This window comes from Neomonachus schauinslandi, chromosome 7 (assembly GCF_002201575.2).
Source record: "Neomonachus schauinslandi chromosome 7, ASM220157v2, whole genome shotgun sequence".
Taxonomy (NCBI): Eukaryota; Metazoa; Chordata; class Mammalia; order Carnivora; family Phocidae; genus Neomonachus; species Neomonachus schauinslandi.
This window is the reverse complement of record NC_058409.1, coordinates 81,894,191-81,966,279: the sequence shown is the minus strand read 5'-3', so window position 1 is coordinate 81,966,279 and position 72,089 is coordinate 81,894,191.

The following is a 72,089-nucleotide window of genomic DNA, read 5'->3' as shown; positions in this document are numbered from 1 at the left end:
AAAGAATGAAATTCGACCATTCTCTTAACACCATCCACAAAGATAAACTCAAAATGGATGAAAGACCTCAATGTGAGACAGGAATCCATCAAAATCCTAGAGAACATAGGCAGTAACTTCTTTGACATCGGCCACAGCAACTTCTTTCTTCTTCTTTTCTTGAACTTCTTTCAAGATACATCTCCAAAGGCAAGTGAAACAAAACCAAAAATGAACTTTTGGGACTTCATCAAGATAAAAAGCTTCTGCACAGCAAAGGAAACAGTCAACAAAACTAAGAGGCAACCCACAGAATGGGAGAAGATATTTGTAAATGACACTACAAAGGGCTGATATCCAAGATCTATAAAGAACTTCTCCAACTCAACACCCAAAAAACAAATAATCAAGTCAAAAAATGGGCAGAAGACATGAACAGACACTTCTCCAAAGAAGACATACAAATGGCTAACAGACACATGAAAAAATGTTCATCATCATTAGCCATCAGGGAAATTCAAATCAAAACCACAATGAGATACCACCTTACACCAGTTAGAATGGCAAAAATTGATAAGGCAAGAAAAAACAAATGTTGGAGAGGTTGTGGAGAAAGGGGAACCCTCGTACACTGTTGGTGGGAATGCAAGTTGGTACAGCCACTTTGGAAAGCACTGTGGAGGTTTCTCAAAAAATTAAAAATAGATCTTATGAGCCAGCAATTGCACTACTGGGTATTTACCCCAAAGACACAGAGGTAGTGAAAAGAAGGGCCATATGCACCCCAATGTTCATAACAGCAATGTCTGCAATAGCCAAACTGTGGAAAAAGTCGAGATGCCCTTCAACAGACGAATGGATAAAGAAGATGTGGTCCATATATACAATGGAATATGACTCAGCCATCAGAAAGGATGAATACCCAACTTTTACATCAACATGGATGGGACTGGAGGAGATTATGCTAAGTGAAATAAGTCAAGCAGAGAAAGTCAATTATCATATGGTTTCACTTATTTGTGGATCATAAGGAATAGCATGGAGGACATTAGGAGAAGGAAGGGAAAAATGAAGCGGAGGAAATCGGAGGGGGAGACGAACCATGAGAGACTATGGACTCTGAGAAACAAAGTGAGGGTTTTAGAGGGGAGGGGGATGGGGGGATGGGTTAGCCAGTGATGGGTATTAAGGAGGACACGTATTGCATGGAGCACTGGGTGTTATATGCAAACAATGAATCGTGGATCACTACATCAAAAACTAATGATGTACTGTATGGTGACTAACAAAACATAATAAAATTAAATAAAATTAAAGAAAATAAGTAAATAAAAAAAAAAAAAAGAATGTGTCAGAGAAAATCATCCTGGTTATCTAGGTAGACTGGCTCATAGACCATTTAGAAGTAAAATTCCTGTGCCCCAAATCTGGCATAGAAGCATCAGAGAGCTGCTGGCCTTGTAAGGAGTTGTGCTAACCCAGCACTATGGACCACTCTGACATAAACTGGGCTGTGGACAATTGATATTCAGAGGAGTCTACCTTAGCCCTTAGTGCCTGGAACCATGGAACAATTGGTGCGAGGTAGGTAGGGGTTGGAATGAGTCTAGCTGTTGGGAAATAAAACTCTTCAAAAAGACTACATTTACATTTTCTGAAGGCTAAGCAAAAGAGGGACTGACCAAGATGGACTTAACATTCCCTTCAACTTGACCAAATTTCAAACTTCTTCCTGACTACAGGCTTCCGGCTGTCTTATTCTTTCCCTTCCATTTCTTTTTTTTCAAGATTTTATCTTTCTTTTTTCTTTTCAAAGATTTTATTCATTTATTTGAAAGAGAGAGTGAGTGAGAGAGAGAGAGCATGAGCAGGGAGAGGGGGAGAAGCAGACTTCTCGCTGATCAGGGAGCCGGATGTGGGGCTCGATCCCAAGACCCTGGGATCATGACCTGAGCTGAAGGCAGATGCTTAACTGACTAAGCCACTCAGGTGCCCTGAGATTTTATCTTTTTTAAGTAATCTCTACACCCAACATGGGGCTCATACCCACAACCCTGAGATCAAGATTCACATGCTCCACCCACCGAGCCAGCCAGGTACCCCTGGCTACTTTTTTCTTAGAACATTTACTTTAGAAAATTTGCAATTGTAAATTCTTTCCCTTTCTCCTTGAAATGTAAATTTTCTACTACCAGGAATGTTTTTCTCCAGGACAAGGGAGCCATCCCTTTGAAATGGAATTATCAAGAAAGAGCCCTTCTCAGTCTTTGTGGAGGGTAGGACCCTAACTTCAAAAAAAAAAAAAAACCAAAAACCAAAAACAAACAAACAAAAAAACAACACTTAGTAAATGCAGATGGCCTAATGTCATTGACTAGCTTCCCGTCAAGTTCTCCAGTATTTTCCATTAGCTCACCCCAGCATCTAGGAATCCTCCTGCCTTTTCTTTCAGTAGGGTTCACTTTCTCTCTTCTATTGCAACAGTCTTTCTCCCCTTTTGTAATAATCTTGAATAAAGTTTTCCTGGCTGTTAACTGGTCTGGCACAATTTTTCTTTTACAGGACTCAAAAGTAAACAATTAAGCTGCCATATAAAATTAAAAATTTATATTTATTATACAGTTCAGTTTGTGGCCTGAAATTCATTAGCCTTAAAAATAGAAACACTTCAGCTCTGTAGCTGGTTTCTGAAATTCTGGATATATTGCATACTAGAATCAGATTCAAAAATAAACTGTTTCCTTATATGCCTGCTTCCTTTTTGAATGTTTCTTGTTCTTTTACCATCAGAGATGGTTGTTATTTTTCCCCCAATATAATCATTTATATTCCCTTGTAGCACATAAGTTGTTACAAGGATTCAAAGTACAATCTGTAAACTGAATAGTATAGAACCTAGTCCTTAACAGTCATTCAGCCAATGTAAAGAGAATTGAATTCTTTCTTCAAAGTGCTAACACATTCAACGGCCCATTGGTATAGAAGGAAACGTTCTAATTTAAGGACTTATTTTTCACAGCTTGAGAAGGAGATAAAAACTTTCTTTTTCAATTATAAATAACAGAAGAACTGAAATGAAAACAGCTTAAACAGTAAAGACTTTTTAAATCCTACAGCAGAAAAATTAATGATATAATAATTTCTATAATTGTTGCTATAAATAATGACTACAAACATAGTTGTGTGGTCCTCAAGTCTGGGTCCAGCATTTCTTTCTTTCTTTCTTTTTTTTTTTTAAAGATCTTATTTATTTATCTGACACACAGAGAGAGACAGCGAGAGAGGGAACACAAGCAGGGGGAGAGGAAGAGGGAGAAGCAGGCTTCCCGCTGAGCAGGGTGCCCGATGCGAGGCTCAATCCCAGGACCCAGGGACCATGACCTGAGCCGAAGGCAGACACTTAATGACTGAGCCACCCAGGCGCCCCGGGTCCAGCATTTCTTAACTGGGTCTTCTACTCAGGGCCTCACAAGACTGAAATCAAGGGATCAGCTGGACTGGGTACTTATCTGTAGGCTGTTAGGAAGATTCTGCTTTCAAACTCATTCAGGTTGTTGGCAGAATTCAAGTCCTTAAGGGTTATAGAATGAGGCTCCCCTTTCCTTGATATGGCCTCTTCATCTTTAAGCCAACAATGGCATATTAAATCCTTCTCAGGCTGCAAATATCTGACTTCCTCTTCTACTACCAGCCAGAGAAATAGCTCTGCTTTTAGGAGCTCATTTTGATTACATTGAATAATCCAGGATAATCTTCCTATTGAAGGTCATCTGATTAGTAACCTTAATTATACCTGCAAAATCCATTCTGCCATGGAAAGTAACATTCCCAAGAGTAAAATCAGGAGGTAAAGGTCATGTGGACCAAAATTCTGCCTATCGTAGATGGATCTGAAATATACTTTGGAGGTAGAAGTCAAAAGCTTGTTTTGGAAAAGTATTTAATGTTTTATCTAATGAGATGTTTATCCCTTACCTAGAAACTTATTAAAGTCCCCCACCATTTCCTTCAGCGCTTGCATTCCTTAGTTACAGATATCCTGTTTGTGGGCTCTCAGTGTGCAGAAAAAGAGGAAAGACAACCTATCAGTCAAGGAAAATTTGAATGTGGTGTTAAAAAGAAACAACAGATCCCAAATGGAGTCACTTTTGCTAAGCCCCTGCAAGACTTAATACCTACCCTAACTACAATTTCAGCCTCTCCCAAGAGTGGATTTTAAACCAATCAGACTGGAATTTCCTGATCAGCACTAGTGAAGTAATCTGCAAAATAACACCCCTTGCCCTTGCCCCGAAGGGAATGTGGCCCTGTCTGAAACAACCCTTTCTTTTCTTTTGCTAATAATCTCCTTGGCCTGCCCTATTTCTGCTAATAAAAATCCTTCCATTTTGTACAACTCCTAGGAGCTCCTTTCTACTTGCTAGATGGGATGCTGCCCAATTCATGAATCATTGAAGAAAGCCAACTAGATCTTTAAATTTACTCAGTTGAATTTTTTTTTAAAGATTTTATTTATTTATTTGACAGAGAGAGAGAGACACAATGAGAGAGGGAACACAAGCAGGGGGAGCAGGAGAGGGAGAAGCAGGCTTCCCACGGAGCAGGGAGCCCGATGCAGGGCTCCATCCCAGGACCCCGGGATCATGACCTGAGCCGAAGGCAGACGCTTAACGCCTGAGCCACCCAGGCGCCGCTGTTTTTTTTTTTTTTTTAACAGTGGTAATAAGAATTGTGGTTTGTGAGGCAAAGACATGATGAAATTAAGCAGGAGTCTGTGAGTGTGGAAGTCACTTTTCCACTGTTCTCCCTCCATATCGGTGTGCTGGCATGAACAGAAGCAGAAGAAATTAATACAGAGGAAAGTGATCTGGGGCTTGGGGTTACATATAATACGTAAGGAGCGAAAACCAGAAGGGTATCATATCAAAGAAGGTAAAATGTTAAAGAAGACCCAGGAATTCTTAAGTAAGAGGAAGCCAGATAAAAGTAAAAACAGTATTAGGACCACACAATGTCATCAAGTAGCTAATCTCTTTGGAAGAAAATTTATTGAGAGGTGTACATTAAAAAAAAAAAACAAAAAAACAAAAAAAAACTTTTTCATAAAAGATAATCTCACTACCTAGAATCAACTCTATTTTCATAATTATATTCAACTAATTATTGAGATCCTTGTCAAGTACACTGTATACATACACATGTACATACGCACATACATATTCTTTGTGGGGAGGGAGGGCTGCTATTTTGTGGAGGAAGAGCCCAAGTGAAGACCAAGTGGACAGCCTGATAGATTTAAGACAGGAAAATACACTAAAGCAAAAGGCCCCTTGAAGTGTGCTCTATTTTCTCTCATAAGCCTAGGGCCTCTGCAAAAACATCCACAACAACCACAGAAAATGCACATTTTATTCTGCTGCTCCTTCCAGCAGACAGTGATTTGGATTTTTAATGAAAAACAAGCTTGCATTCATGATCCAAATTTTAAAACCTCTAGGTCACTGTGTAATAAACAGATTAATAGATTTTGCTTTCCATTGCCTTGGATCAGCTAAAACAATTATGCCCTCTAGTCTCTAAAATCTGTACTACAAAAGCCATTTTAACTGTGTGCTTCAGCTTTATCCTCTTCAACTTTGGTTCTCGAAGTCAAAAGTTGGCAAAAGTGTGGTTCAGATTCACTAAGACTTCTCCAGTTGTAAGCAAAAGCAATTAATCTCATTTGGAGCATAAACATGGCTATTGTGAGGTTCATTTGCCCTCCTAGCTCTACCAGAAAAAAATAAACTTTAAATTGCTTTTATGCTACTACATGTTTGCAGTCATATTTTTAATTTTTTACACATTATAGAAAAAATACTCCCTAAAAGTTGCTAAGGAGAAAGTTATCCATTATTTTCCTAATAAAGGCGTATGACTAAACACATAATGGCAAGTTATGGAAGTTGCCTGCCTGACCTTCATTAGCCATCTGGCATTTAGGATGCTGATCTTTTTTTTTTATTTATTTATTTGAGAGAGAGAGAATGAGAGACAGAGAGCATGAGAGGGAGGAGGGTCAGAGGGAGAAGCAGACTCCCTGCCGAGCAGGGAGCCCGATGCGGGACTCGATCCCGGGACTCCAGGATCATGACCTGAGCCGAAGGCAGTCGCCTAACCAACTGAGCCACCCAGGCGCCCTAGGATGCTGATCTTTTAAAAAAGCCACCTTGGCATCTTTTAAAAAATGCTTTGATTTGATCTATTTCTACTTCTTTGAGGCAATCAGGCCGGGATTTCTGAGAACACCTTCTGTTTGTTTATTTGTTCCTTTGATCCCTTTAAACCCTGTCTGCGGCAAGGGCACACCTCACCTTGAAAAGAACTCAGCAGTTCTCAGGAATGGAAGCTCAATGCCTTCATCTTGGGCCATCTTTAACAGAATTTCATTTTTTTTCCTCTTTGATTTTGAACAGTGCATATATATGAACACCCTACCAACATTCTGCCAAGTCTCCTTCATGGAGTTGGAATTCAGATCGGTTGTCAGGTTATCAAAATACCTTCCCACCTAGATAGGATCGCTGTTAATTATTCTGATCAATTGTAATACATGGTTAAGACAGAAAGAAAATATTGCAAAGAAACCTTAGTCGATTTAATTTTATTTCATGGACAAAGACTAATGACTGGTTTATTTTAGTTAGGGAGACCAGGAAGGAAGAGGAGGCAACATTAAGGATTAAATGCTTCCAGCAATCAGTTTCTGGGTCTTTAAGTCTAAATGACTAATCTCACTTGGTTATTTTAAAGGCTATCTGGAAATAAAATGGGAACAGTTTGAGATTTCTTCCTTGGTATACAGAGGATATACAGAGGATATGATTCATAGCAACAGCTATGTGTGCCTGGGCATTTTGTGTCAAACAAACTTCACATTTGACATCTCCACAAAAAAACAAACGAAAATCACCTTGAAGCTTTAAAAAGCTCAAACCACCTTGGAGCTTTGAAAGATCTCGTCATTCCAGAAATGGAGGAACAGGGATCCTAGGAGCAAGGGCAGCTTAATGGATCTTCTAAAGCCCTGGATGACTATCTTACCATGACTTAATTATTCTTTTTTCTTTTTTTTTTTTACATTGCCTACAATTCTCCTCAATGAGGAATTCATTTAATTTTTTAATGTCAAATCCTCTTGCAAGGATAACAAACACCTTTGGGATGGTTAAGGTAATCTCTGTCATTCACAAATATATGTATATAACTAGGTTAGATTGGTTTAATAAATCTTGGGACAAGAAAGGATTTTTTTTTTCTTAAGTTTTCAAAATCGTATCACATGATAGGAAATTCAGTATCAGTCATGTTTAGGAGGCCCTCCTCCCGTCTAGCATTATATAAGAATCCCAAGCAGCTTGTGCAGTTCATAAAACTGAGAGAGGAGAATCTGGTGTTGCACTCATCATAGTTGCACTGAGCTCCTCCTTAATTCGTGCTAATGTGGTTTTCTGCTAGTCATGACCCCTGCCACCTCTGCACCCAAGTTAGCCACTGGCACAATTGTCAATCCCCAGACCCCACCAGCCTTCCACTTTTTCTAGTCTCTGGAGGAAGGGCATCCATTCTAATAGCTAGGTTCTTCTCTCTTGCTCAATCAACAGAGCTCTCCCACTCTACATAATAATCCTGCTGTTAAAAAGAGGGTGGAGGGGCACCTGGGTGGCTCAGTTGGTTAAGCGACTGCCTTCGGCTCAGGTCATGATCCTGGAGTCCCTGGATCGAGTCCCGCATCGGGCTCCCTGCTCGGCGGGGAGTCTGCTTCTCCCTCTGACCCTCCCCCCTCTCATGTGCTTGCTCTCTCTCATTCTCTCTCTCTCAAATAAATAAATAAAATCTTTAAAAAAAAAAAAAAGAGGGTGGAGGGCGCCTGGGTGGCTCAGTCGTTGAGCGTCTGCCTTCGGCTCAGGTCATGATCCCAGGGTCCTGGGATCGAGTCCCACATCGGGCTCCCTGCTCGGCAGGAAGCCTGCTTCTCGCTCTCCCACTCCCCCTGCTTGTGTTCCAGCTCTCACTGTCTCTCTCTCTGTCAAATAAATAAATAAAATCTTAAAAAAAAAAAAAGAGGGTGGGGGTGGGGGCAGACCTTTGAAAATTAAAACTTCTTAACCTTCCCTTGAGCAGAGAGGGCTCCAGGCCTTCAGAATATTTGCCATTTTGAGAAAGGAAAAGTAAAAGCCTCTTTTTTATAGAGAGATAGTCTGTTCAGGTTGTCTATGGCTAGGTAACAAACCACACCTCACTGGCTCAAAACAAAAGCAGTTCTTTATTTGGCATTCAAATATGGGAGTTGACAGGACTCAGGCAGTTTTCACTTGGGTTCTCTCATGTGGTTGCGGTGGAAAGGTGGCTGAGCCTGGGGTCATCATGAAGGCTTTTTCACTCACAGCACTGATGCCTGGACTAGGAAAACTCCAACAGCTGGGGCTAGAACAGTTTGCATTCCTTGGGCATCTTTCTCTCTTTCTGTGGTCTCTCCATGTGGTGTCAGGTAGAATTACAGCAGAATTCTTAAAAGGAGGCCAAGACCTCCCACAGTGAGTAGAGCAAATATCCAAAGAGATACCAGCACAAGCTGCAAGGCCTTTTCTAATTTAGCCTTGAAAGTGACTCAGTGTCACTTCCACTGGATTCTGTTCACGGAGGCAGTCACAAAGGTCTAGTCAGGTTCAAGGGGAGGCTCTACAGATTTCACCAGTTGATGAGAGGAGAGTGAAAGAATTTGTGGATGTACTTAAAAACCACCAAAAGAGCTTATAAAATAAAAATAAAAAGAAGAAATGACTTGGTTCTCCATTAGGTTATCCTTCTCTCATAACTACCCATAACTACCCATAACTACCAGGCTGCTGCAAACTCCTTCAGGCTTGGAAATTCATCACCCTTCCATTCTCCATCCTCTTTGTAGACTTGCTTGCTCTCAGTCCCACTGCCACAAATCCTGATTATCTCTCTGCCTGGGGACTAAACTGAGCTGGGCTGGGTTCTGTTTCTAAACAGTTTTTGCAGTTCTGTGTATGTTAGAACCCGTGGGCAAATACTATTTCTACCCCTGGGCAGGCTGCTGGGGAACCAGGTTCCAGCGCAGGCAAGAAACAGCTTCAGTTTTTCTGGAAGGGAGACTGGGGAGGTGTCAGAGGCACCAAGATTTGAAGAGGGCTGGGCCAGAAAGAAAGATTTGCATCTGGAAGTGGCATCTCTATTTCGGTAGTTCACTGGACTAAGAATTGGGTAGAATTTCTCTGAGCTTTGTGTCTTTCCTCTTGAGTGCCATGGCCCTCTCACAGGACACACAGCACACACTGACACCGCTGGTCCTGACTGTAGCTCCACGCAGGTTATACGGGCCTCCACTCTCGCTTAGAAAACGGGCAGCCTTGTGGGATTAGGTATCTAAATGTTTCAGTATCTAAAACTCCTCTTGTGATAGGAATCTGGCCCATGCTGGCTCTCTGTCAGTACTTTTTCTTTAGCAAGATGTATCCTGAGCTCTGAACTGTCCACTTACAAAATAAATGGAAACATAAACCTACTGTAAATTGTGTATTACTTGTAAGTGAGGGTCTTACCTCATTAACAGTGATCCAGAATCAACTGGCAACATAAATTCTTTCTGACACTGTTATTGAACTATTTTTTTAAACAATTCACAAAAAATTTAGCAGATTTGACTCATCTTGGATTTTAAAAACATTATTTTAATAAAACTTGCCCTCCAAGAAGTGCTTATTCATGACACATAATTCAGCAAACTCGTTCTTTCAGCTCCAGTAGGAAAAACACAAGGAAAGCAATTCTCTTGCCTCTTTTGTGTATAATGAATCTTTTCACATTTCTTCTAGTTAATTTCTTAAAAAACAAAAAAGACTGACAGCCTGAACCATGCTTCTCATATTTGTCTGTAATGTTGTGTACTTAATAGTCCAGTCTCACATTGGCAGGAGGCCAGCTGTCAGAGATGGCACCACAGGGAATCCACGATAATTTTAAGACATGTTGCAGAGTCACATATGTCCATAAATCTAAATTCACTAGAATGCTTATGGGAAGATAGTCATCGTCAGATTTGAAAATGAATCCTTTATTGCTTTCATTTTGAACTTCACCCTTTACTTGACTCAAATTGTCTTTATCAGATAATGGATGAAGGGCCTCATAATGAGTAAACAAGTTTCCAAGAGCAACCTCATTTGCAAAACTTCTTAAAATTCTTGTCAGAGCCCATTTTGAACATAGCCAAGGGCAATTATTTCTGTTTTCTTTAAGAAAAGCCTCCTTGACCTAGCTACTATCTATGAAGTGTTACAGTTAACATGTAATGAGAATAACAGTCAAAACCATAAACTCACTTAATAAGTGCACATTAAGAAATGTGAAATTCAGGGGTGCCTGGGTGACTCAGTTAAGCGGCCAGCTCTTGATTTAGGCTCAGGTCATGTATCAGGGTCCCTAGGATTGAGCCCCATGTGGGGCTCTGGGCTCAGCAGGGAGTCTGCTTGGGATCCTCTCTCTCTCTCCCCCTCCTTCCCCCCCCCATGTGTGCGCGCTCTCTCTCTTAATAAATCTTAAGAAAAAAAAAAAGAAATTTGAAATCCACATCAATTGTCAACCACACCATAAAAATATGGTGTCTCATCCCACACATAGCAAAGATTGGTATGCTCACCTACAAAACTGTCTCTATCTGCTTGATAAAAATTATTTTTTAATTTATATATAAAACAGCCCTGATGTTTGTTAAAAGAGAGAGAAAAAAATGGAATTCAGCCCAAACACTTGCTCATCAGTTTTTGAAAAGTCAGTGCAGTTACTATTTATTCAATGACCTAGTATTCTAACCATGTAAGTTATAGCCTCCCTTCTTGAATATTCCTAAGAATAAGTATAAAATCTTAAGTACAGGGGTGCCTGGGTGGCTCAGCCGTTAAGCGTCTGCCTTCGGCTCAGGTCACGATCCCAGGGTCCTGGGATCGAGCCCCACATCGGGCTCCCTGCTTGGCAGGAAGCCTGCTTCTCCCTCTCCCACTCCCCCTGCTTGTGTTCCTGCTCTTGTTGTCTCTCTCTCTGTCAAATAAATAAATAAAATCTTTAAAAATAAAATAAAATCTTAAGTACACATTCTTAAAAGTATAAAATAATATTTAGATGAGATTTAAGCATCTTCTCTCCCCACCCCACCCTAACCCCAGTCAATTCCAAACCTTGAAAGAGTTTTTCCACACACACAAGTTGAGGGAACTTGGTCATGTTTCTTAAACCTCTCTGAGCCTCCAGGACTTCATCTGTGGGCGGAAAATACTTTCATGTGGGACAATTAGATAAGATGCAGGAATAGAGATGGTCAGTTTAATATTCCTTCAAGTGGGAGTAGGTCTCTTTCCTCCAATCTGGATTTTGGTAAATCACTGTTTAAAATAAGTTAACAGCACCTTCCTCTTGCTCACCATTGTTCCACCTGACCCCCTGCCAGAGCCTGCCACTCCAACCCTGTATTATCATAGTTGTCTAACATTTCCATTCTACGCAGGGGCCCCTAGGAGATGTTGAAGAAAATCCCATAGCTGATTTTACAGATGCATGGTTCCAGCCTCAGCAGAGGCCCCTCCCCTCAGTTTTCCACATGTCCCAGAATGTGCTTGTCCATTCACCATCAGGGGCTATTTCACCCAATCTCCCCTTGGTCTCCATGATCCCTTGCTCCCCATTCTCTCTTTCAGCAGACAATCTTTTGTCCTGTAACATTAGAAAAATAGAGACTCCAAGGCAGTTGCTCAACTTCCCACCCCTTCCCTGCCCCCATCCTCACTCTGTTCCTCATTTCTTTAATTTTATCCCATTTCTTTAATTTTATCCCATTTCTGGTGTAACTTCGGTCTTTCCCTCATCATTGACTTCTCCTCAACTTATGTGACTAAGCCTCTCTAAGCTCAAAAGAGCTCCTTTCATACTGCTTTCTTTTCTAGTCACCTTCAACCCCCAAATCTTACTTCTCTTTCACTTTTCTTTTTCAGTATTCCTGAAAGAGTTGTAGACTTGTCTCCCTTTCCATCCAGTCTGGGTCCCACAGCTACCATGCTATTGATGCTGCTATGATTAATGAGTGCATTGATTAATTCAATTACCAGGAATGGTGCTAGGCACTGGGGATACAGTATTAAACAAGGCAGACAGGATTCCTATTTTCTGGAACATGTAGTGGGTGCGTCAGTTTGGGACCTCTGACAAACCGTTACCAAGATGGGATTAGACATGCAAGAGATCTATTGAGGGAAGTGCCTGTGCAAGATAAAGGTGTTGGAGTAGGCAGAGAGAGTTTTTAAATCACATTGCAGGTCTGATACCTGTGAAAGGAGAGAAGGAAGGAAGGATTAGATGGGAGAAGCCACAGACCACAATGCAGCTCAGAAGAAAATCTCAGCTGTGCTGATTAGACATCGCTGAGCCAAAGTTTCCTGTTAGAGGAATCCCGTGTTGAACAGAAGTGGACTGGCTCTATGACCCTGCTGTACTCAGTCAGTGATTGGGGGCAGTCTGTGGAAAGTATGGTCTTAGTGCTTCCAGGGTAGAAGACAGAATTCATCCATCAACTGTGTCTCTTACAGTAGTGTGGAGATATGGACCATCAACTGTGTCTCTTACAGTAGTTTGGAGATATGGATCACCATATCTCCATGATTGCCACACTTTACACAGATTACTGCACAGATTCATTTCCCCATTCATGTTTTCCGTGGTCCTCATGTACCTCTATTCCTGAAGGGAAACTTAGAAGAGGGAGTTCTCCCATAAGGATAAACTACATCCACCATTGCTACCATTGATCTCAAGCCTTAATGATAATCATCTTCTCCCTCCTCTCTCTCTAAGCTATCTCTTCTGCCAGTCTTGTTGGCTGACCTAGTGCCATAACCCAAAACCTCAATCCTAAGGGATGATTTCTCTTGGAAATCGTAACCTTCTCAGGCTGTGGCTGCTGCACATGTTCATTCACAGTTACAACTGGGCAAGAAAGTATCAAGACACACCCAAGCAAACCACCTTGGTTGCATACATCTACTTTCCTGTCCTCATTTTGTCAAAGCAGCCCTACCTCTTCCTGCTGGTTGTGTTAAGTTATCTCTGCCAAGATGGTGACTCCACATCTTACCTGCCAGTACTTGGACACAAGGAGTCCACAGTGATCTGGCAGCGATCATAGCTTTTAGTTCATGGGGATCCTTATTCTGTTTCTCACAAGAATGTACCCTGTTGGTGACCAGGACCTCTAACCTTGCAGAGTCCAGAGTTGAAGGAATGAGAAACACAGAGATTTCCACTGAGCCATTGAGAGTGATGATAAGTGAGGCCATTTCTATTTCTACTTCTTGGTTTCCAGATCCATGTATTCTTCCCACTGAGGTCATTTAGAGGTCTCTGATGGCATCCCATCCTTACAGAACACTGCATCTAAGAATGTTATTCAGATGTGTCTTCAGTAGGTTGTTCTTTTACAGTCCAGTATGAGGCTGGCTGATTCTGGAAGGTGCAATGGGTGATGCAAGCAGTGAATTCTTTGCTGAGCCGTGGTTTCCCTGATTAGATGCTATGTTATGTGGATTTCATCCTATGGATCAAGTATCCTGTAAGCCCCCAGATAGTGATGCCACTTGAGGACCTATTGAAAGAAAAGGCAAATTCACATCCAGAATAAATATCTATTCCTGCGAGGGTGAACCTTTTAAAGTGAAAGGGGTTCAATGTAGTTCATTTACCACCAAGAAGATAGTCAATTTGCTGAAAGGATAGTGCCAGATTGGGGGATCAACACTCCTGGCAGCCAGGAGTGAAGGTGGGATGAGCTCCCGAGGGGGTTATCTATTGCTTCATGGGGAAAAGAACTCAGCAGAATATTCCCTCTCAGGGCTTTTAACTCTTCCTCCAGAGAGCTGGGCCACCTCTTCAAGCTCTGAGATTTCAGGGGGCTCTACAGAGTTAAGAGCCACAGAAGCTCTCACTCAGATGTCTCCATTTCATGTTTCAGGGTCCCAGGTTTTCCCAACGTCAGCCCTTACCCTAGTACATAAGACGTGCTTTGACTGTGAGCATTTAATATCATTAGAGTTCAGCAACCTCAACGATCACATTTTGATCTTGCTCCTCAGCTGTGACTGCTCTCGCACTGCAGGAGATAAGGGCTTTTTGGCAAACTCTCAGGCTTTCCAATCACCCCTCTGTAAGGCTTCAGTACAACTTAGTACTAACCAGCTAACTCCACTGTAGTCTTTGTCCTTTCAGTATTTACCAGATGCTTGCATCGTCTCACTGACAAGGGCATCCTCCTCCACTGGGTGTTTCCCAGGTCCTCACCTTTTCAACATCACCTCAAACAGCCTTTTCATTCTCACTGTCCTTTCCATTCTCATCTCCTGCTATCTGTCTTCTCCCACAAGCACCTTAAGTTCCTCATCATTCTCAAGCAATTTTTTGCTGCATCATGCCTACATGCCTTTGCCTATGGTATTGCCTCTGCCTACAGTTTTCACTTTCACCTCTCTGACCCATCATTCAAGTTCAGCTCAAGCATCATCTCCTGAGAGGGACATAAAATAGACATGTATTTGCTTTAAGGTCAGACAGACCTGGGTTGTAATCCCAGCTCCATCTTCTTACTGCTGCAAGAACCCAGCAGCTTCCTCAGGATGTCCGTTCTGTTCACGCTCAAACTGCAGGGATAATGAGTCTCCTGGTGAGCCACAGAGTGCAGCTCTGGGCTATGGTAAGGATGTATATAGTAAGGTGCCTAGATTTGGTGTAGATGGGAGCTGGACTGGGGTTGGAGCCTTTTAAAATGCATCCAATGACTCCTAAAGGCTAGACTACCTCTATAGGCTGACCCCACACCAGCGAGAAGAGTTGAAATAGTGATTGCTGGAGTGCTGAAGCAGTTGAGTTACTAGTTACGACTCTGGAACCAGATGCATCTAGACTCAAATCCTGACTCTGCTACTCAGCTGAATGACTGTGGGCAATTTACTTAAACTCCCTGAGCCTCAGTCTCCTCCTGGGAAACCTGGAAACAGTAAGCCTACCTCATAGCATGGTAGTAAGGGCTGACTGAGAAAATGCATAGAAAGTATCCAGTACTCTGCTCAGCACATTGTAAGAGCTGAATGAAATGAAGGAATGACATTGATTATTCTACATTCCTGTCTCAGGTGATGGTCTCTCTTTAGGACTGAGGAATGGTCATAGATAGTGAAAGGGATATCTTAAGTTGGTTTCTTGCTTGATGTAACCTTTGTATGTAAGCTCTTTGCTCCTCCTTCTTTCCTGATCTTCTCCTGTGTATTTTATGCTCCATTTCTGCCCAAATTGCTGAGGACAGTTCTTTCTCCCCAGCTTGTGCCCAGTGCTTTGAATCTCATTTACTCTGTCACTTATCAACATTTACCTGTTCTGCCCCCTTTGATTAAGGCCCTGCTGGGGAGCCACCCAATTAATCTGGTGAAGCAATTAAGGGCAAGTCATTTGTGGCTGATAATGCTGCATTCCTCCTAGGGAATCTGCTGTACTTTAATAGGAGTCTCTTTAACTTGAAGCAAGGAGTGACTAATGGGCTAATTTCAGAACCCTTGCAAGGCCACCATCACTGGGACAACAACCTACATAAAATCCAACTGGAGGACTGAACAGAAAAGTGAGTGCCAGACACTGGCTGAGAATAGGGCTCTCCTGTCCCTGGAAGTTGGTTAATGTTGCCAAAAGTCCGGAGCTGCTACAAGGAGCACACCAAGCTAAATTGGACAGTGGAGAGTGCCCAGAGAGGTACATTTCTGAACCTTTGATTCAGAGCCTCAGCCTCTCTTGCCAGGACTGGTACAGAAGCCTTTACTCAGGTCTCCCTGACTCCTTGAATATGTCTCTTTCTAGTCTTTCTTCCATACAACTGACAGGGGACCTTTAGGCGATACCATTCTGAGAATGTCATCTCCTTGCTTAAAATCTTTCACTGGGTCCCATTACCTACAAAGTAAGGTCTGAATCCCTCAGCCTGACACAAGCCCCTCCTGCCTGGTCTTTACTCCCTTCTTCAGGCTTATCTCCTGCCACTGCCATCACACACACACTCACATTCCAGACCAAATGGGAAGAGCTGCCATTCCCTAAAGTCCCCTGGACCTAGCATTTGCAGTTCCCAACACCCAGACTGTCTTCCTCCCCCCTCACTCCCACACCACCTCATCTCCTCCTTCTCCTCATCTCAGAGATTGCCCCATGGGTGCTTGTGTAGTTTTTCAAGACTCATCTTCCTCATCCTGAGGAAGTCTTCACTATTGCCCACCCTCACTTCACCCTGGCAAAGTGAGACATTTTCTCTTTTGTCCTACCAAGCATACCTCTGTTATAATAGTTTCACCTTTTTTGGGGGGTGGAGGGGCAGACGGAGAGAAAGAGAAAGAATCTAAACAGGCTCCATGCCCAGCGTGGAGCCCTACACGGGGCTCCATCTCTCAACCCTGAGATCATGACCTGAGCCGAAATCAAGAGTCGGATGCTTAACTGACTGAGCCACTCATGCGCCCCATAATATTTTTACTTTAAAAAAGTTACTTGTTTTATATGTATCTTCCCACATTAAGTGAAAGCTCTTTGAGTATTTGGAGCATGTCCTGTTTGTTTGAATCCTCAGCCTCAGGGATTCAAGGTGAACAATAAATGTGTTCTGAGCAAAATGAATATGGCTATGAATGACCAGAATTTAATTTGCATTCTGGGTCTACCACTTATTACTGGGCAATTTATTTAGTTTCTCAGTGCCTCCATTCCCTATTTTGGCAAATGGGAATAAAATACCTACCTATGAGGATGGAAATGAGATTTTATGTATGTGAAGTGTCCTGCCCCATTCTGGGCACAGAATACTGTCACATTGGGCTGCTGTCCCTACCTTTACCCACCTTAGTGTACATCTGAGTTGAGTTACAGTACCTTTGAGGACATGTCCCCAGAATCGTAGGAGGAACCAAGAAACTGAGGGGAAAGCCAATATTTGCTGAGTACCTTTCATGTGTCTAGCCTTGTGCTTGACATTTTACATGCTGTTCCCAAGGCTCTCTCTTCCACCTTGGGTGTCTGACTTGATGACTGCCTATAGTTGGAGAATAATAGCGGTTGTTCAGTAAACATTTTAATTTAAATAAATTGAATAGAATCTTTTTACACTGATTCAGAGTTTGAGGACCATTTCCTTCTGCTGTACTTTCCCAGTAATTTAGTTACAGATTTTCCTTGAGTAAGTACTATTATGCAGACAGATTTTTAAGCTGTAACTGCTGAGTGCTTGAAAGAGACTAGTCCTTCATACTGGAATGAATGTGTTTGGCCCCCAGTTTTTGCCAGCTTTGTGAGTAAAGAATTCAAAGATATAAATTTCTATTGTAAGTCGAAATTTTCTCTACCAACAACAAATAGAGGAAATGAAAGACAGAGAGAGATTGATTCCCATATATGTATAGATACATGGAGAGATAAATGTCTACTCCACTTGACGGCTATTCAGAGCACCCTCCAGCCTGGTATCTTAGAATGGTTTATTTGTTAAATACTAGGAGAATCAAGTAACTGTAAGGGATTCAAATTGCTATGGAATGTCAATCTTTGCAATGTATTGTTTGTTCAAAAAAATGGACAAGGAAATCTTTTAGGAACTAGAACCAAAAGGCCTCTTAGATATAAAATGAAAAACACTACAGTGAGCTCTTGGTTACTGAATAGTTTTAAAACAAAGGGAAATGACAATAAGACATCATTTCCTTGGCTTTGTGCAAATTCAGTCTGTCAGTACCTGGGCAGACTCTTTCAATCCTTCACTACCAGGTATAAATCGTAATATATGGTGTTATTTATTGCTTATACATTTCTCTTAAGAAATGTATGCCCCAAAGGGTAGATATATAATGGTACTGTGCTGATGTTTAATTTGTATGTGTTCATTTATGATTAAGCAATTATTTATAGAATGCTTAGTATGTGCCAGATAGTGCTTTAGGCACTGGGTATATAGCAAAGAACAAGACAATGTCTGCTGTCATGGAGTTTACATTCTGAGGGATGGAACTGGGGGCAGATGGAGAAAACACGGCTGTTAAATAAACTAATGAACAAGAAAAATAGAGAGTGAATAGTGCTATGCACAGGGAACACAGAAGTCCCTACAATGGGAATGGGCTTGGTATGCTGAAGGAACAGAAGGCAGATGAACATTGTTGGAGAGAAGCAATATGGTAGGAGGCGAGGTAGAACACCAGACTTGGAAAATCTGAGCTTTGTATTGAATTTGAACTTTATTCTCACTGAAATGAAAAACTGTTGGAAGGATTTTAACCTGAGTAGTCACAGAATTGGAAGAACATTTAAAAATGAGGGTGGAGAACAGATTCCAGTGAGCCAAGAGTGGAAAGAAGATTTCCAGTTAGAAGGATTCTGAGTTGGAAAAAACATGATGGTAGCATAGACTATGGCAAACTAGTGAAGACGGAATCAGTGGAAAGATCCTACATATGATTCACATTTGCTTCTGTTTATTAATCAGTCATGAAACTTTTCTAAACAAAATTTCAGGCATGGGAACAAATTCCCATGAGAAAGTATTCCAACCCTGCCAAAGAGGTGGCAAAAGAACTGAAGTATCTTTGTGTTTTTAACATTTAAATACTAAATGTAAGCCAAGCACTGTGACTTATGCTTCATCACATTCATTCCTCATTACAACCCTATAGATTGATATGATAATTAGTCCTATTTTACGAGGTTTAGAGGTCTAAGGTCATACAGCTACTAAGAGGTATGGTCAGAACTTGTAATCCATGTCTGGTTCTACCAAAACCAGTGAATTTATACCTTAACTACAAATTTAAACTGCTTTTCAAAAATGAAATATATAAATGATTTGCTATAAATATCTAGAACATTTTCTTCCCTTCCGTCATAATTTTACCAAGGACTCTAGATTTTACCATTGAATAAATATCAGGGTCAGGAGCACATAACTTGAGTCTATAGCCCTAACTGTGGAATGGGATATAACAAAGAGGACCAACAGACTGCCAGATGGATCGTGCATTTCTCATAGTACCTCACCAAGCACCTACAGCAGTCTTCTTGAGTTGAACAATTTACTTTGTGCTCTGATTTTAAAATCCTATTGATTCTATTTCAGTGCCTTAACCTTGTAGCCCTTTTTCTACAGCCTCTTTCAATACCCTTGTTCAGCCCCTTATCACCTGGTACCTCATCAAAATACTTTTGGTGGTGCTTTATGGTTTATAAATCATCTTTTCACATTATTACCTCAACTCTGGTAACAATGTGAGGCAGATAGCAATACATTTTGTTGATTTGTTAATAAATAAATCTTTTTTCACATTTTAACATATTTGCAAGTGAAATAAGTTTTACACTCTGGGGCCCCTTACAATTGCTATTGGCCAGATAGCAGTTGTAGTGCATTTGTCATTGACTATGTTAGCTCAGTCTGACATATTTTTCCTGGTGGTATGAATGGAATTCACTGTTCTCAACTGCTAGCTCCTAACAGACTGTTTAAGGAAGGATTATGAGTCCTGATTATTATCTAAAAACCTCTATTAAACACCCTGAGATGTTTTCCAGAAACAAAATTTTCAGAATGAATGGGGCTTGGAAAAGACTGCAGTGACTCTAGTGGAGCACTCTTTAGAAAATGAGGCATCACCAATGCTTTTAACGGCACACGGAAGATAACGTATAGATAAAACATCGGCGCGGACTACTCTGAATCAAAGAGTGATCCAGAAGAGTTGCTCTATGAATGTGAAGAGGTTTTAGGAACACCTCAACCCACAGATTCCTAAACTTCCCCGGTTCACCGCATTTCTAGGGTCTCAGTACTTTTTCATAGCACAAAGCCAAGAGAAATATCTAACAGTTCCATTTATGAAATACTTAGGTCCAACAATTTAGTAGCCATTTGAAAATCTGAAAAAATAATATTTTTGTTTCATTCTTAAATAACTAGAATTACTTTCTAATGTGGTAGGTATGCTTTTGGGCACCGCACAACTCTTAATCCTGTTCCACATTATTTTTGCATTATTTGCTTGTTTTATGACTATAATTGACATACATATTATTTTCAAGTGTACAACATAATGATTTGATATTTATTTATATTACAAAATGATCATGACAATAAGTCTAGTTAACATCCATCACCATAGCTGTAATTTTTTTTCTTGTAATGAGGACTTTTAAGATCTACTCTCTTCACAAACTTTCAAATATCCAATATAGCATTATTAACTATAGTTACCAAGCTGTACATTACATCCCCATGACTTACTTATTTCATAACTGGAAGTCTAGTATTTCCTTTTTTTCTCACAGCAATTGCCAATACTCCAGCTTCACAAAATACAGTGTCATCAAAAGGAATGTAGAATGTAGCCTGATCTAATGTTAAAATTATGAATAACCTCAAGCTCATTGTTGGCACCATGAATAACAGATGTCCAAGGATCACTGTGTTTCCCTTGAAAATATAAAATATCCCATGATACCGCTGTGAGTTCCTTGAGGTGGCTTGGTACATATTTTGGGAACCATGGCCTTAACCAATCCATTTGGCTCATAGTTTACTTTCATAAATGCTCAAGAGTAATATATGATAAAAATGAGAACAATGTCTAAATAAGTATACAAGAGCAATTCAATATGCATAAAATAGAATTCCAAAATGATAAATCATTTTGTTATAATTTTATTGATAGGAATTCTTCTTTCTTTGGGGTATGTAAGTGCTTCTTATAACTGATGGCATCTTAGATTCTATTTTATAGATAAAGGTAATCAATCATTAGATTCTGAATCCATCTCCTTGCCTCTGGGCACTTATGCTGTACTTTGTTGCCAGACCAGTTGCCCCAACTCATCATTTTCATTATGTCACTTTCCCTTATCAAAATATCCCATAATTTGCCTTTGCCTATACTATAAAATCTAGGTTTCTTAATGTGACTAAGTAAATGCTCTCTGCAGTGTATTTTAACGTAACTACTTTAGTAGCCTTAGCTTTTACCTTTCAGGGCCAGGAGACTCTCAGCCTGCATCTTCTATTAATTGGTAAAGCACTTCGCCACTCTATGCCTCAGTTTCCCTATCTATAAAATGAGAGTTTGGATTAGATTAGTGGTTCCTAGGCTTTTTGGGAAAAAAAAAATTGGAGACTGACATAGGGTTGCCAGAGTTTTAGTCTATGATTAATTCTGATATTCATGTAGTCTATCTTAATAGTATTGTGTTACAAATAAGGTGAGTTATAACAACATAAATAACAAGAAAAAACTGAATAAAGTTAACTATATAAAAAATTCAGTTTGTTATCTTTATTGTTTCCATTAACTACGGACTTCATAGACTGTTGAGCACTGGTTCTTAGACCGGCATTTGAGACCAATGGATGACTCTTACTACTCAAATTGAAGCCTTTGACCAGGGGCATCATATCACCTGGAAGCTTGCTGGAAATGCTGAATTCAGAGTCTGCATTTTAAAATGACCCCCATGTGATTCGTATACACATTAAAGTGTGAGAAGCCTTAGACCAGATGCTATCCAGCAGGAACATTCTCTGTTATCTATGATTCTCTTGTATGGGCTTGGCACAGCTGCCAAACCATGACTTGCCCTGTGACTTGCATCAAACTAATCTTGTACTTTTCTTCCACCTCCTCATGGCCATGCCCTCTTACCTGTTCTTCGATGGCTGGCTCAGGTTTCATCTTTGCTCCTCTATCCTTCTGCTTTGTGTGAAGTCAGGAAAGTTGACTTTCCAATCCAAGTCACAGTTTCCTCAGCCATGAAATGGGGATAATATCTATTTCAAAAGGCTGGTGAAAGATTAAATGAGCTAATATTTGAAAATTGTACCGCAGTGCTAGACATCAATAAGGAGTAGCTGCTACTGTTGCTGTCTTTGTTCTCACTGCAACGGTAATACTAGTCTACCAAACACACAAAATTCCCTGCCCCATGGGGCTTACTTCCTAATGGGTGCTGCTAAATAAATGTTTGTCGGATACTGTAGTCACATCTTGATTTGCCAGGCAGTCGCTCAGCAGCTCAGTGGGTCCCAAAGATTGCCAGAAAGCTAGCTGTGAGATTTTTGTATGCTTATGGTATTTTCCACATAATGTGTTATACCATGGCTATTTATGTATTTTCTCACTTTTCAAATTCTTAAGCACCTTGCTTCTACGTATAGTCCCTTGGCACTTGAAGCATAGTAGGGATGCTTAGTGGATGAGAGAATCTTAGGAAGCCTCTCAGCTCTCTCTTTATCCTTCTAGTGGGAGGCTGCTGTGGTCAGGGCTGCTCAAGCAGCCATCTTAGAAAAAGGTGTTCCTAGTTCCAATCAGACACTATTCTTTGAATTATGCTGTGGGTCCCAGCTGTTTAATGAGGACATCTGTATTTCTAGCCTCACTATCTTTAAATTGCCTTGTCATTGATGCTGATGGCTTCAAGGAAAAAACTTTTAGCTAGAAAAAAAAAACAATGCCAACCACAGGCTGGTCCCAAGTGCATAGGTTTTTGACCATCACGTATCATTACAACATACATTGTTCTCTCAGGCTTTCCAGTGTGGCCTTTCTTGTAGTGTCAGATGACTATCATTAGAAAAGATCTCGGAAACTTTCGGTTTAAAAATAAAAACTATCTCTAAAGCAATTTCAGGGAAATAAAGAACTGCCTTATGGCTCCTTTTTGGCTCTGTCTGCCCTATGATCTAATTGATACCCATTCTTTTTCAATTAAATCATCAGATTTGTTTTAGCATATCTAAGGTTAATACAATTTGTTATCTTTCTACTACCCCGTTTGGTAAGGTCCAGGCTGGTGCTTCTGTGAATCAGTTTCCTGAAACCAGTTCAACAGGAGCAGAGAGGGCTTAGAAACCACAGTTCACTGGAACAGCCTAAAATCACCTCTCCAGCTGCAGTTGCCTTCCTCACTTCAGTCTCATCACCAATTTGCTGATATACTTCTCTCTCTCTAACAAGCCCCAATAAAGCTGCATCCCTCATTGAAAACACCCATGTTCTCTACATCTTCAAATCCACCATCTAAATCCGAGACGCTTGGGGAGATCATTAATTCAGACATTTGACTGAACAGAGCCCTTTATCCTATTTTCCCCCAGATAGCAAGCTATGCTAAGTGCAGGGTACGAAAACTCAGTAACTCATGGCAAATGCATTCATTTTACTTTTAAATTTCAATCACCAGGGTGAAGGGTCAAAAACGGCCATGACAAATTCTTGCAGAAGAAAATCTCCCTGTTGCCCTGTAGCCCGTCATCTTCCGGCTGAATAAATCATTACATTCTGTGGAACGTCAGCTCCAGCTGTAATCTGAGTGCTGAAGAGAAGGGCTTTTCTTTAAGGCTTCTATTTATTTTGGTCAGCTTGACAGATGAACAGTCTTTTCAAAACAGCAAGATTCATGAAGGAGTCATTCCTACGCATACACTTGGTGCTGGCCTGGTCCCGCTGTGGGAATGAGGAACTGCTCCGCATCTGCAGCACACGCACACCTCCTGGTCCCCTCCAACATCACCTGTAGTGGCTGTCCACATCCTCCTGCTTTACTCCTTATGTCAAGATACCACAACATTTAAAAGACAAGGAGGATGTAGACTTTGACTCTAATCTGTAGCAGATGGACAAAGGAGAAAGTCCTGCCTTTTGCCTCTCTCCCAAATGACGCCATTTCCCTTTCCTCACCTGTTTTCCCAGCCCACCTGTACACCTGAGCTCATCACCCTCCCCCAGTGCTCTGAGACTCCCACACCTGCACCCAGCCCCTTTCTTATTATGTGCCAGGCTCCTTCCTACAGTACGCCTAATGACAATATACCCCCACCATACCCCTATGTTCTTGGTTAGCACTAATGCTAAAACAGTATTCTGATTTATTCATGAAAGTTGAGAGAAAGAGATAGCAGCTCATGGGTTTGGAAGGCCCTCCCACCTTCCTCTGCTTCTGCACACCCCGAACCTGATGAGGGTCTTCACCATGACAACAGCCTCACTGTGCTCCCAGTGAAGGTGAAAGGGGAGGCATCTCATGCTTCCCTCTGTTCAGGCACAATGACCCTGTGGGAATGAAGATGTCCATAAGACTCTCAAACTGTTTCCATGTGATTCTGGGTTGGGGGGAGGTTGGGAGGAGGGAGTGAAGTGAAAAATTCAAGAACAGAAAGATTGAATACTTCTCCGGCTTTGAACTCCTCCCTTGCCAATTATTTTTCATTAGGACACACAACCAAGCAAGTTAAACACAACACTAGTGCTTCTGTACCACATGTATTTCACTTAATCTTCGGGACAACCCTATGAAGCAGGTATGGTTACTAACTCTCTTTTTTCACACGAGGAAGCAGGTTTCAAAAGGCTAATAACTCAGCCACAGTCACCCAGCAACTCTGATCCACAGCAACCATCTTAGTCCCATTTTAGATGGCTTCCTTCACAGGAGCCACTGGAATGAATGTGAAAAATGTGGGGAAACTGATAATCCACAGAGGAGCTATTTTGACAACAACTAACCAGAGACTGGGGAATGGAAAAATTCTGCAGACTGGCTAACCAACTTGGAGGATTAGAATATACATGAGGAATGAAAAGGAAGAAAGTGGAAGAAATGAGAACTTTTGATTGTTAGAGGAGAGATTATGAAAAGAATCAGTTATTCACACAATCTGCCCTGTACTCCTTCCTTGTCCCTGTTACATATCCATGGTGACCAGCTGGGCAAAACCCCAGGCCATTGATTGTCTTCATTACTGGTAGGGCCCCTACATCCAACTTCTGGCCACGAACATAAGAAACAATTGGACTGGTCACTCCCTGCTTCAGGACGCTCTTGCCTATCCTGACCTTTCTGTCTCCTGGGATTACGTGGGTGTTTCCCACTGTTTGGGTCTGGCTCTGCTTCTGGATTTTACTCAGACTTCACTTCCCAGCTTCCTGATAAAATCTCTACGGGGAGCACCACTTATCCTTAAACTCAGCACTGACAAGCTAAACTAGCTTCATTCCCAAATAACTTCTCCTGGCAACCCTGTTTCTCCAGTTGACCAGATTTGAAAACAACAATTATCTTTGATGCCTCATTCTCTTCCACAGAGTTTAGCCAATGACCAATTGATATTACTTACAAAATGTCTCTCTAATCCATTGTCTTTCAAATATCAGGGCCAACATTTCTAGTTCATGCCCTCATTTTCTTCTTCAAACATTATCACTGGCTCCTCTCATCTCTCGTCTGACTTTCAGTCACTCCCACCTCTGGTTCAGGGAGAGGCAGAAATGACTTAAATCAGAACAATGAGTCTCTATTCTGAGGCTTTTGCCTAAACATTTGAAAGAGAAGCTCCTTTTCTGTGGAAACTGTTAGAAATAACAATGATAAAAGATTGGAGCTGCCAAGAGTTAACAAGTATAACATGATAATGAAGCCAACAGAGAAAAGAGACGTGAAATTTGGAGAGCAAGGTGGGAATCCCTGGATCCAGCTTTACTGAAGCCAGAGCACCCGGTCTTCCCAGTGAAATGGGCCAGTGCATGTCTTTTTGAGCTTTGTCCAATTTTACTTGTGCTGCAGTGACCTTCAATCTAAAGAATTCTGACCAATACAGCTTCCATTTATCTTTTTGAACGTCTCCTCCTACCCTTCTACAATTATGTTAAACTATTTGCTCCTGTCTTAAAGTACAATGATTTTACACATTTGTGCTTTCGCTCCTCCTGTTCTCTGGAACACAGTCTGCAGCCATCTCCACCAACCCGATCTTTTAAGGTCTCTTTCAGATGTTAACTCCCATCTGATGTCTTTTTTTGCCCTTCAGCCACAGAGTGTTGTCCCCATTTGAATCCCCCCACTACCCACAGAGCCTTCTGTGCCATTAAAGATTTAACATCCTTCAACAGGGACCTACCTTAGATGCTCAGTGAGTTCTCGTGAATTAAGTCAAACTAAAAAGGAGGGGGCTTCCCACATAGAAATGAACTGACTGACTTTAAGTCCTGAGGAAAATAACAGGAAATAGCTTATCCTTCCTACATTATACCTGGCTTTTGTTTCTAACAGCAGATACGTAGACATTTTCACTGCTACTTCCTTAACCACACGTGCCACCGTAAACTGTAATTTTGCACCATAAAAACGCTTTAGTTTGAACCTGTGGGAAGCAGCACTTCAGGGTACAGGACGGCATTTTATTTACTTTAATATTGGCTGCTTCCTTTTACATAGAGACTTTGTTGTTCTTCTGTTGGTGTCATTATCGTGTTGGTGTTTGTTTTTTTTTCCCTCAAATTTGAAGTTGTAGATTTATTTCACTAATAATATCTGTATTCCTGAGGCTTTTGTATTGCTTTCTTCTTTGGAGTACTGCAATTCTTTGAGCCTTGTTGGTTTTACTATGGCACTATTTGTAAGGAATGTTGCCTTGTATTTGGTGTTTATATAACACCTGCCAATTGAAATGATTTTCAGCTCCTCTATGGAAGAGGAAAGTAACTACACTGTAGTCTGACTGAAGAGGGGCTCTTTCTATAAATACTAGCCTGAGTGGTTAAACACAAAAAATCCAATCCAATGCCATAAGTCTCTTTTCTATGTGATGCCACAGACCCACTTTTTGCCCCTTAAGTTAAAATAGTTACTTTGATGTCACATAAACACAACCTATGGAATCAGACTTTGAATTGAAAAGAAATCCTAGGACTGAAATCCAGACTTTCTTCCCCCCGCCCCCTCACTGCCATAGGCTACATCTCCTTGAAGAACTGCTTTACAGTTAAGCACAAAAAAAGAATCAGAGAATGTATGTTTGTCTTGGTAAGCAGCTTAGAAAAAAAACTCTAGATAGTCTATGCTCTTCTCCATATTCAGCTCATAATATCACTGGGAAATGTTTTTCTTACTGACACTGAAGCATAGGAAACTTGTAAGTTTAGGGTTTATATGTATGTGATGTGAATTTCTGAACTAAAATGATTACTGTTTCTACCTGATTTTATAAGCAATAAATATTCACTGTTAAAAAAGCAAGACCCATAATGAAATACTATTTTATAACTACTTTATGGGCAAAATTTAAGAAATTTGGCATTCTGTGTATTGGAGAAGATGTAGAGCAACAGCATATTTCATATGTTGCAAGTAGGAGTGTAAATTGGTTCAACTACTTTGGAAAATAATTTGGCATTATCTTGTATAGCTGAGCATTCACATACCCTGTGGTATGAAACTGTACTCCTTAGTATATACCCAAAGGAACATGCACCAGTTTTATACAAGAATGTTTACAGCAACCTTGTAACAGCAATAAGCAAACAAAAACTGGAAACAACCAAAATGCCCAGAAACAGGGAAATGTACAAATTAATTATTGAATATTATGCAACAGTGAAAATGAATGAATTGTAACTACAGGCATAGTATATACGAATCTTGGTAATATACTGTTAAATGAGAAAAGCAAATTTTAGATTACATACAACATGATACCCTTTTAGCAAAGTTCAAAAACAAATATTCTGATTAAGCATACATTCATATAGTGAATAAGAAAGCAAGATAATGGTAAACCCCGATTTTAGGAAAATGGTTATTTCTGGCAGGAAGGCAAGAGCATGCTAAGGGAAGACATGGGAGAATCAAATCATTGTTAATGTTTTAATTCTTGGATTGTGTAGTAGTTTGTAGGTATTACCAAGAAATAAAAGAAAATGAAAGAGAGCTATGAATGGACCAATGATGGTAGTATGCCATTAACCAAGATTTAAGGTGAATCCAATTCTTTGCTTTGAAGTCCATAGTTAAACAAAGGACAACAAATAAATACAAAGATAAAAAGGAAAAACACATCACCTGAAACTTTTCGTTTTTAGGTAGTGGAAAACTCAACTACAGTGGCTTAAGCAAGATTCCTTATCCTTTCCTGCACTGACATTCTTGGTGTATAGGACTTTCATTTTCATGAAAGGTTAAAAGCCAAAGAAGCATGCTGACTAAGGCTGTCCTCTTTAAAAGGATTCCCCAAAGCCCCATCTAGCTTCTATTGGCCCATTCATTTACTTTTTATCTCTGCTTTTACTGCTCCTGCTGCTTCCAACTACCTTCTCTCTACTTTCCCTCTCTTTTCTACATCGCTTCTTTTTATTGCCCCTCATTGCTCCTGAGTATTCATGACTTCAGTGTCTTACCTTCCCTCTTTGTGCATTTTACTTTGTTCCCGAAATGAATGGTTCATTCTAATGCCATAAGTTCAGAACTCCTTGAGAGAGATCTATTTAGCCAAAGCTCACATATTGGCCCCCTAAAGTGTCCCTAACCAGTGGGTTTATTGATTGGCTACTCTGGTTCATTCCCCTGGGGCCATATACAACAGTGAGGCCCCTTTAGGGATGATCTCTTCTGAAAAAGATGGTGGGCATGGCAGACAGTCTGAAGCTTGACCCATTAAAGACAAACCAGCTCATAATGTATAGCTGACATATATGGTCAGCAGTATAGCCTAGAAGAGCATATAAATGGTAAAGAAGAGGGAGGATTTCTACATCCTTATGGTAATGGGAAATGTTATCAACTCATTTTAGAGAAATGTGTGAAGGATTCTTGAGGGAGATTTTTTTTTTTTTGAAAGAGGAAAAGAAAGGATGAGTCTCACATATTATTATGGGTTTATCCCTCTTCAGATATCTTTCCTGTCATTTCTATGGAGAGGAGAAATAAATACACGTTTTCAGTCAACTTCCTAAACCAGACCCTGGCTTCTGCATTTTGATGAGCTTAGTTCATTTCAACATCAGTTGCATCCTTGAAAGCAATATATTTTCACAAAATAATCCTTCTTATTGCTCTGGTAACATACTGAACAAGAAACTTTACAAGAGGTGAAATTTTGGGAAAGGCAAAGTCTGAACACTACTGTAGACAACTGAGTCAATGGGCTAATTTGTGGCTTCACTATGTGGGGAAGAACTCATCCCTTGGTAATTTTGCTGTGACTGACCATCAATGGGTTTTTCCAAATATACCTTGCACCTGGGAAAGAAATGAAGACTAATTCCTAGATGGCTGAATCATATTTTCAGGATGGGCTGAAGTGGATAAGAAAAATCTAGAAACTCAGCTCAGGTGGGCCAGCAAGTAGCATTTGTTGTCTTGTTAATTATCTTAGTGTTATCTTTTTTCTTTTTTAAGTAGCAGCTGGTATTGATGGCAGCATAACACAACCACAGAAAAAGCAGCAGCAAAATCCTAAAAACAAAAAATTGGTAATAAATTCAAATGCTTCTTCCCCTCATCTCTTACTGACATTCTTCCTCAGTGGTATAATAGGCTGTACTAAATCATTTACACTTGCTCAGCTGGTTCCTGCTCTAAAAGATGGGATACATTTGTAGGGCAGTTACAAGAGGGTAAATATTTAGCCTTTGGCTGTGGGATGGAAATTTAATCTGAGTGAGGACAGTGACCCATTTGAGATTTAAATACACAATCCTGCCTCTAATCCATGGACCCTATATGGGGAAAAATCAATAGGCCACCACAAAGTACTTATCTACTTAAATATTTATTTACTATTTTCTGTAGTGTGTTCAGTATTATGGCATGTGTTAAGGATGGAGGAGTGGAATGGGATCAGCAATCAAAAAGTAGATAGACCATTTATTAACTGGCAATCTAATTAGGTAGATAAGATAGATAATGAAGCAAATTGTAAGGTAGAATGCCAAAGATTCTCAGTCTTTACCATACATTGGAATCACTTGGGGAGTGTTGATATTGATTATACAATGTACTTAGTATATAGTAAAGTATTTGTCTGGTGAGGACTGCAAGTCCTAGTGTTTGTTTTCAACATTAGCAGCATATTTAGAGTCACCCGGAGGACTTTTAAAAGTCCTTGCACCCAGCTCAATAACATGAGAATCTCTGGGGATGGGACCCAGCCATTAGTATCTCTTAAAGTTCTCAAAGGTTGAGAACCATATCCTTAGAGAAATTCGTAGTAAGGGGAAAAAAACAATGTCTGGTGCAGTCAAAAGATCCCACAAAGAAGGGCATTGATGTTTTTGGCACAGAAGAAGACGATAGACTTTCATGTGGCAATAAGCATGGGCAAAGGCACAGAGCTGGGACAGAGGCTGGTGGGAGCCCAGAACACAAGCTACACAACAATAGGATGCTCTCGTTTGAGAAGAGTGAAAATGCATTTGGAAAGACAAAGTGAATTGAAAGAGGGATTTAAAAATCACACTGTACACCTATTAGAATGAAGAAAACCCCAAATGCTAGTGAGGATGTGGAACAAGAGGAATTCTCATTCACTGCTGGTGGGAATGCAAATTGGAACAGCCACTTTGGAAACAAGTTGGGTGGTTTCTTACAAAAAACCAACCAACCAACCATATTTTTATCATACATTTCAGCAATTGCACTCCTTGGGATGTACCCAAATGAGATGAAAACTCATTTCCACACAAAAGCCTACACACAGATGTTTACAGCAGCTTTATTCATAATTGTGGAAACTTGGAAGTAACCAAGATGTCCCTTAGTAGATGAATGGATAAATAAACTGTGATACATCCAGACAATGGAATATATTATTCAGTGCTAAAAAGTGCAAAAAGACACGGAGGAAACTTGAATGCACAATTCTAAGTGAAAAAAGCCAATTTGGAAAGGCTGCATTATATATGATTCCAACTATATGACATTCTGGAAAAGGCGAAACTATGTTGAAGGTAAAAGGATCAGTGGTAACCTGGAATTAGGGAAGAGGCAGAGGAAAAATAGGCAGAGAACAGAGGATTTTTAGGGCAGTGAAACTATTCTATATGCTGCCACAATGGTGGATACATGTCATTGCACATTTGTCAAAATCCAAAGAATGTGCAACATCAAGAGTGAACTCTAATATAAACTGTGGACTTTGGGTGATAATGTGTCAATGTGGGCTCATCCAGTTTAACAAATCACCACTTTGGTGCAAATTGTTGATAGTAGAGGAGACTGTGCATGTGTGAGATCAAGGAATGTGTGGGATCTCTTTATAATTTCAGAATTTTGCTGTGATCCTAAAACTACTCTAAAAAACAGTCTATTTTGGGGGAAACCTGGGTGGCTCAGTCAGTTAAGCGTCTGCCCTCAGCTCAGGTCATGATCCCGGGCTCCTGGGATCGAGTCCCGCATGGGGCTCCTTGCTCAGAGCGGAGCCTGCTTCTCCCTCTGCCTGCCACTCCCCCTGCTTCTGCGCTTTCTCTCTGTCAAATAAATAAAATCTTTATAAATAAAATAAATAAATAAATAAATAAATAAATAAATAAATAATAGTCTATTTTTAAAAATGGGGGGGAAGTCAGGATGAGGAGTTGAAGGTTTGGATTAGAGGCAGCAGGGTGCTCTTACATCTCTTGAGCAGGGAACAATGTGGTAAGAGCAATGTTTTAAGAATACTTTCGGGGCGCCTGGGTGGCTCAGTCTGCCTTTGGCTCGGGTCATGATCCAGGGAGTCCTGGGATCAAGAGCCACGTGAGGCTCCCCACTCAGGGGGGAGTCTGCTTCTCTCTCTTCCTCTGCCCCTACCCAGCTCCTCTCTCTCTCTGACAAGTAAATAAATAAAATCTTTTTTTTTTTTTAAAGAACACTTTTGTCACAGTGTATAGAGTGGATCAAAACAGCAAGACACTAGGGCAACAATATAAGATGCAAAATGATGAGAGAGGATCGAAGATTTGGTGATGATCTGAGACTCAACGGGAAGGAAGTTTTAATGTTGACATCTCATCTTGAGTCCTATGGTTCTCTTTTCATTACATGATAAAGAAAAGCGGTGTTGGAATTATTTAAAAGGGAAGGGGGAAAGTATGAAAGAAGAGTTGAAATGTGTACTAGGCTCTGAAAAATCTGTGCTTCAGAATGAGGCTAGAAGGAGGCATATGGGAAGCACTTGAGTACATTAAAAAGCCACCATGTGAATTATTTTAAAAATCTAATTTGCAAAGGCCATTGGCATTGCTTGGGTGCATTTGTAAATCAGGCAGTGGCTAAGTCATCTTGAACAGCTAAAGCTATAATTTTCATGAAAAGGCTCAAAATATTAAAACATTAATTGAAAAAGAGCACTTTGAAAATCCTGTTTGCAGAGTTCATTCAGCCGGGCAGGATAGGGTCAGGCTAGTTTCTCATCTGCAGGGTAGGCTAAGCCTTTTTGCATGATTGCCCTGGAAAACAAATCCTTCATATTGTAAATGAATGACTCCTTGGTCTGTTTGCTTTATTAAAGTCTATTGCAGTTCTTTTTAGTTATTATGCTCTCAGTTTCTACTAAACTCTCAAACTTGAACATAAAAGGTCCTGTGTTATTTAATCTGCTAGCTATTGTTCATCCCCTCGTCTTGTGAAGCCAGGGCTGGCAGACTCAGCTTTTATTATAATGGCCGTAAAGTGTCTGTGGCATCTGTGATGGGGATCAGCCTGGCAGATCAGGGGTCTGCTGTTCCCTGCTCTTCTCCTGTGGGCTGCTGGCAGGTGGGCACAGATGCTCCCCAAGCGCTCCCTCCCCAACAGCTCCTGCCAAACCTTAGATCACCTTTACAGAACAGAGCGTAACTCAATGTCAGCAACTCACATAGCCTTATCTTTCCTCCTAGGCAGTTGACAAAAGCTGCTGAGAACAAGAAACCTTCAGACTCTGGGTCTGAAGGTCTTTGCTGTTTCAAGGTCAGGTAGGTAATGCACATAGTGTCTTAATTAGAGTAGACGCTACAAAGTCTGGAAGGGAATGGAAAAAAAGGAAAGGAGAACTGTATGCCTCTTCTAGTCCAGGTACTTTACATTAGCAGAGTTTATTCTCTTACCATGTTAGGAGAGAAGAAACACTATTTCCCTCATTTTATAGGTGAAAAAAATGAAGGTATAAGGAAATAAAGTAACTAGCAGGCAGGCATGCTGGTAAGTTATTAGTAAATGGCAGAACTGGGGGATTAATCTAGACCCACCCAATTTCAGACCCTGAGTACTTTTCACCCCACTAATTCTTTTTCTTTTTTTTTAAGATTTAATTTATTTATTTGACAGACAGAGACAAAGCGAGAGAGGGAACACAAGCAGAGGGAGTGGGAGAGGGAGAAGCAGGCTTCCCGCAGAGCAGGGAGCCCGATGCGGGACTCGATCCCAGGACCCCGGGATCACGACCTGAGCCGAAGGCAGACACCTAACAACTGAGCCACCCAGGGGCCCCTTCACTCCACTAATTCTTGTCTTGGTTCTGTTACCAGGCCCATCTGGACCTGCCAGTGCTCTGTGCCTCCTGTCTGTGTGACCCATTTCTGCATTACTTCTGAGGTCCTTGCCTGAATGGCAGAGCCCAAGGACTCACCCATGGAAAGTTACTTCTCTGTCACTCCCAGACTTCAGGTCAGCTGGGAAGTCCTCATTCTTGTCACACACATGGATTTTTGTCAGTGGTAGGATTAATTTAGCTCATTAAGCACCTTCCCATTAGGCTTGTGGCTTAAGTGAGGTGTCAAAATTTGATAACTAATATTTTATGAATTACACTGATGTGTTACTTCTTTGATCCCTTTTCATAGACCATGTTATGGCCATCTGGACACTTCCTTCTCTTGGAGGTTTTGGGATGGCAGCCAAAACAAGTACAGAATGCTCAACAGATCAATATAGTTAAACACATTACCATAATCCACAGACATTAAAACGTCAATACCTCATTCCCCTGACAAAGCTTATATCAAACAGAAGGCTCCATGGCACAATAGATAGATTCATTAGGCTTTCACCTCTGGGAATGGGTTTCAACAGGGCTTAGGTCACTTGAAAAAGATGAGTTTCATGGTGTTAACTTTGCCAAACTTTGTTTATTGGTATTTGGGCTCCAATCACAATCCAATCACATTGGCAGCTTTTCCTTACAAAAGGGGTACTCTCCATACTTGTCTCATCAAACACAGGAATTCATTTGGGCTCTGTGTGACTAGTATCCTGTTCTACTAAAAACATCTGCAAACATTAGACTGTGAAGCTTCACACATAACCATATCAGTATGTTAAGCCAAGACATGAAGAATTTTAAAACTCAATGAATATTTCTCTGGCACTTAATTTATGTGCATAGCCCTGCTCCAAGTGCTGGAGGTGGGAGAGGGGTATACAACAGACTAGGGGCTTCCTCTACAGAATTTATGTTGTAGCTGGGGAGACAGACAAGCAAATATATACATAAAATAAATTCAGGTAACTATAGATGCTATGAAGAAAGCAGACCTGGAAATGTGGAGTAGGGTGGTGAGGGCAGGGCTTGCTGAGAAGCTGGATCCAATATGTGGAGAGAGGAGCCTGGAAGAAGTTCAGAAGTTGTGGGAGAGGGGTTCTAGGTGGGATAGGAAGTACAATGCCCTGAGGTGAGAATGAGCTTAATTCATGCGAGGAACAGAAATAAGGCCAATGAGGACTGAAGGTCAAGCTGAAGTTGGCATGGGCTAGATCATGCAGAGCCTTCCTAGACATGATGAAAGACGTGGCAAGTTACTGGAGGGTTTAAATTAGGGAAGTGACATAATTTTTTATTATTTCATTTTTTATTTTAATATTTGTATCATTATTAATCATGATTCATGTTTTAGATAAAAATTGTTCTGACTATGGCAGTGGTTCTCAGCCCTGGGTGACTTTGCCCCCCAGGGGACATTTGTCAATGTGTGGAGACACTTTTTGGTCATCACAACTGGGGAGTGCTACTGACATCTAGTGGGATACTGCTAAACATCCTATAATGCCCAGGATAGCCCCCACAACACGCAGCTAGCCTAAAATATCACTAGTGCTGTGGTTGAAAACCCCTGAGCTATATATGGTATGGAGAACAGATTATTCAGGAAGGGGGAAGAGTGGAAGCAGAAGGCTAGGGCAGTAACTGATGAGAAATTATGGTTATTTGGACTAGAATGTCAGCAGGAGGGTTGGGGAGAGGTAAAATGACTCAGGATTTATTTTGGAGATAAAGTTGATAGGACCTGCTGAAAAAATTGGCTGTAGGAAGGAAAGGAAAAATGAGTCAAGGATGCCTCCCATGTTTTCACTCTGAGCAACTGGGTAGACAATGCTGTCACTTACCAAGATGGGACATAATAGACAAGGAATAGTTTGAGAGGGGAAAGATCAAGAATTTTATTTTGGGCATGTTAAATGTAAGATCTGTTAGACTTCTCAGTAGTGATGTCAAGTGAGAGGCTGAATATATGAATCTGAAATAAAGGTAGGGGCCAGTTATTCAGCATGTAGATAATATTTAAGTCTGTGGGACAGGGGAGGATGGCTAAGAGGAACAGAGAGGACAGTGCAGCTCTCTCCAATATTTAGGGGCCAAAATGAGGAGGGAGATCAGCAATGTACACTGAGAAAAAGGTGTTCGGGAAGGAAGCAAAAGGGAAACCAGGTGAATGTGGTATCCTTGAAGATAAGCAAGGAAAGGGTTTGTGGAAGGGAGCTGTCATCTATACTGAATGTTTCTGAGAGATCACATAAAATGAGAAAAAGCAAAAAAAAAAAAAAAAGACTTTGAATTTGGCTGGATCAATTTGGCCAATAAAGTAGTGACAGACTAGGGTAGCTCTGGTGATATGGCTGATACTGAACCCTAACTGGAGTGGGCTGAAGAGAGCATGTTCAGACGTAATCAAAGAATATGAATCCTTTCAATAAATATTGCTAAAAAGAGGAGACAAATGAGATGGTGACAGAATTCTAATTGTAGAACAACAAAAGGGTTTTTTTTTCCTAATTGGATCCTTCCTTTGTAAGTTACAATGCATTATGTTTACTTATGAAATTAACCAGTAATAATTTAAACAGATAATTTCATGATTTTCTAGGCGTTGGTTTATAACACAAGCATTTTATCAACAGAACTCCATTTCATGAATGAAACCAAAATAAAACATTCCAGAACCACTGAACAAGCATGAAAGCTTCAGAATAGTAGTTTTTCTAAGAATGTATTTGGAAAACCACTACATAAAGTTCATTTAATTTAAACAACAAAATTTCATGCACCAGTCAGTAGGGGGATAAACTTGTCCTCCCAGTAAGTTCCTTCCCCTAAACCTGAAATTATAGCAAGAATTTAATCTTGCTGTTGTCACTTCTTGGTTCTTTGGCTAAGTTGCTTCATCTCTTGACACACAAGATTCTTCATTTATAAAACAGTAGAGGTTAATGTGAAGATTAAATGAAAAAATACACGCAAATTTTGTGTGTCCCCATGTGGGGCCTGACCCTCCCTTCTTTCTGGCACCTTCACTCCAGGACTTTCTGACTGAGGCTAGCCTTGCAGTGATTTTGTGCTAGAATATCATACGTGGCAGTGCTGGTCATCATGGCGAGTTCTGTTTTTTCCCCTGCATCTCACCTGTGATGTTTTCCCACCTGAGTTAGTACACAGTCCAGAATGCAATGGAATTTGCCTACACTTGCTGCCTATTACCCTGAAGCCTCTAAACAACATTAACACCAAAGCAAGATTTGTTTCTGTGGTTTCTGGATTTTAGTGTATGAAACATTGTGGCTTACCAAATATGTAAGTTGTAACGACTTCGAAGGGAGAACACCAAATTTTTGGTTCAGAGGTTAGATACAGCCAGGAACATAAGCAGTTACTCTTCCTCAACCATTCAACCACAAACAGAAGACTTCTCTAAGAAATAAGGGGAAAAAATTACAACAGTAGCTCTTGAATTATTTATACAAGTAGAAGTGAGAAAGTCTCTTCAAATCTAAAAAAATTGCTACTGACCTAACATTTTGATTTTCGAAAAGAATTTATTTGTTGATTGTATTTTCTTGTCAAAAATGGGGATTGCTAGGAGAAATCCATAAAGACGAGCAAATTGTAATAACGAAATCTTTGGATAATTTAAGTAAAGCAATCAGTCCTCATACACCAAACCACAGGCCTCTAGAGTTCACCAGTTCAGAAGAATGACATATTCACAAATGTATCATTAGGATGAGCTAAAGGTTTCTGGTTTTGTATTTTATTTTTAGACAATGCTGGGAATATCTGCCAAACAGTGTTCATCTTTCTGTGCTTTCAATAAATGCATGCTGATAACTCACTCCAAGTCTCCAGATTTTTTTTCTGACCACAAGTATTTTGGAAATTTCTTTTATTTCTGAGTTGCCTAGACTTTACCCTGTCTCATAACATACATTTAGGGAACAAATTTGATGTGAACACCTCAATAATTACCTCATTTTTAGCTTATTTCTGTGCAATTCCCAAGTTCTATCCAGTATTCAACTGATTTAAATGAACAAAAGACATCACTAAGTCATAGACTAGCATTGAAAGAAAGGTGATAAACCCAGAGGCCCATCTTTTCCTCAGCAATGTCTACAACCAGTGGTCATCTAGACCCCCATTCCACCCTATAGAGATCTAGAGCTGAATATACAATTAGGGAGCCCATGCTGATTCCAGTCTGTTTGAATGGCTCTAAATCTATCCTCTGAAGCCACTCAAAACCAAACCAATTTCCTTTTCTAGGCAGGCATTGCCCATAATGCAACTCAGCTCTGGCTAGTACAGAGTGAGGGCTAGGGGGATCAGGGGATGAAGAGGAGCTGGTTGCTATGGATAGGTCACCAGGCATAAGGGGAAGTACCTTTGCTTAACCTGTGAGAAGAGTATAGGTGAGTAGGGATCGTAGGAGTAGACAATGTCCTTTGTTAATGCTAAACACTTTTCAAGTCATGGTTTGAACCCTATGCATAGACTGAAGGATGTATGCGATTTCAGGTCCAGTTATAGCTGTTAACAAGTGAGTGTCACACATATGTCCTTTCCAGTCTCAAATTCCCCACTACCACTCTACGTTTCTTATCTTGGAACCTGAACATTCCAGAACACCACCTATGTGAATATTCTGAGCTGTGCCTAATGGAGGGGGGATAATGCCCTTGGATTAGAGGAAAGACTGTCATGGAGATTCTGACCTATGTTCAACAACCTTCCTACGGCACTTTCCACAATGAATGAATCCTGTCTTCAAACACGGAGCTCACTTGGGCTTTTGAAATAGAAGTCAGAACCAGGCAGAACCAATCAGGGTCTGGTAGCAGTTTCTGTCATGAAAATCTCTTTTATATAAATTGTCTTCTTAGGGAGCTTCCAAACTCATGGCGGTGGGGAGTGATAACAGAAAGTCCACAATCCTTTCTGAATTACCAGCATCTTTAGTACAAGACTTCTGATACAGACATTAACAATAAAGCAGCAGGAAGAGAAATTAAGAAAACAATCCCATTTAAAATTGCACCAAAAATAATAAGATATCTAAGAATAAACTTAGCCAAAGAGGTGAAAGACCTATTCCCTGAGAACTATAAAACACTGATGAAAGAAACTGAAGACAACACAAAGAAATGGGAAGACATTCCATGCTCATGAACTGGAAGAATGAATATTGTTAAAATGTCCTTACTACCCAAAGCAATCTACAGATTTAATGCAATCCCTATCAAAATATCAACAGCATTTTTCATAGAACTAGAACAAACAATCCTAAAATTTGTATGGAACCACAAAAGACCCCAAATAGCCAAAGCAATCTTGAAAAAGAAAAACAAAACTGGAGGTATCGCAATTCCAGACTTTAGGTTGTATTACAAAGCTGTAGTAAGCTGGCATAAAAATAAGATCAATGGAACAGAATAGAAAACCCGGATATAAACCCACAATTATATGGTCAATTAATCTTTGACAAAGGAAGAAAGAACATGCAATGGGAAAAAGTCTCTTCAACAAATAGTGTTGGGAAAACTGGACAACTACATGCAAAAGATGAAACTGGACCACTTTCTTATACCACACACAAAAATAAACTTAAAATGGATCAAGGACCAAAATGTGAGACCTGAAACCATAAAAATCCTAGAAGAGACTACAGGCAGTGATTTCTCTGATATTAGCCAAAGCAACATTTTTTCTAGATATATCTCCTGAGGCAAGGTAAATAAGAGCAAATATATATATATAATAATTGGAACTACATCAAAATAAAAAGCTTCTGCACAGCAAAGGAAATGATCAACAAAATTAAAAGGCAATCTACTGAATGGGAGAAAATATTTGCAAGTGACATATCCAATAAAGGGCTAGTATCCAAAATCTATAAAGAACTTATCAAACTCGGGGCGCCTGGGTGGCTCAGTTGGTTAAGCGACTGCCTTCGGCTCAGGTCATGATCCTGGAGTCCCGGGATCGAGTCCCGCATCGGGCTCCCTGCTCGGCAGGGAGTCTGCTTCTCCCTCTGACCCTCACCCCTCTCATGCTCTCTCTCTCATTCTCTCTCTCAAATAAATAAATAAAATCTTTTAAAAAAAAAAAGAACTTATCAAACTCAACACCCAAAAAATGAAAAATCCAGTCAAGAAATGGGCAGAAGACATGAACAGACATTTCTCCAAACAAGACATCCAGATGGCCAACAGACTCATGAAAAGATGCTCAACATCACTCATCATCAGGGAAATACAAATCAAAACTAAAATGAGATATCACCTCACACCTGTTAGAATAGCTAAAATCCACAACACAAATAACAACAAGTGCTGGTGAGGATGTGGAGAAAAAGGAACCCTCTTGCACTGCTGGTGGGAATGCAAACTGGCACAGCCACTCTGGAAAACAGCATGGAGGTTCCTCAAAAAGTTAAAAATAGAACTACCCTACCATGCAGTAATTGAACTACTGGGTATTTACTGCAAAAATTCAAAAACACTAATTCAAAGAGATACATGCACCCCTATGTTTATTGCAGCATTATTCACAATAGCCAAATTATGGAAGCAGCCCAAGTGTCCATCAACAGATGAATGGATAAAGAAGATGTGGTATATATATATACAATGGAATATTATTCAGCCATTACAAAATTGAAATCTTGCCATTTACAACAACATGGATGGAGCTAGAGAGTATAAAGCTAAGTAAAATAAGTCAGCCAGAGAAAGACAAATACCACATGATTTCACTCATATGTGGAATTTAAGAAACAAAACAAACAAGCAAAGGGGAAAAAAAATAGAGAGAGACAAACCAAGAAACAGACTCTGAACTCTAGAGAACAAACATGGTTACCAGAGGGGAGGTGGGAGGCGGGGAAATGGGTGAAATAGGTGAAGGTGATTAAGAGCTCGCTTATGATAAGGACTGAGAAATGTAGAGAATTTTTGAATCACTATATTGTACACCTGAAACTAATGTAGCACTGTATGTTAACAATACTGGAATTAAAATGAAAAACTTAAACAATTACAAAAAAGACTTCTGATATAGAAAAGCTCCAAAAGCTCTACGAAAGACTATTTATTCTTTGGGGGATGTTTCTCCATTTTGGCCATATTTTATTTCTATCTGCCTTGGCATCATTTTACGTTCTTAAAAAAACTGTTTTAAGTTTCAGGTTGTATGGATTAATTTTTAAGCCTTGAGATAAAAGTCAATTCATAGCAATTTAGTAGTGTCTAGTGATTCTCAGGATTGTCCTACTCAAGACCCTTTAACAGGTTAAAACTGTTTCTGGATCCCCACATTATCATTGCAGACATTTAGTATCCATTGCTTGAGAAATCACATCATGACAAAAGCAGAAGCATTTGAACACATCACAATAGCAACTGAACAAGTTCACTAGTTTGAAAGACAGTACAAATACATGAGTCATATTAATCATACATTTTTCAGGAAGTAATTTCCGTGCATAAGAATGAGCCAGTCCTTTAATTCAGTGGCTGCTCAGGAGTCTGTCTTTCCTCACACTCCCCCACCTCCCCCACAAAGACTGCCTTAAAGCACTGATACCTTTCTTAAGCAGTGTCCCAACTGATAACGTTCACTGGTTTTTCCCAGAATGCAAGATAACTCTTCTGGCTTGACCTGATTAGATCCTAAGTTAAAACCATAGAATTTGGAGGGAAGGAGACAGTAGAAATCATTTAGTTTAACCATTCAATTCCCCAATAAGAAACCCAAGGCCAAGGCACAGGGCATGGAGAGTAGGACAGAATCAGGTCCTTCTTGTAGCATTATGGTGCCCAGTACCTGCCTGTGTCTTATGTACAGAACAGCCAGGCCTACATCCTGAGCACTGGCTACTCCCTGAGGCCTGAAGATTTCCCAGTGTGCCAGGCTGTGTCCTGCTTTTAGCGCCCTACTTATAGAACTCCTCTTGCTCACAATCTATTTCTTCCCACAATTATCTTGCAGAAATTTGGTACATTTTCAAGACATGGCAAGAGTAGAGTCTTCCCATGAAGCATCTTTAGACCCTCACAAGTCAAAGATGATACTTCTTTTGTGCTTCTACTGTGGAAAAAATAATAAAATGGCTAACATTTATTGAGTACCTACTATGTGAAAGTAATGTTACAAATTATATCTCACTCAATTCTCATAACATCCTATGCCATAGGAACTATTATTTGTCTCCAGTCTGAATATAAGAAAATTGAAACTCAGAGAGATTAAGTAATTTTTAAGAAGTGCTTAGAAGTAACTCACAGAGTGAGTTAATTATCTACACACTTAAGCACTGTGCTATGTTGATGTATTATTATATAGCTATTGACATATATCACCTATAACATGGGAATGTACTTATGTTTGATATTTGCCTTTCTTTCCCAGTAGACTGTAAGCTCCTCAGAACAAGGGCTTGTGTTTTGACTTGCTTTCTCTCCATACCTAGTAGCTTCTGGCAAAGAGTAAGTTCTCAATAAATATTTGCTGAATGAATGCATGAATGAAAGATTCATTTTTCATAGGTGGTCCTTAAAGTGCAGTTCCAAAACAGTTCATGCATAATGATCACATGATAAATGAGAGGGCCAGACTAGTGATTTATGATTGAATAATGACTTCCCCAAATACACACTACAGATTGTTGGCAAAAATGTCAGACAATTAAAAGGCTTTATATGTTAGCAAAATCAAATACTTCTATAGATCACTATGAGAATTTCAGATTTCTCTCTCTTCTTTTCTTGCTAAGGAAGAAACAGGAGCAAGAGAGGAAGCAGGGAACAGTAGAAGTTGTATCAGAATGGAGGCCAGGAGAGATAGCCCCACTCTCTGCTCTGCAGTCACTTGGCTTCCTGTGAAATGCAAGCATGGGAGACAGCCTGTAAAAACAGCTCTTTCCATTTTTAAAAAAGATATGTTTTTAAATGCTCTCTAAGGCCTTTTAAATGCAAATGTTCTGGAATTCTAAAATTCACCTCTAAAATTCACTATGGCCCATGGGCTGATCCAAAATGCAAGTCATAGGAAAAACCTTCGTTACGTTAGATTTCTTTTAAGTACATATTTTCTATAGTACAGATTTGAAGCCGCTCTTTAAAAGACAGAAAATGAAAATTTGTAAAATGAAAACTAAACCTATGCTTCATTTCCAGGGGCAGGGCCTTCAAAGATTTGTGTTTGTGGTGCTGAGAACTAGAGAAGTTCTCACCTATAAATGGTCATCAGCCAGCAAGAGCTGAACAGATACTGTGACCTGGAGCTAACCCTCCAGCCCACTTTGGTCTGCCTATCTGTCAAAGGCCAGGTGGGAGCTCATCAAAGGTCCCTTCCAGGGCAAATGTTCCAGGATTTCACACACTCCTGAAGTCAACTCATGACCTCCCTTTGTACGACAAGCATGGGTGGGCACCACATAAAAACCCCCTGTACAACACATCACTTCTTTTCCCACTGCCTTTCTATTAATGCTGTAGCTCTGGTCACAGCCATCATCTCTCCATGATTGCTGAAGTTCAAAGTCTTTCTTTCTTTGGACTTTAATTCCCCCTGCCCTTCAATTTTTTTGGATGATTGGGAATTATCTGAGGAAATGTCAATACTCACTTATGTCATCTTCTAGACATGAATCTTGGGATTCATACCCATTTCCTTACAATGACAGAAATACAGTACATATGCATTTAAAATATGACTTTCTTTGGGGAAAAAATAGTCTTAATTTCACAAACAGTTTATTGGTTTGACATTTGAAATTATCTTGAGTTTTTAGTTTTCATGATTTTCTCTTGAAATATATTTGCTTTAAAAAATACAAGTAATAGGGGCGCCTGGGTGGCTCAGTCGTTAAGCATCTGCCTTCGGCTCAGGTCATGATCCCAGGGTCCTGGGATCAAGCCCCACATCGGGCTCCCTGCTCCGCAGGAAGCCTGCTTCTCCCTCTCCCACTCCCCCTGCTTGTGTTCCCTCTCTCGCTGTGTCTCCCTCTGTCACATAAATAAATAAAATCTTTAAAAAAATATACAAGTAATAAAAATTTAGTGTTTGGAATTAACCATAAATGAGTATTATTTAATAAAAGAGGGTATGACATTTTCAACGATTAACTATGAAGCTCAGAGCATACAAGTTCCTGATAGATATTTTTGGACAACTCATGTCAGCTATTCTTAATATTATAAGCTTCCTTTTATCCTCTATCACTTTCCTTTTTAAACTTGTTAGATATATCCACAGAATATCACATTTCCCCCACAAGCTGTTTTAATTTGCATTTTTCTCAATGACTAATCCGACATACCAGATAGGGGATTCTTATTTTTTCCATCTTAGTAAATGCTAACGAAGTATTTTGTTTTGTTTTTGTGAATTCTGAGAAATCTAGCAATAATAGACAAGAAATAAAGAGTCCAATGTCTGCATGTTCTTGTTCTCAAGATGGCCATATTTTTGAGATTATCCTTTTTTGCAAAATGGCAGTCCGTGTTTCCATTTTAGTAACTTTGCTGTAATGGAAAGTCATACAAGTGTTGCCAGAATCAATATTTTAAATTCTTGAGCTGGTTTCAGACGGCAGGATTCACAGTGGTAATGCTGTATACCATGTGTTTCTATTTGAAATTATCTGAGTTTCTTATTTGTAGTTATCATGCAAGATGGTGTGATTCTGAGTCTCCTTTTCCCAAAGATTTTATTGCCTTGTTTTTTAGAAGAATGAATTTTCTTATTTGCAAGACATCGAGAAATTATTCCATTTCTCTGAATCTTTACCAGGAAGAAGGAAGCAGTTATCCATTTCTATTTTTTCTCTTGTCACATTAGTTGCCAAGCTAATCTTCCTTGTGCTTCCAGCGGACGTTTGTCTCCCAGTTATTTATAGTCAACTAATGATCACTCTTCCAGAACTCTGTCTGGGTTCCACATGTTTGGTTGAATTAGGCAGTCAGTTGGCAAGAAAGTTCAACGAGGAAACCCCTCAAAAACTGGCTTCAGTAATTATTCCATGTTTATTGTTGGTTAGAAATAGGACTCAGGAAGTACTCATTCTGCACAAGTCATCAGTAACACACCAGGGATTTATAATAAATGGAGGCATCCCCATGTGAATAGTAGTTTCGGTTCCTAAATGTAGGCCATATGTGTGATTGCACTTTTGCCATTGGTGTTTACATACCATAAGTAAATCTTGCATCTGGAAGACAGGATAAGTCTTCTAGAAAACTCTCCCAACTATGGCTGTAGAAACCATAAAGTTCAAAGGGGAGTGAAGAGTTGAGGCTGGGGGAATAGCAAAGATTGAGGAAGAGAAACTATTTCAGTTTGCAGAAGGAATGAGACAAGTAAATGACCTGACTTACTGGTAGCTTTATTTTTGAAAGAGTCATCAAGATTTTGTGAGAAATTAGGCAAAAAGACCTTAGGCTGAGAATAGGGGTGGAGATAGAGGTTAAGCAGACACCTCCAGACTAAGAGAAATGAGTAAAAACCATTTCTAAAGCTGGAGAACTCAAGACTAACCCATCCATTTAGTAGCATTTATTGAGAACCTATTGCATGTAAGTCACCAATTATATTATTATGCACACTCACTCATCTCACTACTGCACAGATTGTTCCCCTCTCCCCTTCCCTTGGGAATTGCTCCTCACTCATTTCATCCATGTGACTCTCTTGAGGGATGCAGATCATCATCCTCTACCAGGAGAAGTGGGCACCTGCCCAGGTCAGCCAAACCTTGTATCCCTTCCCCCTGGCCACAGTTTGACTGCACTAGAGTGTGTGATATATGTCAAGTCAATGAGAGCCCTTCCTCAGGATTTTCCCAGCTGGAGCTGGCCAGGAAGAATGCTTTCATATCTAGTCAAGAACTTATTGGGATGTAAGCCTATATCTGGCCATCATTAGAGACGTGAGGACAGCTCTCAAAGACCAAAGCTGACATATAGAAAGAAGCAGAGAAAAAATTCAGAGACACACAGAGATTGTCCTGTTGATCTTTGAGTCTTCTATCCAATCATCCATGGGGTCAGAGCCCAGATTTTCCATGGTGTGTAGTGTGAGCCAAATAATTCCTTCTTCAGGTAGCTGGAACTGTGTTTCTGCACTTTACAACTGAGGTCTTGAGTATCCATGGAAACTTCTGCTTTACTTAAGAAAATGGAAAAGACTGCCCTATAGTTGTTATGACCATCCTAGAAGGGGTTTTAAAAAAAGGGTTGGAGAGAAAATGTGTATATTGAGAAGTTGAAGACAGAAAACATATGAAGAACTACATTCCCAGTGTTTGACCCGCTGGTGAGAATTCACCAAACCCCTTTCTTGGTGAGAAATCACCAAGCCCTCAGTAATAACCAGGGAAGGCAAGAACCAAATCACAAGCCAACACCAAAAGAGATTGCTGGTTCACGATTCAGATACCAGAGCTGTCCAGAGCCAGCCTCAATGATGACCGCCTTATCATGCACTAATTGCTAAAGTACAAACTCAGGTTTCTTTTCAGAATTCTAATTTGTGATTACGTGGTTTAAGAATTTACCCAATTCAAGCAGTGTAGCATTTAGTTCATCCATTTTTTCAGATCAGGCAGAAAAGCCAGGCACTCAAAAGAAGAATATTCAAACCTTGAGTCTCCTGGAAGAGGCAAGAACAATAGAATAGAATAAAGATTTAAAAATAATGACAAGGGAGGAGGCAAGATGGCAGAGAAGTAGGGGGCCCCATTACAACTGGTCCCCTGAATTTAGCTGGATATCTATCAAACCATTTTGAACACCCAAGAAATCAGCCTGAGATGTAAGAATATATATCTGGATCTTATACAAGCAGAAAAGTGACTGCTTTTTGCAAGGTAGGATGTGCAGAGTCATGAACCCGTGGGGAGATAGCAGCAGATAAACAGAAAGGGGAGGGAGCTTCCATAAGCTGGCTCCTGGAAAGTGATATAACACCAGAACACAAAATCAGAACCCTTAGAAACCTGCTCTAGTGAGAGACGTCTGTCTCTGAACGGGGCTCTGGAAATGGAAAGGCAGAATTCTAGGTAGGGCACTGTGGTCTCGGGATATGAGAAACCACAGAGCAAAAGGGAGTTCCTGAACCGACAGAGTACCCGAGCAGTGAAGTCAGGAAGCAGGTTATGGTCAGTGACCCTAGGAGGGAACTCTCAGTTCTGATGTTATGTGTAACCTGCGAGCCGGGCTGGTTAATCGCTCTTTTCTTGAGCAGCCTGAAAAAATCTAGAAACTGTGCCCATGACTGGGCAAAAACTCAGAGTGGTAGTGGCCAGGAAAGGTCTTTAGAGTGGCGTCCAGACAGGATCCAGGAAATTCAAGCATGCGCATGAGCCCACAGCCGTTTGCGGTTTTAGAAGCACAAAGGGCAGTGGCACTTCGGAGCCCCTGGGTCTACCTCTGGGAGAGTTGCTGTGGGCGAGCACTGCAGGAGGCTGCGGTTTTCTGGGCGCATACAGAAGCGAAGACTGTCCTGGAGGGTTTATTACAGAGGACAGACTGCGATTTTTCTGCTCTGGGCCAGGGGTTTGGGTGCGGTGATTTTTGCTCTGATCCTCAGAAGAGGCACGGAAAGCCTCCAGGGAACAAAAGTCACAGAGAGGACCAGTTTCCACTGAGCCCATCCCCTGACAGGAGGCGGGGCAATTCCGCACAGGCTGGGTTACCTGAGAAACAGCAGGGCAGGCCCCTCCCCCAGAAGACAGCTTGAAAGAACAGGAGGACAATCCTATGGATCCCATAAGACTGTAAAATCCCAACGCTAGGGGAATATTGTATATTGAGCTCCAGGTGTGGCCTCAAGACTTGTTCATTTTTCAGATAAAATTCTCCTTTTCTTTTTTTCTCTTATGCTTTTTTGCTGTTTTTTTTACCTTCTCCTCATTTCAACTAGATGTTTATTATATCAAATTTGTATTTCATAGTCACTTTTTAACTTGTATTTTTCACACCTGTATTTTTTATAGATATATGCTTTATTTTAGTCTTTTTTTCACTCTATTCAATTTTGCCTTTATATATATACAAGTTTTACTTTCCTTGTAATTTTGGGATGTAGTGTCCTCTAACACACAGACCAAAATACACCCAGGAACAAGTGAAACACCCTGCTTTGTCCACACTGAGAGATTATAGTCCTCCCTCCCCTCTCGCCCTTAATTAATTAAAAAATTAATTTTTTAATTTTATTCTTGTGTTTCATTTTGGCTTTGTTTTTCAGTGGTGGCTTCTGGCCACTCTGGATTTTGCTAGGGTGCATCTTGCTTAGGTCATGGTTGATATTTTGGACACTGCTCAATCACTCAATTATCCCTCGACAAAATGACTAGGAGGAGGAACTCTCAACAAAGAAAAGAACCAGAGATAATGTCCTTTGCCACAGAACTAATGGATATGTATATAAGCAAGAAGTCAGAGACAGAATTCAGGATAGCAATCATAAAGTCAATAGCTAGGCTTAAAAAAAGCATTAGTGACAATACAGAATCTCTAAGAGCAGAAATGAGATCTAATGAGGCCGAACTAAATAATGCTATGAATGAGATGCAATCTAAACTGGATACTCTAACAGCCAGGGTAAATGAGGCAGAAGAATTAGTGATCTAGAAGATAAGCTGATGGAAAGGAAGGAAGTTGAGGAAAACAGATATAGCCTGCTAGTAGCATATGAAAAAAGGATTGGAGAGAATAATGATGCCATGAAACGTTCCAGTGTCAGAAATTATTGGGATTCCCCAAGGAGGTGGAGAGAGAGAGAGCTAGAAGGTATATTTGAGCAAATCACAGCTGAGAACTTCCCTAATCTGGGGAAGGAAACAAGCATTCGAGTCCAAGAGGCAGAGAGGACCCTTCCCAAAATCAATAAAAATAGATCAACACCCCGACATATAATAGTGAAGCTAGCAAATTTTACAGCCACAGAAACTATCCTAAGAATAGCCAGGGAGAGAAGGTTCCTTACATATGGAGGGAGGAACATCAAAATAACATCAGACCTATCAATAGAAACCTGGAAAGCCAGAAAGGGCTGGCAAGACATATTCAGGGTACTAAATGAAAAGACCATGCAGCCAAGAATACTTTATAAAGCAAGGCTGTCATTCAGAATGGATAGAGATAAAGAGCTTTCAGGACATGCAGAAACTGAAAGAATATGTGACCACCAAGCCAGCTCTGCAAGAAATATTAAGGGGGAATTCTGTAAGCGAAGAGAGACCCCAAGAGTCACATAGACTAGAAAGAAACAGAAAATCTACAGAAACAGACTTTACTGGAAATACAATGGCACTAAATTCATATCTTTCAATAGTTACTTTGAATGTAAATGGGCCGAATGCTCCCATGAAAAGAAACAGGGTTTCAGAGTGGATAAAAAAACAGGACCTATCCATATGCCTGTCTACAAGAGATTCATTTTGAACCTAAAGACACCTCCAGATTGAAGGTGAGGGCATGGGGAACAATTTACCACGCTAATGGGCCTCAAAAGTAAGCTGGGGTAGCAATCCTCATATCAGACAAATTATAGTTTAATTTTTTTTTCAGACAAATTAGAATTTAAACCAAAGACCATAGTAAGAGATGTAAAAGGACACTGTATCATACTTCAAAGGTCTATCCAACAAGAAGATCTAACAATTGTAAATATTTATGCCCCCAACATGGGAGCAGCCAAATATATAAACCAATTAATAACCAAAATAAAGAAACATATTGATAATAATACATTAATAGTAGGAGACCTCAACTCTCCACTCACAGCAATGGACAGATCATCTAATTAAAAGATCAACAAAGAAATAAGAGCTTTGAATAACACATTGGACCGGATGGACTTCGTAGATATATACAGAATGTTCCATCCTTAAACGACAGAATACTCATTCTTCTCGAGGGCACATGATATTTTCTCCAGAAGAGACCACATACTGGGTCACAAATCCGGTCTCAACCAATACCAAAAGATTAAGATTATTCCCTGCACATTTTCAGACAACAATGCTTTGAAACTGGAACTCTACCACAAGAAGAAATTTGGAAGGAACTCAAAATACTTGGAAGATAAAGAGCATCCTTCTAAAGAATAACTGGGTCAACCAGGAAGTTAAAGAACTTTCAATTTATTGAAACTAATGAGAATGAAAACACATCATTTCAAAACCTATGGGATACTGCAAAGGCAGTCCTAAAAGGGAGATACATAGCCATCCAAGCCTCTCTCAAAAATTTAGAAAAATACCAAATGCACAAGCTAACCTTACACCTAAAGGACCTGGAGAAAGAACAGCAAATAAAGCCTAAACCAAGCAAGAGAAGAGAAATAATAAAGATTAGAGCAGAAATCAATGAACTAGAAACCAGAAAAACAGTAGAATAGATCAATGAAACTAGAAGTTGGTTCTTTGAAAGAATTAATAAGATCGATAAACCTCTGGCCAGACTTATCCAAAAGAAAAGGGAAAGGACCCAATTCAATAAAATAATGAATGAAAGGGGAGTGATCACAACTAATAACAAGGAAATAGAAAAAAATATTAGAAATTATTACCAGCAACTATATGCCAAGAAATTAAGCAATCTGGAAGAAATGGATGCATTCCTGGAAACTTATAAACTACCAAGACAGAAACAGGAAAAAATAGACAATCTGAACAGACCAATAACCAGCAAGGAAATTGAAGCAGTAATTAAAAATCTCCAAAAGAACAAGAGCCCAAGGCCAAATGACTTCCCAGGGGAATTCTACCAAACATTTAAAGAAGAAATAATACCTATTCTACTGAAGCTGTTTCAAAAAGTAGGAATAGAAGGAAAACTTACAAATTCGTTTTATGAGGCCAGCATTACCCTGATCCCAAAACCAGACAAAGACCCCATCAAAAAGGAGAATTACAGACCAATATCCCTGATGAACATGGATGCCAAAATACTCAACAAGATCCTAGCCAATAGGATCGATCCAACAGTACACTAAAAGGATTATTCACCATGACCAGGTGGGATTTATTCCTGGAATGCACAGGTGGTTCAACAATTGCAAATCAATCAACGTGATAGATCACATTAACAAAAGAAGAGACAAGAACCATATGATCCTCTCAATTGATGCAGAAAAAGCATTTGACAAAATACAGCATCCTTTCCTGATTAAAACTCTTCAAAGTATAGGGATAGAGGGAACATACCTCAATATCATAAGAGCCATTTATGAAAAGCCCACAGCAAATATTATTCTTAATGGGGAAAAACTGAGAGCTTTTTCCTTAAGGTCAGGAACACGACAGGGATGCCCACTCTCACCATTATTGTTCAGCATAGTACTAGAAGTCCTAGCCTCAGGAATCAGACAACAAAAAGAAATAAAAGGCATTCAAATTGGCAAAGAAGAAGTCAAACTCTCTCTCTTTGCAGATGACATGATACTTTATGTGGAAAACCCAAAAAACTCCACACCCAAGTTACTAGAATTCATACAGCAATTCAGCAATGTGAAAGGATACAAAATCAATGCACAGAAATCAGTTGCATTTGGGGCGTTTGGGTGGCTCAGTCATAAGTGTCTGCCTTCAGCTCAGGTCATGATCCCAGGGTCCTGGGATCGAGCCCCGCATTGGGCTCCCTGCCCGCGGGAAGCCTGCTTCTCCCTCTCCCACTCCCCCTGCTTGTGCTCCCTCTCTCTCTGTGTCTCTCTCTGTCAAATAAATGAATAAAATCTTAAAAAACAAAAAGAAATCAGTTGTATTTCTATACACTAACAATGTAACTGGAGAAAGAGAAATTAAGGAATCGATTCCATTTACAATAGCACCAAAACCATAAGATACCTAGGAATAAACCAAACCAAAGAGGTAAAGATCTATACTCTAGAAACTACAGCACACTTATGAAAGAAACGGAGGAAGACAAAAAGAGATGGAAAAACATTCCATGCTCATGCATTGGAAGAATAAACATTATTAAAATGTCTATGCTGCCCAGAACAATCTACACTTTCAAAGCAATCCCTATTAAAATACCATTGACATTTTTCACAGAACTGGAACAAACAATCCTAAAATTTGTATGGAACCAGAAAAGACCCTGAATCGCCAGGGGAATGTTGAAAAAGAAAACCAAAGCTGGGGGCATCACAATGCCTGACTTCAAGCTATACTACAAAGCTGTGATCATCAAGACAGCATGGTATTGGCACAAAAACAGACACATAGACCAATGGAACAGAATAGAGAGCCCAGATATGGACCTGCAACTTTATGGTCAACTAATTTTCAACAAAGCAGGAAAGAACATCCAATGGAAAAAAGACAGTCTTTTCAATAAATGGTGCTGGGAAAACTGGGACAGCCATATGCAGAAGAATGAAACAGGACCATTCTCTTACACCATACACAAAGATAAACTCAAAATGGATGAAAGACCTCAATGTGAGACAAGAATCCATCAAAACCCTAGAGGAGAACACAGCAGTAACCTCTTCAACACTGGTCACAGCAACTTCTTTCAAGACATGCCTCTAAAGGCATGGGAAACAAAAGCAAAAATGAACTTTTGGGACTTCATCAAGATAAAAAGCTTCTGCACAGCAAAGGAAACAGTCAACAAAACTAAGAGGCAACCCATGAAATGGGAGAAGATTTTTGCAAATGTCATTACAGATAAAGGGCTGATATCCAAAATCTATAAAGAACTTCTCAAACTCAACACCCAAAAAACAAATAATCAAGAAATGGGCAGAAGACATGAACAGACACCTCTCCAAAGAAGACATACAAATGGCTAACAGACATATGAAAAAATGTTCAACATCACTAGCCATCAGGGAAATACAAGTCAAAACCACAATGAGATACCATCTTACACCAGTTAGAATGGTGAAAATTAACAGGACAGGAAACAACAAATGTTGGCGAGGATGTGGAGAAAGGGGAACCCTCTTACATTGTTGGTGGGAGTGCAAGCTGGTCCGGCCACTCTGGAAAACAGTATGGAGGTTCCTCAAGACGTTAAAAATAGAGCTACCCTATGACCCAGCAATTGTACTACTAGGTATTTACCCCAAAGATACAGATGTAGTGAAAAGAAGGGGCACATGCACCCCAATGTTCATAGCAGCAATGTCCATAATAGCCAAACTGTGGAAGGAGCCAAGATGTCCTTCAACAGATGAATGGATAAAGAAGATGTGGTTCATATATACAATGGAATATGACTCAGCCATCAGAAAGGATGAATACCTACCCTTTGCATCGACATAGATGGAACTGGAGGGGATTATGCTAAGTGAAATAAGTCAAGCACAGAAAGACAATTATCATATGGTTTCACTCATATGTGGAACATAAGGAATAGTGTGGAGGACCACAGGAGAAGGGAGGGAAAACTAAATGGGAAGAAATCAAGAGAGGGAGATTAACCATGAGAGACTCTGGGCTCCAGGAAACAAACTGAGGGTTACAGAAGGTAGGTGCGTGGGGGGATGGAGTAACTGGGTGATGGGTATTAAGGAGGGCACGTGTTGTGATGAGCACTGGGTGTTATATGCAACTAATGAATGGTTGAACACTACATCAAAAACTAATGATGTACTATATGTTGGCTAACTGAACATAATAATAATAAGAAAGAAACAGACTCTTAACTATAGAGAACAAACTGCTGGTTACCAGAGGGGAGGTGGGTGGGGGATACGAAAAAAACAAAGTAAAAACAATGACAACAACAACATATTTTAGGCCTTGTATCGGTTTAAAGAAAGTAACTAAAGGTAAGTAAAAATTCAATGGAAAATAAGTAACTATAAATAACTGAAAATGCAACTCAATCTTGCTTAAGCATGGAAGGGGGATTTATAGCTTATATCACTTATGTTTGGGGATTCAGGTGAAGTTTGATCAGGGTTTCATCCTTTTCTCTGTTATTCTCCGGGCTTTTTAAACACTGCCAGACTCCAGATTATCAGGCTTCCAGAGAGGCCCTCTCTTAGAAAGTATATACTTTCTGCTTTGTTTTTGTACAAACCCTCTTATGCCTAAGTTTGCCTTTTTATTTTAGAATCATATTGAAGACCACGTGGCATTCTATCCTACTGAATTTTTCTTACCAGGTTTTCTAATAGCCTCAGCAGGCACATGATAACAATTCCTGTGTTTAACTAATTGTTTTGCTATCACATGACAATTACTGCCAACTTCCCAGCCTAGAATAAAAGTGTGTTCACTGCCTTCCATCTAATTTCCACTCAGCAACTCCCACTTTTTATAGTTCTTTTCTTTTTTTTTTTTTTAAGATTTTATTTATTTACTTGACAGAGAGAGATAGCAAGAGCAGGAACTACAAGAAGGGGGAGTGGGAAAGGGAGAAGCAGGCCGCCCAAGGAGCAGGGAGCCCCATGTGGGGCTCGATCCCAGGACCCTGGGATCATGACCTGAGCCCAAGGCAGACGCTTAACGACTGAGCCACCCAGGCGCCCCTATAGTCTGTTATTTTCAACACCTTATTTCTGGGAACAAATTCTGGATCCATTAAGATGTATTTGGTTGGAAGTAACACAACATGCATAATGGCTTAAACATCAAAAGTGATTTATTGGCTCATGTAATAAACAGTTTGGCGATCATGTAGGCTTCAAGCATGGTTTGATCAGGGCTCTGGCTCCTTTTCTCCCTGGTCCTTGGCTCTGCCCTCCTCCTTGTGTTAGTTTGGTCTCCAGGCTGGCTTCTCTCATGGTAGTGAAATGGCTGCCAATGGCTACCAAGGTTACATGTTTCTTGTTTACAAATAATAAACTTCTCTCTAAATTTCACATCATTTCTGTCACACAATAGAGAGACAGGAGCTGTGGTTCACAATTGGGTTGTAGTTTATGGTTTCCACATCCTTATGTACTAACTCAACAGGTACCTCCTGACAAAATGTAATTCCTCACCAAATAAGGAGATAGGAAATCTCAGTCCACTTACCTATTTTCACAAGCATTTTATTTCAGGATACTTCATATTAAGCAAGCTTTTCTCTTACTAGACTCTAAGATCCATTTCAATTTTCCTTTTGCCCTCAAATAGAACAATTTTTCTTATTTCTAAATTGATGTCTGAGAGCAAGAAGGATGGCTGTTGCTAAAAATGGAAAAGCTTTGGGAAAGAGGCTGTCCCAGGACAGAATATTTTATTATGCTATTTCTTCCTTTATGACTCTCCTCCTGCTCTTAGAGGTGTCAGTAGACAGAAAAGTCATCCTTCAAAGGAGAAACAGCTGTTGAGATGATGTTACCACCTTACCCATACACTCTGGAATTTAGATATCTGGTTGTGATGAGGAAGTCTGATCCTTCACCTCTATGTCAGCTCTACAGAGGGCCCCTGGGCACCACTTTGTACCCAGCACAGCTATATTTTAGAATCAGTTCTTGTTACTCTATTCCTTTTCACTAAGGTATAAGCAAACGCATTATGGTTTTCAAAGAGAATTCAAACCACTTCCTTATGAACAGACTCAAGTATTAGAAGTTAATGTATAATATGGGTTCACTTAGAATGTCCAACCACATGTTCAACTAAGAAGGAAATAAAACAGGTTATGAGAAAGATATAGTTAGAGTGGTACCTAGAAATCTCCCAAGGTAGAGGTCTAACCCTCTGACTCCATATCTGTGAAATGTATTGAGGTGTACAGAAGAAGACCTGGGGGGAAGTCAGGGGAAAATGCCTTTTCCTTCTTAGAACTTCTGAGAAATTCTAAAAGAGACCAAGTAGAAAGGAATTTGAAAATTTAGAAAACACAACACAAATAGCTCAGAAGTTGCAGCAAACATTATTAGATTTGGTGGTTCAAGTTCATAATTCTCTCCCAAAATGCCATTATTGGGGACCATACATGGAATTATGTCTTACAACACAGATTTTCCCCATCACAATGCCCTTTTTGATTTAGATACCACAACTGAGCTGAATACAGTCTGACACCACCTCAGTAGTGACAACAAATTAGACTATTCCATCCACTGCTGGAGTTCAGTTAGTGGACAACAGGTCTAAATGGCTCAATGCTCAGGTGGCCAGGGTACCCATGTAGTCTCAGAACAGCTCTCACTTCTCTCCTAGACAGCTCTCCTGTTTCCCAAGCTGCTCAAATGGCCAGAAATTCAACCATGTGATAAATACAAATTAAACTTTTGGCTATCCCCATCTTTCCTTATTATGATCACTCGGGTGGAGCCAATTTAAGGGAATAAGCATTCAAGGAAAGAAATAGTTATTTTGTTATCATTGTGTACAAAAACAGGTGGATGCAAATTCCTTATTTTATTGCTTTGTTTGCTTTGCTTCATTTCCTCCTATCAAAACCTTCTCCCTCTTTCTATAACCTGTTTTATATTCTGCTGGTAGATCTGGTTCCTCCTCAACATAGAAAGAAGGCTAAATTGTTTTTAGATAAAAATGTCATCTGCCTCCCTCAAAATGGGAAATTCAATCATACAAATGACTGTACAAATGACTGTGGAGGCTGGTTCTCCATTTTCAATGTGGTGTCACTTAGAATGAGATGTTCTTCAGCAGCTGTTGTGCATTATTATGGAGGCTGAAAGCCCATTCCTCCAATCATGGCAAAGGACACCCAAAGCTGCTGTTCCCTCCCTCAAACAAATCACTCCAGGCTGTAAAATCTTAATTGTCAACAGTAACCAAGAGAGCAGACTGCATTGGGGAAATCCAGTGCACCCAGCTTAGAGTATAGGCCAGAAACACAAAATAGGAGCGAAGACTTGCTGTGTGATCTGGGGACAAATAAGTACCTCTCCCAGCTGTGACATCCTCTGTGAGGTTAAGGTATAGAGGGTCTGAGAGCCCTAAGACGGAAAGGAACCACAAAGCTTGGTAAAGCTGGCTTCAACAAAATTTCCACTCCTGCATTCCAGCTGAATATTTCCTTGGGATTATTGCTCTTCTCTGTTCGATACTTTTCTTTAGGTAAATTCAAAACATGTTTTAAAGACCCTCCGTTTTAGTAGATGCAGCTTAAAAACAACTTTAATTTATGAAATACCCATATTATACAGCCTCATGATTGGAGGGGAAAAGGCTAATTATTAAAGACATCTGCCAAGGAACAAGTCTGTGGGAATGTATAACCAATTCATTCTAATATGTTCAGATATCTGTTATCCCCATCAAGAATGGGAGCAATAAATTAAAGTGTACTAGTTTCCTCATTTGGCATCCACAAAGATGGTGAAAGTTGCCTATTTGAGTGCTTATTTGAGGCCAGGCATCAGAGTAAGGGATTTTCATATACATTATCTCCTACAGTCCTAGAAAACCCTGTTAGATAAAAATTATAAGTTCCATTTTTACAGGTAAGAATAGTGAAGCTGACAGTATTTAAAATGACCAAGTTTCTAGGCAGAGAGTGAGTGAACTAGAATTTGACCTGTCTAGCTCTATGCTCTTTTCATTACATATTTCAATTTTGGGTATGTGACTTCAAGAAAGTAGATTTAAGTAAACCTTTCCCACTGTGGGCCTGATCAATTTTAAGAGTAAGTACTATATGGGAATATTGTGCCTGGGGGGAGCAAATTATTAATACCTCAAGTAATAAAAACTTCTCTCCTGTTTTTCCACCTCTACAACCTTCTCTTTCTTTTCCCCATTTCCATAAGCATGGGAATTTGCAATAGAATAAAACAGTAATTCTAGGAATTCTATATTCCTCTAAAAAAGTGGCCACCCAGGAGAACCCATATAATTTCTTCCTTCATCAAAGTCACCATTCTTGGGGCACCTGGGTGACACAGTTGGTTAAGCATCCGACTCTTGGTTTCTGCTCAAGCCATGATCTCAGGGTCATGAGATCAAACCCTGTGTCACGCTGAGTGTGGAGTCAGCTTGGAATTCTCTCTCCCTCTCCCTCTCCCTCTGCCCTTACCACTCATGCTCTCTCTCTCTAAAAATAAATAAATAAATCTTAAAAAAATAAAAGCCACTATTCCAAAAAACAAATACAAAACAAACAGCCAAACAACAACAACAAAAAAAAACCAGATGGGAATGAATACACACACACACACATACACACACACCTCTCAGAAAAATTCTGCATGTGTCTCCTAGTCTGGCTGGTGAACTTACAGAAACAAATCATTGGTCTTACCTGGCAGGCCAGAAAGGACTGGCATGATATACTCAGAGCACTAAATGAGAAAAATATGCAGCCAAGAATACGATATCCAGCCAGGCTGTCATTGAAAATAGAAGGAGAGATAAAAAGCTTCCAGGACAAACAAAAACTAAAGGAATTTGCAAACACGAAACCAGCCCTACAAGAAATATTGAAAGGGGTCCTCTAAGCAAAGAGAGAGCCTACAAGTAACATAGACCAGAAAGGAACACAGACAATATACAGTAACAGTCACCTTACAGGCAATATAATAGCACTAAATTCATATCTTTCAATAGTTACCCTGAATATAAATGGGCAAAATGCCCCAATCAAAAGACACAGGCTATCAGATTGGATTAAAAAACAAGACCCATCAATATGCTATCTGTAAGAGATTCATTTTAGACCCAAAGGCACCCCCAGATTAGAAGTGAGGGGGTGGAAAACCATTTACCATGCTAATGGACACCAAAAGAAAGCTGAGGTGGCAATCCTTACATCAGACAAATTAGATTTTAAACCAAAGACTATAATAAGAGATGAGGAAGGACACTATATCCTACTTAAAGGGTCTATCCAACAAGAAGATCTAACAATTATAAATATCTATGCCCTTAACATGGGAGCAGCCAACTATATAAGCCAATTAATGACAAAAGCAAAGAAACACATCGACAACAATACAATAATAGTGGGGGACTTTAACACCCCCCTCACTGAAATGGACAGATCATCTAAGCAAAAGATCAACAAGGAAATAAAGACTTTAAATGACACACTGGACCAAATGGACTTCACAGATCTATTCAGAACATTCCATCCCAAAGCAACAGAATACACATTCTTCTCTAGTGCCCATGGAACATTCTCCAGAATACATCACGTCCTAGGTCACAAACAGGTCTCAACCGGTACCAAAAGATTGGGATCATTCCCTGCATATTTTCAGACCACAATGCTTTGAAACTAGAACTCAATCACAAGAGGAAAGTCGGAAAGAACTCAAATACACGGAGGCTAAAAAGCATCCTACTAAAGAATGAATGGGTCAACCAGGAAATTAAAGGAGAATTAAAAAATTCATGGAAACCAATGAAAATGAAAACACAACTGTTCAAAATCTTTGATATGCAGCAAAGGCAGTCCTAAGAGGAAAGTATATAGCAATACAAGCCTTTCTCAAGAAACAAGAAAGGTCTCAAGTACACAACCTAACCCTACACCTAAAGGAGGTGGAGAAAGAACAGCAAATAAAGCCAAAACCCAGCAGGAGAAGAGAAATAATAAAGATCAGAGCAGAAATCAAGGAAATAGAAACCAAAAGAACAGTAGAACAGATCAACAAAACTAGGAGCTGGTTCATTGAAAGAATTAACAAGATTGATAAACCCCTGGCCAGACTTATCAAAAAGAAAAGAGAAATAACCCAAATAAATAAAATCATGTATGAAAGAGGAGAGATCACAACCAACAGCAAAGAAATACAATTATAAGAACATATTATGAGCAACCATACACCAGCAAATTAGACAATCTGCAAGAAATGGATGCATTCCTAGAGATGTATCAACTACCAAAACTGAACCAGGAAGAAATAGAAAACCTGAACAGACCTATAACTACTAAGGAAATTGAAGCAGTCATCAAAAATCTCCCAACAAACAAGTGTCCAGGGCCAGATGGCTTCCCAGGGGAATTCTACCAAACATTTAAAGAAGAATTAATACCTATTCTTCTGAAACTGTTCCAAAAAATAGAAATGGAAGGAAAACTTCCAAACTCGTTTTATGAGGCCACCATTACCTTGATCCCAAAACCAGACAAAGACCCCATCAAAAAGGAGAATTACAGACCAATATCCTTGATGAACATGGATGCAAAAATTCTCACCCAAATATTAGCCAATAGTATCCAACAGCACATTAAAAGGATTATTCACCACGACCAAGTGGGATTTATCCCTGGGCTGCAAGGCTGGTTCAACATCCACAAATCAATCAATGTGATACAATACATTAACAAAAGAAAGAACAAGAATCATATGATCCTCTCAATAGATGCAGAAGAAGCATTTGACAAAGTACAGCATCCTTTCTTGATCAAAACTCTTCAGAGTATAGGGATAGAGGGTACATACCTCAATATCATAAAAGCCATCTGTGAAAAACCTACAGTGAATATCATTCTCAATGGGGAAAAACTGAGAGCTTTCCCCCTAAGGTCAGGAACACAGCAGGGATGTCCACTATCACCACTGCTATTCAACAGAGTATTAGAAGTCCTAGCCACAGCAATCAGACAACAAAAAGAAATAAAAGGCATCCAAATCGGTAGAGAAGAAGTGAAACTCTCACTCTTCGCAGATGATATGATACTTTATGTGGAAAACCCAAAAGACTCCACCCCAAAACTGCTAGAACTCATACAGGAATTCAATAAAGTGGCAGGATATAAAATCAATGCGCAGAAATTAGTGGCATTCCTATACACCAACAAGACAGAAGAAAGAGAAATTAAGGAGTTGATCCCATTTACAATTGCACCCAAAACCATAAGATACCTAGGAATAAATCTAACCAAAAAGGCAAAGAATCTGTACTCAGAAAACTATAAAATACTCATAAAAGAAATTGAGGAAGACACAAAGAAATGGAAAAACGTTCCATGCTCATGGATTGGAAGAACAAATATGGTGAAGATGTCAATGCTACCTAGAGCAACCTACACATTTAATGCAAACCCTATCAAAGTACCATCCACTTTTTTCAAAGATATGGAACAAATAATCCTAAAATTTGTATGGCACCAGAAAAGACCCCAAATAGCCAGAGGAATGTTGAAAAAGAAAAGCAAAGCTGGTGGCATCACAATTCCAGACTTTAAGCTCTATTACAAAGCTGTCATCATCAAGACAGTATGGTACTGGCACAAAAACAGACACACAGATCAATGCAACAGAATAGAGAGCCCAGAAATGGACCCTCAACTCTGGTCAACTAATTTTCGACAAAGCAGGAAAGTATGTCCACTGGAAGAAAGACAGTCTCTTCAACAAATGGTGTTCGGAAAATTGGACAGCCACATGCAGAAGAATGAAACTGGACCATTTCCTTACACCACACACAAAAACAGACTCAAAATGGTTCAAAGACCTAAATGTGAGACAGCAGTCCATCAAAATCCTAAAGGAGAACACAGGCAGCAACCTCTTCGACCTCAGCCGCAGCAACTTCTTCCTACAAACATCGCCACAGGCAAGGGAAGCAAGGGCAAAAATGAACTATTGGGACTTCATCAGGATAAAAAGCTTTTGCACAGCAAAAGAAACAGTCACCAAAACCAAAAGACAACCGACAGAATGGGAGAAGATATTTGCAAATGACATATCAGATAAAAGGCTAGTATCCAAAATCTATAAAGAACTTATCAAACTCAACACCCAAAGAACAAAGAATCCAATCAAGAAATGGGCAGAAGACATGAAAGAACATTTTTCCAAAGAAGACATCCAAATGGCCAGCAGACACATGAAAAAGTGCTCAACATCGCTCAGCATCAGGGATATCCAAATCAAAACCTCAGTGAGACACCACTTCACACCAGTCAGAATGGCTAAAATTAACAAGTCAGGAAACGACAGATGTTGGTGGGGATGCAGAGAAAGGGGAACCCTCTTACACTTTTGGTGGGAATGCAAGCCAGTGCAGCCACTCTGGAAAACAGTATGGAGGTTCCTCAAAAAGTTGAAAATAGAGCTACCTTATGACCCAGCAATTGCACTACTGGGTATTTACCCCAAAGATACAAATGTAGGGATCTGAAGGGGTACGTGCACCCTGATGTTTACAGCAGCACTGTCCACAATAGCCAAACTGTGGAAAGAGCCAAGATGTCCATCGACAGATGAATGGATAAAGAAGATGTGGTATATATATACATTGGAATATTATGCAGCCATCAAAAGGAATGAGATCTTGCCATTTGCAACGACGTGGATGGAACTGGAGGGTATTATGCTGAGCGAAATAAGTCAATCAGAGAAAGACATGTATCATATGATCTCACTGATATGAGGAATTCTTAATCTCAGGAAACAAACTGAGGGTTGCTGGAGTGGTGGAGGGTGGAAGGGATGGGGTGGCTGGGTGATGGACATTGGGAAGGGTATGTGCTATGGTGAGCACTGTAAATTGTGTGAGACTGTTGAATCACAGACCTGTACCTTTAAAACAAATAATACATTATATGTTAAAAAAAAAAAGAAGAAGAAGATAGCAGGAAGGGAAAAATGAAGAGGGGGACATCGGAGAGGGAGACGAACCATGAGAGACTATGGACTCTGAGAAACAAACTGAGGGTTCCAGAGGCGGGGGATGAGTTAGCCTGGTGATGGGTGTAAAAGAGGGCACGTACTGAATGGAGCCCTGGGTGTTATACGCAAACAATGAATCATGGAACACCACATCAAAAACTAATGATGTAATGTATGGTGATTAACATAAAGTAATTAAAAAAAAAAAGAAATCATTGGTCTTAGACTTCATCAAGAACTGTGAAACTTGTATAGGAAGTGAATGGTGGTTTGGCTGGCTTGGCCACTGCTCAAATTGCTGGGGTGGATCTGAGGATTTGTCCTGAGGTTGGTTGCTCAGGGTTTAGAGAGCCAAGGGATAAAGGAAGCCAGCCAACACTCTGCAGGAGATGCGGGACAGGGTCAGAGGTAGGACTGAAGCTGAAAATGCAGAGCCAAGAGGTTAGTATCTGGTGGAAGCAGAAATCTAGGTAAGGGGACCACCAAACAAGAGTGAGGACAATCACCATAACAGCTTTGAATATGTAAATCTTTCCACTTTGGGATGGCCCGATTTTTAAAATATACCCCGTGTAAGGTGGGTGGTATCTGGTAGAATGCACAAATACCTAGGATGGAGACTCACAGAAACGATCCATAAAATACATGTGGGTTTTATCATTGTCCTTGTTATATGACCTTAGGTCAGCACTTCCCAATCCCAACAGCTAACAGCTGCATTCCTTCCCCTAGAGAATGAATTTGTTCTTTTTCTTTCTGTGAAGATAATCTTCCTGATGCACACATGTCATTTCACTTCAGTCTTACATGTTTTCTTACCTCCCTTTTCTTGACATGTTTTCTATTGTCTACATTATTCCAAATGTAACTTGCATGCATTCACATTTCCTACTTAGTTCTATAGTCATTCATCTGCCTCCTTTTCACAAAATTCCCTGAAAAAAGATTTACAGTCTGTGGGAACAGTACATTATTACCTGTAAAGTAAAATGGAGACACTCAGAACATCAGCATCCAGATAATTCTTTAGCCATGAAACCCATGGAAACCTGTTTTCTTATAAAAACATTCCCCTTTAGTGTTACACATAGAATAATCTGGTACATAAAGAGTTCTCCTAGAAATTAAATAAGCACTATTATAAACATTCTTTGCAACACCTATATAAGGGACATTGTGATTCAACCTTGAATAATAAAACATTGAAGTACAAAACATTTTTGAGCCTGCTATTGTGCTCTAAATAAAAGTGACACAATTCTTAAGCTAAAATTCAGAAAGTAGATTGTTACCATCTAAAAGTGGGCTTGGGTTGGAATGAAAACCCTCTCAAAGTGTTTGCCTGATTCTGTACTCCTCCTTAGGGAAGAGTAGCACTTGGAGCTATCTTTCCCTCTGTGCACACTTCAGAGAATCAGAGAGGTGTCGAGACCCTAGGGTCTGCAACCAGGTTGATTTCAGCAAATCTCTGAAACAACTCTAAGTCCCACTTGGGGCAGAAATTCAGAAGGTGGTATTTTCTGCCCTCTATAAAAGGCAGAGCTATAGCTCTGGAACATACTTGTCTCAAATAAATACAATGCAAGTCACACTCTAAAGTTCTTTAGGACTAAAATGTACCTGAGAACAGGTTGCCAACATATGGAGCCAGAATTCAAAAATTTCTTCTTTTGAATGAAGAAAATCTCCTGAGGTCGCTTCACTACATCACCACACAGTCCCCTTAGTGGGCTCATGGTGGTTGGGCTGGTTAAGGGCAAATCTGAACGCTACCTCCCCTAAAATATCTGCTCAAGGCTGAGAGACTCTAACTTAGTATTTGTTGTGTTTGCAGATCTTTTTTGGTCTCTTATGGTTTGGAAATGGGAATGCACAGCTGCAGTGTGGCAATCAAAGTGGGGGAGGTGATCATTTATATTCTAACACACAGAGACTTCCTAGTCAAGGTTACTTATAAATCAAATAGATGTCATTTCATAAACACCCCCAAACAACTGTACTCCATTACTGAAATAGGAAGCAGTGCTGTTAATGGGTATCTAAGGACTGAAATCAATTTAACTTACAGGCACTCAGCTGCTACAACAGTTGTGAACATGTCTCAATGTTAATAAACACTGATTAGTATTAATATCATACAAGACTTTAAATGTGGCTGGCATGAAATTCTCAAACTAATGAATAGATAAGCCTGTTGACAAAGATCTATCCCCTATTCCAATGTCTAAAGAAATTTTCCATAGGTTTGACAGTATTAGCATCAGTTTCACAAAGATATTATGGCATTTTTTTCAGTTTTAGATACTATAACACTCTCATGAAAAGAGAGAAAGTTGAAGACTCACTTGTCACTCAGAGACACAACACCGAAATGACACACAGCAAACCCAGAAGCAGCAAGTGGAATGTGAAAATTAGGAGGAAAGACAGTGAAGATATGCAGACCGTGATGACACACACAGCTGGGGAATGAGGGGCTGCTCCTTAGAGGAGAAGTTGACAGCAGCCGTGACCTGCGTAACAAGCGATAATGCTGGGACATGGCTCCACTTTTGTTTCCTTTCAGCTCGAGTGTAAAGGAGCAAAATGAAGGGAAGTGAAACATATCAATTGGAATTGCAAAGAAGTCTGATTTTAGCAAGTTTCATGTGACCCCTGAACTCCTTCTATTTTCTCACTCACCATTATTTGCCTTGACTACCTCGTGATGTGAAACAATTGGACTCAGAGTAGATAGTTAATGTTAGGATTAATATGAATCAGTGGGTTTTACTTGAATAATATCTGTTATCTAGCATAGCTATATATATATATATATATATTTAAGAGATATACTGAAGTATAATTGACAAAAATTATATATATTTAAGGGTACTACTTGATGTTTTGACATACGTATACACTGTGAAATGATCACCACAATCAAGCTAAGTAACACATCCATCACCTCACATAGTTACCATGCTTTTCTTTTACTTTTTTTTAATGGTGAGAGCACTTAAGCAAATTTCAAGTATACAATACACTACTGTTAACTAGCGTCACCATGTTCTACAGTAGGTCTCCAGAACTGATTCATCACAAAGGTGACACTGCAGTGCAATGGAGGAAAGGATTATCTTTTTAATAACTGGTGCTGGGTAAATTGGATACCCGTATGGAAGGAAAAAAAAGAATCTGTAACCCCTCCCCAGCCATATACAAACAGAAAATTCTAAAAGGGCTGCAGAGGCTAATGTGAAAGGTAAAAGTTTCTTAAGAAAACAGAATATCTTCATGACTGTGACTCGGGCAACAATTCCTAAACAAAACACACCAAGCACTTAACTGTATAAAGAAGACAACTGACAAATTGGACTATAAGATTAAAAAACTGTGTTTCAAAGGACACCATTTAGGAATAAAACTACAGCTCATGGTGAGAAGAAAGATATTGGTAATACAGAAAACCAACCAAAAACCTGGAAACAGGTTTGTAAAGAATCTGCAATGTAAAGAATGTAAAGAATCATGCAAATCAATAAGAAAAGGACAGACAATACAAAAATAAGCTTTTACTTGGACAGAGAATATCCAAATAGCTAATAAACACATGAGAATGTATTCAAGACTTCATTGGTCACACACACACACACAAAACGCCACACTGAATTAAATAAAGCAAACCTGTCGAAAGTATGTTTCTTGTCACCTTTGAAGACATTTAATAATTTTATGTTCTTTCCCCCATGCCCTTCTGTTAGTACAATATGGCCCACTGTAACAGGTAGGTCTTGTGTTAGTACGCATACTGGTAAGGAAAGCTGCACTTACCTTCTTCTTGGCTCATGTGTATAACCATTCCCCCCCACTCGGTACGTTGACTCAGAATCTATTCTACTTCAACACCATCTCCATTCCTTATTGTATTTCCACTTCCACAGTGAAAATTCTGGTTCTAAACATTAACACATTTAATCATTGGCTGCATTCTATAATAAAAAAAATTATTTCAGAGTCAGGATACTTATACTACTACCGAACTTCTATCGGCATATGGAGTTAAAGTAGTAATCTAACCTTTTTGTGTTTCTAAATAGATAACTAGTTGATCCAACTGTTACTAAATAACCTGTCGTTTACTCACTCATTTAGAACATCTTCCTTACCTTATTCTAAATACCCATAGACACTTGGATTTGTTTCAGAACTCTCAATTCTGTTCCACTGATATATTTTTAAATGGCTCCTCAAATACCGCACTATTTTTAATTGCTATCTAACGTTATATTATTTTGGGGTATGTCCTCCACTTGTTCTCAGTTTGTGAGTTTCAAAATTCCTTGTAGGCAATTTTATTAAACTTGCTAATTTTGTTATTTAAATACTATATACTGTTACTTATTTTTCTGAGAGAAGTAAGTTGGCATCTCCTATTAAAATTGTTGTGTTGTTGATTTTTCTTTGTTAACTTAGAAGTTTACATATCAGTAACTGTCAACATACTTCAAATTTATCTTTTCAGATACATACAGTTTCCTAACTATTATGACTTCTTGGTGGATAACTTTTTGCTAAATTGAAGTATCACTCTCTGCTTCTTTTTCTTTCAAATCTATTATGTTTGTTTTCCTTTGTATAGCATTTGTCTGAAGTATCTGTTTTTCACTTTATTTTTTAAATTTCTGTCACTTTGTTTTAAGTTTGTCTCTTGTAAATAGCATATAGTTGGATTTTTTTTCTATAAACCTGGAGTAGTATCTTATTTGGAATTTAACTCATTCATATTTTTGGCATTATATTTAAGCTTTTTCCTTTTACCTTGTATTATTTTTTATTGACCATTTTTATCATTTCTTTTTTCATATTCCTACCATTTATCGGCCAGACTGAATTTTTATTTTCTCCTCTAATATTTCAGCTAATAATCTGGAAGTCAGTCATATTGATTCTAGTCTTCTAGAAATTGTTTTTATGTATTTAATGGACAACATTATTATTATTATTATTACTTTGGGATAACTTTCCATGTATCTTCAGTTTTATGCCTTCTCTCTCTTTCTCTCTTTCATTCTTTCTTCCCTTACTTTTTCTCTTCTTTTTCTTTGCATTCTAGGATATTTTCTAAACTTGATCTTCTGGATCACTAATTTGTTTCAGTCTCATTCATTTTATTATTAAGCCCTCTTACTGATTTTTTCAAATTATAACAATCATATTTTTAACTTAAAATAAGTTTTTGTATTATTTTAAAAATCATTATTTTCTTATAGATACAAAATCTATAATCTTACATCTTTCTGAGAATACTGGTAAGATTTTTTTTTTTAATTCAATTAGCCAACATACAGTACATCATTAGTTTCAGATTCAAAGTTTAGTAAGTCATCAGCTGCATATAACACCCAGTGCTCATCATATCACGTGCCCTCCTTAATGCCCATCACCCTGTTACCCCATCCCCCACCCACCCCCCCTCCAGTCACCCTCAATTTCTTTCCCGTAGTTAAGAGTCTCACACAGTTTGTCTCCCTCTCTGATTTCCTCCCATTCAGTTTCCCCTCCCTTCCCCTATGATCCTCTGTGCTGTTTCTTTTTTTTTTTTTTAAAGATTTTATTTATTTGACAGAGAGAGACACAGCGAGAGAGGGAACACAAGCAGGGGGAGTGGGAGAGGGAGAAGCAGGCTTCCCGCTGAGCAGGGAGCCCGATGCGGGGCTCGATCCCAGGACCCTGGGACCATGACCTGAGCCGAAGGCAGACGCTTAACGACTGAGCCACCCAGGCGCCCCCTCTGTGCTGTTTCTTATATTCCACATATGAGTGAAACAATATAATAATCGTCTTTCTTTGATTGACTTATTTCGTTCAGCATAATACCCTCCAGTTCCATCCATGTCAATGTAAATGGTAAGATTTCATCCTTTCTGATGGCTAATATTCCATTGTATATATGAACCACATCTTCTTTATCCATTCATCTGTTGATGGATATCTTGGCTCTTGCCATAGTTTGGCAATTGTGGATATTGCTGATATAAACATTGGGAATCAGGTGCCCCTTTGGATCATTACATTTATATCTTTGGGATAAATACCTAGTAGTGCAATTCCTGGGTCATAGGGTAGCTCTATTTTTAGCTTCTTGAGGAAACTCCAAACTGTTTTCCAGAGTGGCTGGACCAGCTTGCATTCCCACCAACAATGTAAGAGGGTTCCCCTTTCTCTGAAACAACAAATGTTGCTACGATTTTTTTTTACAGTTCTTTTCTGTCCTCTGAATTAGCTTTGCTTTCTCAGAAGCTGTTCTCTTCATTCCTCTTGGTCCTTCTTGTTCATGCATTTGGTATCCTTGGTTATCAGGGCACTTCAATGACTGAAAAAACTAGGTCAAATAAAAGGTAGTACATTCCTTTTCTTTTGCTACATAACAAATTTCCACAGATTTAGCAGCTGACAACAATAAAAATGTGTTATCTCATAGTTTCCATGGGTCAGGAATCAGCGTGGGTCAGCTGGGTCTTCTATTCAGGGTTCCACCAGGCTGAAATGAAGATCCAGACCCAGAGTCTCATCTGACACTCAGGGTCTTCTTCCCTGCTCACTGGTTGTTGGCAGAATTCAGTTCCTGGAGGTTGTAGAACTGAAGTCCTTGTTTCCTTGGTGGCTTTCTGCAGGGCCACTGTCACCTCCTAGATATTTGTAATAAGCAGTTCACCACATGATTTTTTTCTTCTTCAATGACAGTAGGAAAATACCTCTGCTGCTATAAACTTCCCTGGCATCTTTAGCAGGTTCACCGGATAATTCTAGGCCTATCCAGTGCAATCGTCCTTTTTTTATTAAATCAAAGTCAAATTATTAAGTAACCTAACCAAGGGAGCAAAATCCCATTATATTCATAGGTCCTACCCACATGCAAGGGAAAGAGATTAGGATGTGTACACCAGAGGGCGGATATCTTAGGTGCCATTTTAGAATTCTGCCTATCACAAGTGGCATGAGTTTCTATTTGTAAGTCTAGATCTTTTTCCCCTACAGGCTCTCATTTCTCTTATAGGATGGTGAACTGAAAACTCTAGCAAAGTGGATTGGGAGTGAAGGCATGCTGGCTGGCTGGTTTTACAAATTATTTAAAATAAGGAAGCTTTACATTAGGAATGAAGGTCCTTAGGACATTTTATTCCAGGATAAAGGAGCTTTTTCTGTTGGATATCCAGTAACCATAAAGTCTGTTCTCCTTCCCTTAATTCCCTACACTCAATGGAGAACTTCTCTAGTAGGTAGTTCACTTCCTTTAACACGTAGGTCTTGGGTTTTAACCTAAGATCAAGTGTTGCTACATCTTACTGCTGAGGCTGAGTTGGGAATCACACTGGCCCTGGCATTCTTCATCCATCTCTTTATTTAATATTTCTAATAGCTGCCCCAAGACCCCCTCCTGAACTTGCTATTCACTCAGTCAGAGCTTGAAGTTTCCCTAGATGTGTCATTACCTTTAAAATTGTTGTTGTTGTTGGTGGTGGTGGTGGTGGTGGTGATGGTGGTGGTGGTAGTGTGTGTGTGTGTTTGTGTGTGTGAGGCTATTTTTTTCCTCCATTTTTGTCCTATCTGCTTTCTATATTCCAGGAGTTTCCCACAATTTTTTATCGGTTGATAGCACAATTTTTAGATTTGCTTTCTTGTGCTGCTAAAGATTTATTCATTGTAAAATATATTTTCTATTGCTAAAAGGGATTTGAGGTAGCGAGAGAAGTAAATACATGTGCTCTTTCCATTATTTTGCTCTCGTTTCTATTTTGATTCTTTTAACTTTTCATCAAGATTTTTTGTAATTAGAGTCAACTTTGTACAAGCAGATGATTTAATCAACTCTCAAGTTGATATCCCCACCTAATTTTTATTCTTCCCTCCTTAGTTCCCTAAATAAAGAGAACAGAGAGAAGGCAGTTATGAAAATCAAATACCACTTCTCCTTCTGTGTTCATCCACTGTGGGAAAAAGCTGATTTTGGTTGAAATTTCTGGCTAGAATGAAGGCCCTGCAGTATTAGTAGATTTCCTCCCCATCTGAATACCCAGTGCATGGATAACAGAAGCACTGTCATAACCTTCAAGTGACTAGAATATTTTGATGAAATAGGCTTATTCAATAAGCCATCAAAAGCAAAAAGAAAGTGGAATCAAGTTGGTAACCTCTCTTAGGGAACCAAGATGAAAGTACTGACAGAGTACAACATCACAGAGAATAATGAAGTTTCCTAATTGGATTACAAAGTAGAGAATGTCTTATCAACAGATAACATGGCATAGTTTAGCCCATGATTTAAGGGAAAGATGTTAAAGAATCGGGTTTTGAAAGGGACATGAAAGTATTTAGATCAAACAACATATACGACTTATAAATATATACAAATATATACACAATTTGTTTGTCCAACTCACAGAACAAGATGGTTAGATTTGAACTAAATTTATAGCAGACTTGTATGCTAAATGCATATGAGAGACCAGAGCATAAATTCAAGCCCTGAGAGAGTAATAGTAACTGACATATAGGACAGAGGAGAGCTGTTTTTCATGTTCTTTCAGCAGAAAGTACAGTAAAGGGAATCAGAGAATAAATGTTTCAGAGAAATCCAAGTCTTGCAAAATGGACCAGGTGAAAAGAATATTAATTCTAATATACAAGGCAAGCATTCAAGGGTGAAGGACTAGAGATTATAATCCATTCTTTTCTATGCCAGATTGAGTGCCACCCATACCATGCCAGGAAAACATTCTATTTAGGGCCATGAACTCTGTGGAAAATTGAGTAGCATCTATAAATTCTATTCCCTCCCTTTTCCAGATCATTAAAGGCATTAAACTAGACCAGACCCAACACAGACCCTTGCAACACCCGACTACACATTGCCCTAGAGTTAATTATGCTATCATTAATCATTTGCCCATTGTTTATAATCACCCAAGCATTTTTAGTATAACTAGGTTCTTATTCAAGTCTGTTTTAAATTAATTTTGCAAATAAAATTTGGAGGGCTCACATACAATGATAGATTGACACCCACATCCATCAATTATGCAGCATTCTCCCTCTTTCCTCCCTGGGAGTTTTTTTTGGTAGGATGTACCCTCCCCACAGATCTAGCTTTATGTTAGACATAGCTCCTCTGTCTAGTTGTTTACAATTTTTCTCTTTCAGTAGCTGCACCATAACTTTTTAATCTGTTGACATAAGAACAACCAGATGATAGTGACCTGAATCACACTTGTTTCTTAAAACCTGATTACACATTTGTTTTGTTCTATATTCACTTTTCTACCTACCATGCTCCTGTCTTTGTTTTCAGCAATATGCCCTAGTTCTCCATGGAAGTGACTAGTTGATATATTTCTTTAACACCATTTAGGTCCTTTTATGCTCAGATGTGTGTCATACATTGCCATTTTGGATTTATTAAATAAATGTCTTATAACTTTCTCAGGCTACATTTTGAAAAGAGCTATTTTTCATATTATTTTTCTATAGACTTCAAAAACATTCCATATCTTCCTTTTTAAATAAGGTATGCACCTCTGCATTTATTACTGATTTTATTTTTCTGGACTCTATTCTTTTCTAGCTCTTTGTCTCTTTCCCTATTTTTAATTAATAAAAACTAAGTTTTATATGCATATACTTTAGAATTAAATAGTTCTACAAGGTTTGTAATGAAACAGAATACTCTTCCATCCCCACCCCAGAATTTACCTCTCCAGGAAACAACCAATTTAAACCCTGTTAAGTATTTTGGTATTTACCTCCATGACTCGAAATAATGTACTTGGATTTTTACCATTGATTTATATTTTAGACATTATCTAATGTCTTCCCACTATGGAAGACGAAGGTTTTGCTCTTTTTCCTTCTATATTCCTACCATACATGTATTCCCTTTCCTTTATCTCATCCTTCCAATATGATCGTATCATAATTTTAATTAGGTTAATACCAGAGTTTACTTTGATTAGGTAAAAGTTAGCTCTAGTAGAAATAAATGGTAAACTCTAATGGCTTATTTTTTCTTGTATAACTTTTTGTTTTCTCTGGAATTAATGACTGTCTTAATTTTTTTGTTTTCTTGATTTTTTAATGTACTTTCCACTAATTCATCCCTAGACTTCTCATCAAAAGACTGTGAAATTCATTAGCA